The sequence below is a fragment of the Pinus tabuliformis genome, chromosome 2_2 (assembly GCF_031772625.1).
Source record: "Pinus tabuliformis cultivar Carrire ecotype Pingquan chromosome 2_2, CPIR1, whole genome shotgun sequence".
NCBI classification, from domain to species: Eukaryota; Viridiplantae; Streptophyta; class Pinopsida; order Pinales; family Pinaceae; genus Pinus; species Pinus tabuliformis.
Window position 1 is genome coordinate 70319761 of NC_142300.1, and position 72089 is coordinate 70391849.

Here is a 72089-nt window from a genome sequence, read left to right on the forward strand (position 1 = left end):
TAAAATTATCGGCTAGGGTATGAAGTGATGGAAGAAGATACAAGAGGAAGTGAAGGTGGTCTTGCAATCCTTTAGAACCTTATTGAAATTCTCTTTGATAACTATATAAGCATGCCTCACATTATATCTGGCCACTTTCAACATATTGGAACCCAAGACTGGGTGATGCTTTCATCCATATATGGGCCTCACATTCCAGGAGAAAAATCCTCCTTCGTGTAGAATCTAAGATCATTCTGCGAAGTGTGCCTGGATGAGCTATGGACTCTTGGGGGTGATTTAAATCTCTTCACATCATTGGAAGAAAAAAAAAGAGGGATCTAACACAAATATCAAGACATGGAAGAGTTCATAGACCTTATTTTAGATCTGAAGTTCATCGACATCACAACCATTAGTGACATATATACATGGAACAATAGAAGAGAGGGGATGTAGTAGATCAGTTCATAGTTGGATAGGTTCCTTATATCAAAAGGTATCATTAGTAGAGACATATTTCATGAGGCCTCATTCCTCCCCTTGTTGGGATCAAATCATTGTCCAATTCACATAGAAATGGATCTAAATACGGGTTCCCAAAACTGGCTTTTCTAGTTTGAATCATTATGGCTTTGAGACTAGTCCTTCCTGAGTAAATCTAAAAAATGGTGGAAATCTACTATAGTCCATGGAAGGAACTGAATGCACACTTTGCAACACAGATTGAAAGATCTAGAAAGGAAGATCAAAACATGGAATAAAACAGAGCTTGGAAATATCATGTAAGAGAAACTCCACCTCCAGAAGTGTATGAAAGTAATACAATAGAGGATAACTATAGAAGGAAGAACATGCCCTCTCACTCTCAAAGAGGGAATAACCCTAACCCAAATTGAAGGAAAAGGAAAGCAAGAGGAAATCCTGTGGAAGAAAAAATCTACAATCCAGTGGCTCGGAGAAGGAGAAAGAAATCCCAGATTCTTCCACAAAACCATGATCCATCACTGCCAACATAATCAAATATATTCCTTAAAATATCCAATAGGAAACAACATTGTTCAACATAAAGAAATGAAGGACCTCGTCGTTGACCATTTCCATACCATGCTCACGAAACTAGATCATGACAGATGAGAAGCAATCTAGTGCATCATTAGGCATATCCCTCATCTTGTGAGCATAGACGAAAATATGGCTCTCATTTAAGCTATCTCTTCGGAGGAAGTCGAAGAAGTGGTTAAAGGTATGGCCCAGAATAAAGCACCAAGACCCTATGGTTTCACTGTAGAATTTTTTCAACGGGCTTGACATTTCATGGGCCAAGACATCCTTGAGGTTGTGGAAGAATCTCAATGAACCAACTAGGTAAATTATGGCCTTAATTCCATGTTTCATGCTTTAATTCCTAAATCAGCCTAGTTAGAGGAACTGCAAGGGTTCTGGCTGATTTCTTTATGTGATGTAATTTATAAAATTATTTCCATGGTTATGGTCAAAAGGTTGAAACCCCTTATTCCAACTTCAATCTCCCCATAACAGACTGGTTTTGTTCAAGGTTGTTAGATACTGGATGGGATTATCACCTCTCAAGAAGTCATTAATTCCCTTAAACACCTTAAGTCCAAAGGAATGATCATTAAGCTGGATTTGTCGAAATCTTATGACCACATTAACTAGCCTTATCTACTTAGTATTTTAAGAGCCTTTGGATTAGTTTCTAGATGGATCGATTGGGTTTCCTCTCTCAACTCTACCCTCATCTTTCCTATTCTTCTCAATGGGTCCCCATCCCGCACGTTTAACCCTTCTAGAGGATTGAGACAAGGAGATCCTTTATCCCCTTTTCTGTTCATCTTCGTTGCCGAAGGAATTGGCTGATGATCCAAACTTAAACATGAATGCAATAAATTACAAATATAACCATAAATATAGATATGTAGCAGAAATAACACTTCATTTCATTAATAGCATAATAATGAAATATTCTTACAAACAAAATGGAAATAAACTAGCTCAAGCGATGGTAGCCTATCTATGAGAAGAGATATGGTGGCTACATTTCTCTGAATTGTGTTACAATGAGGCTCCAAGTCCTGTTGTGTTACAATGATGCTCCAAGGCCTATTCATAATATGTCATTGCGAATATCTCAAATAGGAGGCCGAAAAAAAATATCATGCTAGGCTATGATTTCTTTGGTCTCTCCATTTTCCCTAAAAATGTCTTTTAGGGCCTCAAAATAGCTCTAGAAGTTCACAACCCAAAACCTTCCAAAAATAGTAAATTGTGCTACAATTAGGGAAACTACAAAACTAAAAGAGATAGTGTTGGGGGTCCAAGTGGAATAGGAGGGTTGCCACCAATATCCACATGGATAAGTCCTTCCCCATTAGGAATAAATGGTCCCCATTATGTTGAGTGCCTCCATGAGATGGGGAAACCTTTGCTCAACTTGGTCACTGGTGAGCCACTTGCCTTGGTGTAGGAGTTGGCCTACTTTGACAACACAATACAATTATATCCTCTGCTGGCAAGTGTTCTTGATCTATGTGTCCACGATTTGATCAGATTTGGACTCTTCCATGTAGTTTGGGTTTAGCTTTATTAGTTTGAGTTATTTTCCAATGCCAGATGTGTCCAACAATGGTGGAAAGTGTTGGCATTATGATACATATGTTGTACTTGATGGCAACCCACTCATCTCAGATGATAAATTATAGTGCAGAAAAGTTCACGCACCTTCATGAAGAGAAAAGTTTATTTCATGTAGAGAAAAGTTCACGCACTTTTATGCAGAGAAAAGTTTATTTCATGTAGAGAAAAGTTCACACATTTTTATGCAGAGAAAAGTTTATTTCATGTAGAGAAAAGTTCACGCACTTTTATGCAGAGAAAAGTTTATTTCATGTAGAGAAAAGTTCACGCACTTTTATGCAGAGAAAAGTTTATTTCATGGAGAGAAAAGTTCACGCACTTTTATGCAGAGAAAAGTTTATTTCATGTAGAGAAAAAGTTCACGCACTTTCATGCAGAGAAAAGTTCCTTTCATGAAGAGAAAATTTCACGCACTTTCATGGTTGGTTCATGGTATTAGTTCGACAGTTTTTGATCCTATGGTTTTGGCCCGTGGTATTGCATCCAAAAGTGTTGATCTCACGCACTTTCATGGTTGGTTCATGGTATTAGTTCGACAGTTTTTGATCCTATGGTTTTGGCCCGTGGTATTGCATCCAAAAGTGTTGATCTCACGCACTTTCATGGTTGGTTCATGGTATTAGTCCAACAAATTTTTGATCCTATGGTTTTGGACCGTGGTATTGTGGAAGGCCTAAGACTATAAAAGAGGAAGGAGATCATTTGGCAAAGCATCATCGAATGAATTGAATATCTAATAAGTGCTAGATCTGAAATATTTGTGATTGGGTTATGGTGCAGATCTGGATCTGAATGAAGGAGGAACCTTAGCGCATAAAGAAGGATAAGTTATTTTGATGGGTCATAATCTTTATGCTTGAATAATAGTATCTTTGCATGATTTTGATCTGTTATATGAGGCGCATGCTTGATCTATAAATCTGACAATCTGTGTTAATTAGTGTCTGAATATTTGAAAGAAGGAATTATCCTTTATAGATCTGCATGCAGGTTTCAGGTTGTTGAAGTAACGTATATCTTTAAATTATGATCTAGCTGCCTCTGTCTATTGCTGCAGTATTCTGTGTTCAGAATTTGGTGTGTGGTTACTGTTACTGTGTTCTGGGTACAGCTGTCAGAGAAGTGTTTACTTGATTCAGTGCTAATTGGGAAAAGGAGATTGTTTGATGCAGATATACTTGATGATTGATTGATGTTCATGGATCTAGTCTGAAAATTTATGAAACGTAGTCCCTGGAAGAAAGAGAAGGTTGTAGCCTTCTGTAGGCTAGCACCTACGTACTAGTATCTTGGCTAGTACAAGAGCTAAGAGGGTTGTAGCTCTTTGCAGGTTGTAGCCTGCGTACTGGTAAAGGACTGCACCAGTACAAAATCATTGTAAAAGGAGTTTCTTATTAAAAGAAGATAGAGACATATTGCAGCAGGTGGTTTTCACCCACATTGAGTTTCCACCTTATATCTGGTGTTCTTTTGTGTGACTATTTTCTTTTCTTGTTCCTGCTCATTATTTTATGATACTGACATACAAAGTAATGATCAATATTTGAAGAATTATTCAAAGTATATATAAGGAAGATATATTGAAAAGAATTTGATAATACTGATTCACCCCCCCTCTCAGTATTATTTCTAACAATTGGTATCAGAGCAGGTCCTTCTGAAGAAGCTTGATCGCTTGAAGGAAGATCTAACATCATGAGCAACTACGAGAGGGAAGCATCAATGAGGCCACCGATTTTTGATGGGACAAACTTCGTATATTGGAAGGTAAGAGTTACTACCTCTCTTCAATCTTTGGGTACAGAAGTATGGGACATTATAGAAACAGGGTATACTTTTCCATTAGCTACTCCTACAGATTCAGCTGAGAAGAAGAAATATGAAACAAATGCAAAGGCGGTTAATACTCTTCTAGGATGTCTATCTCAATCTGAATTCGTGAAGGTTATGCAATATAAATCTGTAAAAGAAATATGGGACAAGATTGTTTTGAGCTACGAAGGAGATGAATAGGTAAAACGTGCAAAACTTCAAACCCTCAGGATTCAGTATGAGAATCTCAGAATGTATAATGATGAAAGTGTGGCTAACTATTTCCTTCGGGTAGATGAGATTGTTAATTGTATGAAAAACTTGGGTGAAGAAATAAAAGAGGCTGTTGTGGTTGAAAAAGTCCTAAGATCATTGTCCCCCAAGTTTGAATCTAAAGTATCTGCAATAGAAGAAAAAGAAAATCTACAAACTCTTACTATGTCTCAGCTACACAGAATTATAACTACTTATGAAATGAGAAAAGGAGGTCCATCAGACAGGAGAGAAGCTACTTTTAAGGCTTCAGGCAAAGGAGACTACTATGAATCAAGTCACGTGCCAGAAGAAGAAGAAGAATCAAATTTTGTCAGAAATCTTCAACGGGGTACTGGAAGGTTCAGAGGTAAGCTACCTTTTAAATGTTTTGCTTGTGGAAGAGTAGGTCATTATGCTGCCAAATGTCCTCATAAGGATAAGATCGACAAAGGAAAGGAACCTGCTAGATGGAACAAGAAACAAAATGCAAATAAGAAAAGCTACTACACTCATGAAGACAGTGATGGTCTATCAAATAGTGATGAAGATGAACGAGGTAATGACTATAAACTTTTAATGGCATTTGAAGATGATGATTACATGGATGCTATAGATGTGGATAGTTTTTATGATGAGATTTCTAGACTTAAGACATGTATAGAAGAAAAGAATATGATCATTGATACTCTAAAATTTCAAATTGATGAAAAAGAAAAATATCTTGAAAAGTTAGAAGGTGAAATTGTTGGCCTTAGAAAAGAAATTGAGAAAACAAAGGCTATTAATCTTAAGTTTGTCAAAGGATCTGAAACTCTGGATGAGATCATCAATGTACAACGTTCTCCGCTAAACAAGACAGGTCTGGGGTATAATGGAGAAACATCTCAAGTGTCCACCTCAAAGAGTTATCTTGATGCAGCAAGAAGGAATGAGCAAACGCACAATGGAGATCACCAGGTAAAGCAGGGACAAATTACATCAAGAACGAACAAAGACTATCAGGTAAACCAGGGGCAATCTGTCTTAAGGATGAACAAAAGCTACAACCAGCCACAGGGAAAATCTTCTCAATTTGCTTCAAGAATGGATGACAATAGAAATTACAATCATTTGGCCGGTAGATTTGATAATCGCAGAAGTTTCTTCAATGGGCAATGTTTCTCTTGCCATAACTTTGGTCACAAAGCAGCTCAATGTGTTGCATATAAAACAATCATGACTAGAGAAGCTCAAAAACAAAGAAGTATGATCGGGATTACAAAAAGGACCTATAACAACTTTTCGGCTCTTGAAAATGAAGTTGAATGTTCTATTTGCAATAACTTTGGTCATGAAGATTCTGAATGCAGGAGCAGGTTTCAGCAGACAAAGGAACAAGCCTCAAGCACCAGAACATGGAGAATAAAGGAACCACAAACAGAAAGATGTGGGATAGCATTTTATGCAGAAGGACAAGAAAATCTATGGTACATTGACAGTGGATGTTCGAAACATATGACAGGTGATAAAGAAAAACTTGAATCATATTATGCTTTAGAAAAGGGAAAGAAAGTTTCTTTTGGAAATGATACTCCTGCAGCTATAAAAGGAAAAGGCACTGCTCAGTTAAAAGAAAAGGTCAAAGCTGGAAATGTTTTGTATGTTGATGGATTGAAGCATAATTCTTCTAAGTGTCAGCTAGATGTGTGATCAAGGAACCGAGGTGATATTTAGATCAAATGGATGTCGTGTTCGTGATCTTGATACAGGTGAAACAGTGATCAAAGGTAGAAGAACTCCAAATAATCTATACATATTTGAAGAAGGACAACAACAATGTTATTTGAGCAAAGATGATGAACACTGGTTATGGCACCGGAGGTTGAGGCATCTAAGCTTTTCACAAACAAGGAAAGCATGCAAATATCAGGCTGTTCGTGGTCTTCCAGATATCAAAATTCCAGACAACACCATATGCAAATCATGTCAGTTTGGAAAGCAAACCAGAACTAACTTTCCAGAGAAGGAAGGATCAGCTAGCATGCCTCTTGAGCTAGTCCATGCAGATGTATGTGGTCCATTTAGTAAAACGACACCTCGAGGAGAAGAATACTTGATATTATTCATTGACGATTTCTCCAGGTTTGTTTGGTTAGGACTTATGAAGCACAAAGACGAAGCATTCGAGAAATTCAAATCCTTCAAAGCCTTGGTTGAAAATGAATCAGGTTACAAAATTAAGTGCCTTAGGTCTGACAGATGTGGGGAGTTTACCTCAAATGAATTTTTCGATTTCTATGAAGAACATGGGATAAGAAGAGAATTCTCTACAGCTAGAACTCCTCAGCAAAATGGAGTGGTGGAAAGGATGAACAGAACAGTCCAACAAATGGCTCGTGCTATGCTGGATGAGTCTGGAACTCCCGCAACTTTCTGGGGTGAAGCCGCATATGCTGCGATTGTTATTCTCAACAAAACAAATGTCCGAGTGAACATCACTCAAACTCCTCATGAGCTCTGGTATGGTGAGACTCCTTCGGTAAAGCACTTCAAAATCTTTGGGAGCAAATGTTATATTAAGAATACTGATGAGAAACTTGGCAAACTTGAACCTAGAGCATATGAAGGCATTCTTCTTGGTTATTCTCCACACAACAAAGCATATAAGTGCTACAATAAAAGACTTGGAAGAATTGTTGACAGCATTGATGTAGTGGTTGATGAAAAGGGATACATTCCTAGGCAAGTAAATCATGAAAATATCGAAGAAGATGAAGACTGCCCTCAAAGAAAGAATGATGAAGAAGAAGAACCTCAAGAAGCACCAGAGGAACAGATAAGGGTAGGAGAGAAGACTCCATCCAAGTACGTTCAGAAGAATCATCCAGAATCTCAGATTTTGGGGCAAAAAGAAGCAGGTGTACAAACAAGAAGAACAATTGCAGAAGCTTCAAGCTATTTGGCATTACTCTCATCCACTGAACCACAAAATGTAAAAGAGGCATGCAAAGATGAATGTTGGGTCAAAGCAATGGATGAAGAACTTGAGCAGATCGAAAAGAACAACACTTGGGAGTTGGTTCCTAGAACAAAGGATAAGAATGTTATAGGACAAAATGGGTCTTCAAAAATAAGTTGAATGAAAATGGGGAAGTAATTAGAAACAAGGCCAGACTTGTTTGTAAAGGGTATGCGCAGCAAGAAGGAATAGATTTTGAAGAAAATTTTGCTCCTGTTTCAAGACTTGAGGCCATCCGAATGTTCCTTGCTCTCTCAAGCTTTCAAAAGTTCAAAGTATTTCAAATGGACGTGAAATCAGCCTTTCTGAATGGAGACTTAGAAGAAGAAGTATACATTGAGCAGCCAGATGGTTTCATTCTTGGAAATGATCCAAATCTTGTATGCAGATTGAAAAAGGCTCTCTATGGTCTTAAACAAGCTCCAAGGGCTTGGTACTATCGTTTGGACAAATATCTTCATCAACAAGGTTTTTCAAAAGGATCAGCAGATAGCAATCTTTATATAAAAATTGAAAATGACAAATTGCTGATACTTGTTGTGTATGTAGATGACATTATCTTTGGCAGCAATGAAGAATCTATGAGTCAAAGCTTTGCCTTGGTGATGCAGAAAGAATTCGAAATGTCCTTTCTTGGAGAATTGACATATTTTCTTGGCCTGCAAATCCAACAAAAGGAAGGAGGGATCTTCTTGTCTCAAACTAAGTATCTCAAGCAAATTTTGAAGAAATATGGCATGGAAGATGCAAAACCAGTATGTACACCCATGGTCACAGGATGTAGCCTCAGTGAAAATGATGAATCAGCAGCAGTACATCAACCAACCTACAGATCTATGATTGGAAGTCTACTTTATTTGACAGGTACCCGACCAGACATCATGCATGCAGTGGGAATAGTTGGAAGATTTCAGGCAAATCCAAAGGAAACTCATCTTCAGGCAGTAAAGAGAATCTTCAAATATCTTCAAGGGAGTCAAAATTATGGCTTATGGTATCCTATAGATACAGATCTCACACTTCATGCTTATACTGATGCAGATTGGGCCGAAAGCGTGGATGACAGGAAGAGCACAAGTGGTGGTGCATTCTTTATGGGTTCCAGATTAGTATCTTGGTTCAGCAAGAAACAGAGTTCGATTGCCTTGTCTACAGCTGAAGCAGAATATGTTGCTGTTGCATCTTGCTGCACTCAACTCCTTTGGATGATGCAGACCTTGCAGGATTTTCAAATCACTTGTACACCACCCATCTCCATCTTATGTGATAATACAAGTGTAATCAGCATTTCAAAGAACCTAGTCATGCATTCAAAAACCAAGCACATACCAATCAAGTATCACTTCCTCCGGGAACAAGTTCTTGAACAAAAGGTCAAGTTGGAGTATGTTCCTTCTAAGGAACAGGTTGTTGATATACTCACCAAACCATTGCCTAGGGAGACCTTTGAATACCTCAGGCAAAAGCTGGGGGTTGTTGATGCATCATCTTGTTGTTGAATCTCTTCTGATTGTTGGTTGTACGCAAGGTTCATCTGAAGTATATGCGTACATGTGCTGGGTTGCGGATTGGTCAAAGATCGAATGGCACAGGTTCAGGGGGAGCATATCATGCATTGTTGGCATTATGGAGGAAGTACAGAAGGAGATCATGGATGCTGGTCTGAATATTGCTGCAATACGTCTCTATCTCCTTCATGGTCATTTATGGCGTTTGATGGATTATGGTTCTTCTTTGTAGATCTGGTTTATAGTCAGGGGGAGCATGTTCTTAGGGGGAGCATAACCCTTTGCCCTTGATGTCAAAGGGGGAGAGTGATTGGTTGTTGTTGCCATCAAGTCCAAAGGGGGAGATTGTTGGCATTATGATACATATGTTGTACTTGATGGCAACCCACTCATCTCAGATGATAAATTATAGTGCAGCAAAGTTCACGCACCTTCATGAAGAGAAAAGTTTATTTCATGTAGAGAAAAGTTCACGCACTTTTATGCAAAGAAAAGTTTATTTCATGTAGAGAAAAGTTCACGCACTTTTATGCAGAGAAAAGTTTATTTCATGTAGAGAAAAGTTCACTCACTTTTATGCAGTGAAAAGTTTATTTCATGTAGAGAAAAGTTCACGCACTTTTATGCAGAGAAAAGTTTATTTCATGGAGAGAAAAGTTCACGCACTTTTATGCAGAGAAAATTTTATTTCATGTAGAGAAAAAGTTCACGCAATTTCATGCAGAGAAAAGTTCCTTTCATGAAGAGAAAATTTCACGCACTTTCATGGTTGGTTCATGGTATTAGTTCGACAGTTTTTGATCCTATTGTTTTGGCCCGTGGTATTGCATCCAAAAGTGTTGATCTCACGCACTTTCATGGTTGGTTCATGGTATTAGTTCGACAGTTTTTGATCCTATGGTTTTGGCCCGTGGTATTGCATCCAAAAGTGTTGATCTCACGCACTTTCATGGTTGGTTCATGGTATTAGTCCAACAGTTTTTTGATCCTATGGTTTTGGACCGTGGTATTGTGGAAGGCCTAAGGCTATAAAAGAGGAAGGAGATCATTTGGCAAAGCATCATCGAATGAATTGAATATCTAATAAGTGCTAGATCTGAAATATTTGTGATTGGGTTATGGTGCAGATCTGGATCTGAATGAAGGAGGAACCTTAGCGCATAAAGAAGGATAAGTTATTTTGATGGGTCATAATCTTTATGCTTGAATAATAGTATCTTTGCATGATTTTGATCTGTTATATGAAGCGCATGCTTGATCTATAAATCTGACAATCTGGGTTAATTAGTGTCTGAATATTTGAAAGAAGGAATTATCCTTTATAGATCTGCACGCAGGTTTCAGGTTGTTGAAGTAGCGTATATCTTTAAATTATGATCTAGCTGCCTCTGTCTATTACTGCAGTATTCTGGGTTCAGAACTTGGTGTGTGGTTACTGTTAGTGTGTTCTGGGTACAGCTGTCAGAGAAGTGTTTACTTGATTCAGTGCTAATTGGGAAAAGGAGATTGTTTGATGCAGATATACTTGATGATTGATTGATGTTCATGGATCCAGTCTGAAAATTTATGAAATGTGGTCCCCGGAAGAAAGAGAAGGTTGTAGCCTTCAGTAGGCCAGCACCTACGTACTAGTATCTTGGCTAGTACAAGAGCTAAGAGGGTTGTAGCTCTCTGCAGGTTGTAGCCTGCGTACTGGTAAAGGACTGCACCAGTACAAAATCATTGTAAAAGGAGTTTCTTATTAAAAGAAGATAGATACATATTGCAGCAAATGGTTTTCACCCACATTGGGTTTCCACCTTATATCTGGTGTTCTTTTGTGTGACTATTTTCTTTTCTTGTTCCTGCTCATTATTTTATGATACTGACATACAAAGTAATGATCAATATTTGAAGAATTATTCAAAGTATAAATAAGGAAGATATATTGAAAATAATTTGATAATACTGATTCACCCGCCCTCTTAGTATTATTTCCAACAGAAAGTATGGTCAAAGGAGGTGTACATTGAACACTAGGTGCAGACCAAGGAACGATGCAATGCTCAACTGGAAGGAGTTTTCCCCTACAAAATTGGTGATGGTGTATGGCCCATATCAGAGTGGGTGAAGCTTGCAATGGGATCGAGTGAGGCACCCGTTCTTCAAATGTAGCCAAACTTTGTCCCCCACCTAGAGCTTGTGTGGCATCTGATGCTGATCATGGCACTACTTATACTTAGCATTGGCTCTGTCCAATATTTCATAGACCTACTGGAGGAATTGTTGAATGTTCTCAATGAAGTTGTTGGCCCTTTCGGAATGGGACTGAACATGAGATGAATCTAACTGAGTAGCTGCAAATTCTATGGCTACATCAATGGGAAATAATGGTTGAAATCCGAGCCCTACTTGAAAGAGGCCATGGCCCGTTGAGATGTGGAGAGCTCTATTGTAGATATGTTGGACATAGGGTCGACTTTCATCCCATGTGCATTGATGTTTCGAGTTGTACATACGCAAAATGTGTACAATCATCCTGTTTACAACCTTTGTTTTCCCACCAGTTTGGGGATGGAAAGTCGTGGACTTAGTAAGTTTTGTATCCAACATCGACCAGAGACTTGACCAAAATGCACTTAGGAATCTGTTGTCCTGATCTGAGATAATGAACTATGGGATCCCAAAGTGTACCCACACTTGCTCAAAGAAGAGCTTAGCAGTGGCCTCTATTGTGATATTCTTCTTGTAGACTGCCATGATGGTCATATTAGATAATTTGTCGATGACCACGAAAATGTAATCATTGTCATGTTTAGTAGAAGGAAGGCCCAACATGTAATCCATGGAGATAAATTCCCAAGGTCAACTAAGAGTAGGTAGAGGAGTATATAGGCCTTTCGCATTAATATTTGGCTTGACAAGGGCATACGTGGTGCAGGGTCTAATATAATTCCCAACATCCTAATGAAGTTTCTTCCAATAAAAATACTTCTATAATACTGCCATTGTTTTCTCTACTTTGAAATGTCCAGCGACCCGACTGTAGTGTGCCTCCCAGATCATCTTGGCACACTCTCTTTAAGGAACATAGATGTGTCCCAAGTGGCATGACAGTGCATCTTGAAGGTGAAATTTTGGAACTTGCTTCCCTTCTAGAAGTGTCTGGTATGTGTTGATGAATTTTGGATCGCTCTGGTAAAAATGTGGTCACCACAAAGTATTGTGCCCACAAGAATAAAACATAGTGATCAACGCCATGAATGATGATCAGTTGAGGTAGTCTATAACATTATTGGTATTTTCCTTCTTGTACTTAATGTTCAAATGGAACTATTTCAAGTAGATGGACCATTTCTAATCATGGTTGTTTTGAAACATCCCTTGTGTCTCTACGAACTATAGGGGTTGGTGGTCTATGAGGATGTCAGTTTCCTTCCCCAGAATGTAATAGTTCAATTGACGGTAAGCCTTCACAATGTAATACATTTCTTTGTCATAAGTGGCATACTTCAGGCTGTTTGAAAGTGTCTCACTGTGGTAAGCCACTGGATGCCCCTCCTAAGTAAGAACTGCACCAATAGCATAGTTAGAGGTGTCTATCTCAATCTCAAATGTTTTTTGTAGGTCTCATAATGTGAGCACTAGTGCAGAGAAGAGGTGATGCTTCAACTCAGAAAACACCTTTTGTTGGGTTTCGGACCAAAAGAACTTTTCTTTAGCTCTGCACTTGGTGAGTTGACTTAAAGGCCAAGTGATATGAAATAAGCCCAACACAAACCTACAGTAGAAATTACAAATAATATGGTGACTCTTTTAGGCTCAAAGCAGTAGCGTAAGGGTGTTGTTAATCTCCAAAATCCAACCTAGACCTTATGGGAGGCAGTAAATTTATAGGATGAGTGTGGTAGTTTCAGATTTATGATTATGGTCTTAAGATCCACTTATGATGGGAGAATGAGCAAAAGGGATAATAGATAGGGTATCCATGATAGGATCAGATAGGAATTGGAGATCTCTATCTATGGTAAATAGTTAAAACTACCTTAGAAGCTTCTAAAAGAGGAATATTCAAAGATATTTTTTATGTTTTCAAAATTGTAGAATTTGTACACATGCATAATGGAGAAACCTATGTTGATTAGTATTGGTTCTTAGGTACTCAACATGCGTTGAATGCAGGTGGTCATAATGAAAGTTGTGCTGGGGCTAAAAATAATTTTTTTGAGCTAAATGTCCTAGAAACTCTAACTTTTTGGAGAATTAATGCTTAGTGATTTGTTTATGGATTATGAAAAATGTTCAAGGATGTTGATTGATTTCGTATGCAAGATTATTGACCAAAAGTCACAAAATGGACTATAATAATGTGATTACATTGTGGTATCATGCACCAGAGACATAGCTTGGTTCATGACATTATTTGATTCTTGTTGATGTCAAACATGTTGGGAATCATTAAAAGGCACATACAACCATCCAACATGTGAGCGATACTAGAGATCGCTCACTATAAAAATGGGGAGGTGACATTAGTCATAGTCTCAAATATGTTATCATCAAGTTTCATCCTCCATTTTTGACCTCCAACAAGTCACACTTTTGATTGGCGACCTCTCCCTAAATCACAAAGTCACAATTGTAAATATAAATAATGGAACCTGAACGTACAACCAACATTGAAATTTGACCATGCGACTGGCACAAGTCACATATATCATCTACAACCTCTCTACAAGCTACAAAATTTCATTTCAGAGCCTTAGACAACCAATAAGGAAATGCGACCTAGACAATTATGTGATTATGTGACCTCCTTAAGTCATAATTCATAAATGCGAACCTCACTGTTGAAGTAAATTGAGACCTCCCTTTCAATTAGAAATTGTGACTCATATTTATTTGTGGCTAGATTGGGTTTTGAATCTCCTCCTTTCTTATCGTATTACTAGTGAAGAGTTCACATGTATTGAGCTCTCGTAGGTAATATGTTTCCTAACTGATGAATGGATGGAAATATCGATGTAAATGATGATGAATGTGATGTGAGTAATCAAGGGAAATAACTTCTAAATATTAAGAAACCTGCTCAGTCAAAGTTGAATCAGAAATATATATGGAAGGAATGGTTGAAGATTGAGAAAGAAAATAAAATGTGTGTTGAATGCTTACCATACATGTGTGTTGAATTATTATATAACCGAGAAGAGAGTGCTTCTCCTCCTACTAATGTAGCAACATGTTTACTGGATTTCTTATTTCGACATCATTAGAGAAATTTTGAGGCCTAAAATGGGCCTCCTAAGGAATATTATAAAATACTAGTGGAAATAATAAAATAATATTAGGTTACATCATCAAATTTTAGATGAAAAAAGGAAAAAATGACTTTTTCAACTTGTATTTTCAACTTAATCTCCCTATGATTTTACGCAAATTTGTAGTGTGAGCACTCATTTCATACGCAATTTAATTCCTCATCCAATGAGTGCCCATGTTGCATACATTTGATGGATATTTCTACACAAAAAATGAGAAATACATGGAAAAAGGTAATTGTAATCACGTTCTTAATGTATTTCTCATTTTTCATGTAACATTGTCCAACAAAAGTATGCAACATGGGTAATCCTTAGATGAGGAATTAAATTTTTCATCCAACCAGGGCTTTGGCTTCAAATTTGAGTAAAATTTTAGGGAGATAAGTTGAAAATACAAGTTGAAAAAGTAGTTTTATTATTTTATTATTTTTTAATATTTTTACTTTTTTACTCCAAAAATGGTGAATCACCCCCCCTGGTTAACATCATCATCTTGAATCCTATGCCTTCTTATAAAGTTGATTTTGATCATACATTTTTTTAGGCCCATTTTGGACCTCAAAATTTCTCTAATGTTTGTAGCATAATGTCCAAACTCATGATAATGAAAACACTTGATTTTTTCAAGATTCTTCTCTTCCTTGCCTCCATTTTGACTACAATCGGTTTTTCCTTGGGCCTTCTCACCCTTGGCTTTCTTCCCTTTGCCAGCTAAAGAAACGTTCTCCTCATATTCTGTCCGAGATGATACTCCATCCATTGGATTCCTCCTTATCTCTTCCTGCACAAGATCTGATCACTCTCTCCTAATTAGGGAGCTTATCTCTACCATTCACAATGTCCTAGAAACTATGTCAAGATTTGTGAAGCCCAATAAGAACAAGGCTCACAAGATCTAATGATGGAACTATTTCTCGGACACCTCCAAGTTCATCCATCACTTGAGATAACCTGGATGGATATGTAACAATGTGCTCATCCTTGACCATTCGAATGTTCCTGATCAATTTTTTCTTCAAAGAAAGTTTTACGGCATCACTACTGATTTCGATCAGATTAGTAAGGGCCTTCCACATATTGAATGCAATTTCCTTCCCATGAAAATTTGGAACAATATGGTCTCTAACTCCTTCTAGGATCGTCGTCCTAGCTTTGGAAATGTCCTTCCTCCATTGTGTTAGCTACTGTGAATTTGATGTAGGACGTCTAGGAATATCAATCTTGATGTATTCCAAGACCCTATTCTCATCTAACACAACCTCCATTCCATCCTTCCATGCACATAAATTTTAAGTCCCTTCCAGGGCATGCTCTATCCTCAACCATTAGAAAGGCATGATTCCGACACTTGTAGAATTCCTACACCACTTAATATCATCTTCAAAAAACATCAAATATGGTCAAGGAACTTAGTATCTATCTTGTTTTTAGCTATGGTTCCATGTAGAAAATCTTTGAAACCTTGCAACTGCTAATGAGATAAAACTGACATGCAAAAGGCATAAGATTTCTCTTCCAAAATTTTGTGGAGAGAAAACAATGAATAAAAACACAATCACACATAGAACACAATAATATATCTAGGGAACCCAACTGGGAAAAAACCCTTTTTTTTATTAAATTATCTGAGAAATTCAATCTATTACGAATAAAGTTCTTCAAGACTAAAGCTCTATGCATTACTGATGAAATTTCTCTTCAGGCTTTCCCAACACTTAGGAAAGTAAGGCCTACTATGAGCTCCTATTTCCTAGTGCAATTCTACCCGTAAAAAATAGGAAATTCTCTTATTTCCTTGTGAAATTCCCAAAAAAAAAAAATCTTTGCCTGCTTCTAAATCTCCACACACAAATAACTATGTACCATAATAAATATAATTCATTCCTTCATTCAATCTCAATAGGAAATTCGAAGTGCATGACCTACTAGGGATGATTTTAGCAGTTTCAACTAGTTAATTGAGAGTAAGTTGAGCTAATAGAAAGTGAACTAATCAACTAAAATCAAATATATCTTTATTCTAGAACTAGAGATCAATTAAATAACACACACTAGAGTTAAGTTCACTACATATCTAATTTTAGCCATCAGCTATTCCACAACTCACTGAAAGCCATCTAACTTGAATTAACTGAAAATAACTCAGTGATAGGCTGCATCACACATGTTAACTAACATCTAACTCAAGAAACTATGAGACTGAATTCGAAATAGCATCTTTGACTGAGGTACAAGTCAAATAAGTCATTCCTTTCTACATTTTCAACACTTTCTATACTTTACACGTGTCCTCTCTTCTATCATAATGTAAACATTTCTCACTAAGATACCAAAAACTATGTTGAGATTGATTTTATCATGTAAGAGTGATTAAGAATGAGATAATAGTGAATAAGTTCAAGAGTCATGAGGGCAGATGAAAGGTCATAGGAGAAGGTGAATTACCACCCTCCTCACCTCTATAGTTGTACCCTCATGCCTCATTTACATGGACTTCTAGCACTTGAGTTGGACTAGTAGTAGATAGTTGATTTGTGCTTAAAGAGATAGATGCATTTAGCTCTTGGCAGCATGTAGGGTGAGTTGTTGTGAGGTTAGGATTTTGCTTTGGATGATGATATGAGCAACCCATGTTCCATTGTTGGGCTTGATGGTCTACAAGAATTGTACTTGTATTTGAAACAACATTAATAAGAAGTTCTTTTCTTTCAATATGGATTCTCATGCCTCTTTATGATGTTTTTTGGCTTGAGCGGGCTTGGACCAAAGTTCAAAGTTAGCTACGCTGCTAACCAGGAAAACTCTACACTACGAGCCCTTTCGGCAACAACCCGCACAATGAAGGTTGCAGTCTCATCCGAGGCAGTATTGGGGGATGCTAGAAAGAGGCTTTTGAATCCAAAGGACTATGTGATGTATTTCTATTAGATTTAGGGCGTTATTCCAAACTTTGTGAAACCTAAACCTTAAAATATGGAAATTACAGTAACTAATAGTTAGCAAATTCAAACCTTATGTCAATTGCACTAAACATTCACAACATCATGTAAAATAATAGATCTACCTCTTTTGCACGTCTATTACATACTTCTCAAGATAAATTGCAATAAAGAGAGAAAAAATACAGTAATTTCATAAGTAACAATAACACATATACACAAATATTGCTCCAAAACCACCTTTATTATGATTAGATATTCAATTCCAGACTCTTCCAACCCTATGCACACAACTTTAGGGGCCTACGCACTAAGCTGCAGACGTACCAAGGTGTCTGCACACACATCTATATGAGCCTTCCCCTTCGCCTAAGTATAGAAAACAAACTTCTATATCATTCTCTATTACAATACCATGGTCCGCGAACCATGGGTGGGTCACAAAAAAGAAATATTCTTAATAAACTAAGGGGATTTGACCTTCTAAAAGCCCTTTGACTCCTATCAACCTGTGCACTCTTCTCCTCAAATTACAAATACTTTACAATATTATCAAAACTCTTACAAAACTTAACCCCTTCTGATGCAGCTCATTAATCCGGGTCTAGATGAACTTTCCCTCCTGCAATCTAGTGAAAATTTTCACTGGAGCTGATGTCTATGATGTAGCCTTTATCTCATCAAACTACACCTTTTTTTCTCAGATATTGACTTCAATTTTATGTAAGTGTGGATCCTCCTACAATGCCATCCACATATCCATGGTCTATTCAAATAACTGGCTACAATCCTTTATTGTGGCTTCCAAAGTAGTCATGTCTTCTTTGATGGTAGCCTTGCATTGCTCTCTGACTTCCGGAGGGGTAGTTTGCTGTAGCTTAACTTGAAGCTCAGATATCTGTAGCTACAACCCTAAACATACCTTACCAATTTCCTCCTTTAACACCTTCACCACGAAATCTAACTTCTAGATATACTCTAAGGAGTTCGCTTCTACTGGTATCTATAACTCAAGAAGCTCACTACAGGCCTATTCTATTGCTGCTTCAAGCTGCTGACTACACACAATGACGTCTTCCCATTATTTGAGTTCCTGTGACTTTTCCTTGAATATTTGTTGGTTGCTAGTTTTGACTTCGCTAATAACCAGCAAATCCCATTTTTCCTTGACTCTGGGCTCATTTGAGATGCCTTGATACAACTCATACAATGTCTAAGCTCATCTGATATGCCTTGATACAACTCATACAATGTATGAGCTCATCCGAAATTCCTTGTGTTCTGTAGTCTCAATGTGCAAAGATCCCTTTGGTAACTATATTGCACAAAGGTTTGCAGTGATATCGGTTGTCACGCTTACTTGATTCAAGCTTGCTTGTCCTACGCTGGCTTGAATAGCCCTTGTTTGGACCTGAAATTCCTTCAAGCCCTGTTGCACCTCATCAAGTTTCTAATGGTACTAGTCCTCAATGTTTTTCCAAATAGTCTCCATTGCGTTGTGGACCACATCACTAATCTCGTCCAGGTCCCACTCTGTGAGGACCAATGATGTTGTGCTTGCAGACTTGTCTAACTTCTTCTTCTTGGGTGATCCTATGGAACTCCACTTTTGCCTCTTTTTGACAATTAAAGGAGGATTGCAAGTCTCAGCCCCCTTCCACTTCACCCTCTATCTCTACCTCTATATTGGTGCACTTTGTTTCAGATTCACCGAGCTTAATAGAGTCCTGCAACATGGTGGCAACTTTATCCTTTGGTGCTTATGTCTCTTTGGAAGAGACCTTTTCTTTCATTGCTTCTCTCTCCTTTGTAGAAGCATCTTACTTCTGTGTGATTTTTTCTTTTATTGTGACCTTTTCTTTCGTAGAAGTCTTCTATGCTTATTTATTCTTATATTTCTCGACAACTGTCATAGATACACTTTCTACAGCCTTACTGGATCCTGTGCTTGCATCAGATGTGATGAGCGAGTCACTCAGCCATTTACTAACGACCCCCATAATCTCATCTTTGGTAACCAAGTATGGCAACTTATGCCATGTGCCTGTGGCATATTTCTTCACATGGACAGATAGATTATGGAAATCTGTCTTGAAATTAACAATGCTAGCATACTATGCATGCAATCTCGGTGATAGCCTCAGTCATCAGTTGATCTCCATTCACATCTCAGATTTGAACAAGACCCAAAACATATTTTTCTCCATGAAATTCTTAGGGTCCTTCGCCACCCACAGTGAGGTGAATTTCGCGGCCTCACATAAGTCTGAATCATGCTGCATGAATTCGCTCTCCTCGGGCGTCCTCCAAGCAACTAACATGATCAACAGAAGCAACCACATGTAGTGGAACACCTTGCCATTGTCTTAGGCTTTGCAACAGTATTTCAAAAATTCATGACATAAATACAACTCAATTTTGTTAGACTCCTTTTGTGCACTACGCATCCATATATACTATTTTCATCGGCATTTCATCAGTGTGACACTTCCTCATGATCTTCTCGACCAATATTTGTGTAGCAAACCGCATAGCACCATCGGATATTGAGTTAATCGTGTAGTCACATGACTTATTCACCAACCCAATGTCACTCTTCATCTTGTCTGCCAACCTCTTATATCACGTTTTCCCTACAAAAGCATCCATAGGGTCTACCCCTTGAGAAGGCAACAACATTATCTAGTGAATCATCATATCAATAATTGGAATGGGACCTCCTAACCAAAGGCAGCTATCAAACAATGTTAATGGTGTTGTGGCTAAAATGTGGCACCCATAAGATGTTGAGAAACCCCGCATGCTTAACTCTGTGTGCCCACTTCATCGGTTCGAGCCATGTAACTTCTGAATCCTGTTAGTAAACTTTCTTCAAGTATTTTCTCGGTTCCAATTATGGGAACTTCACGCGATCTTCCAGGTCCCTATTCTCCATTTTCAAAAATGGTATTTGGGCTGGAGGATTTCCCTCAAAAGATATGTTTTCTAGCAACAATGGCGTGGAGACCTAGAACTTTGCTGAATCTAGGACTTTAGTGACTTTGGCCATGGATTTCTGTGGAGTAACTTTTACTGGCTTTCTTGTATTTCCGTCGTGTTTGTATGTGTTCTTTCATTGGGCATATGTTAATGAACTCATTCTTAGCCTATAGATTTCATGTCTTCTTTAAATTTGTTCTTACTTATTCCATGCCATGTTGATAACCTATTGTGAAATGATTTGCAATTAACCTCTAGCAAGTTCTAGTCATGTATGTCTGAGATGGTTTTATCTCATGCATCCTTCTCATGCCTGCTTCTTCTTATTGTTGTTGTTACTTTCCTATATCTCATTCTATGGTTTGTCAATATTTGGTTGACCTTCTTCCCATTTTCTGGGATTTTCATTCTTGTCCTCACTCTAACATCTCCTCATTTGACAACCAAGAAAAAACTAACATGATGGTAGTTTTACCTACATATATACTAGATGGGGCTCCTATCCGAAATGGTGTGAGGTTTAATTGGGAATTCACAACAGGGAGACCCCCTAGATATTAGCGGTACATTCCATGCCATTAACATAACATGCGTGAGCTTCGAAGGGTATCTAGTGGTGATATTATAATATTAATCATTTAATTTTTGCCACATTCGAAACATATGGTCTACCTTTATATGTTAACAAACCAATTTTATTAACTGCATACTATGGCTATTCCTTTTGATCAATTTTATTTTTGATATTCCAACAAATTTTAGTACAATTCTTTTCTTCTAATGCTACCATTTTCATATGTTCAATAAAATATGTTTCAATATTACTTACATTTACTCCATACATTTGTTTTAAACTTTCACTTAGCGTGTCTACAAAATTGTTTACTTTTATTTTATATGTCTAATGTCAAAATCAAATTCGCTCAAGAAGGTCATTCACATAGCTTTCCTAACAATCATGTCATGTTAGCTGAAGAAATATTTTAAGCTTACATGATTAGTTACTAAAGGGAACTTCTTATCAATTAGGTAGTGTGTCCACATTTTAAGTGCGTGGCTGATTGTGGCTATCTCAAGGTCACAAACTACATAGTTTCTTTCATTCTCCTTTAGTTTCCAAGACTTGTAAGACACCACATGGTCATATGGCATAAGAAAACCTCCTAAACATCCAAATATTTGTTAATACATAGCACAAAAATTATTATCAGGGCATGTTATGTTTAACACAAGTGCAAAAATGAGTAAATATTTTAACAACTCAAAGATTTCTTAGCATTTTTTGGTCCATTCGAATTTCACCCCTTTCTTATATAGGGAGGTTATGGGGTAAGATAATTTAGAAAATAATTCCTTGAATTTGTGATAGTATCCAATAATAACTAAAATTATCTTACATCTTTCATGTATTTGGGAATTTTCCAATTAGGAATGGCCTTTACCTTTTTGAAATCAACCTCTATCCTATTCTTAAATATCACATGTCCAAGATATTGTATCTTTTCTTCATAAAATTTGCAATTGTTGAACTTAGCATATAGTTGATGTACACACAAGGTTTGCAACACTATTCCAAATGGTGTTTTTTCTCTTCTCATGTTTTTTAATAAATCATGATGTCGTCTATAGATATTAACACAAAATTATCATGAAACATAATAAACTTGTTATTCATAAAGCACATAAATGTAGCATGCTCATTCATAAGCCCAAAAGGAAGCACTGTAAGCTCATAGTGTCCATAAGGAGTTTGAAAATATACTTTTGGAATGCCTTCTTCTATAATTGGTGACAACTAGATTTGAGATCTATTTTAGAGAACACAATCTCCCCTCATACTTGGTAAAATAAATTGTTAATTTTGGGCAGAGAATATTTATTTTTAATTGTAAAGTTACATTACTCTCGATAGTCTATACATAATCTAAATTCCCCATCATTCCTTTTGACAAATAGGACTAGTGCACCCCACAAAGAAATACTAGGTCTAGTATACCATTTATTTAACAATTACCATAAGTACATTTTTAGCTACATTAGTTATGGTACACTCATTAAGTAAGCTTCTTTTGATACCAATGTTGCTCCCTGTATTAGATTTATAGAAAAAAATATCTCTCTTAGGTGGTAAACTAAGGATCTCATTAGAAAATACATTGTGATAGTCTATGATAATTTGTAAATCATTCAAGGATTTGACTCTATTGTTTTGTGAATGGTCCTCTACTTGGATGGAAAATAGCTAAAAGCCTTTCCTTACAACTCTCTTTAATTATAGAGAAGATGTTTGGTGCACAAAAATGGGCTTAGGTATGCCTTTTATAACTTGAATTTCTCCCTTTTCTGATGTATAGGTAAGCATTTTATCCCAGTACTTAACAATTTCCTATGCCCTTCCAGCCAATCCCATCCATGTAAGGCATCATATGAACCCAGTTAAATTCACAGTGGTCTGATTTCTATTTATTATGACTAGGAAAGACTGCAACCAATTGGTAATTTTTATTTTTGTACCAGTTGCTAGCTGGACCAACCATGAACTCTTGTATTTTTCAGACTTTACTATACATTTTTGTACAATATGGTGACTAACATAGCACACGCTAGCACAAGGGTCTATCAATATAGAAACAAATTGGTTTCAAAAATAACTTTTATAATAATATTCATACATCTCTATTTTTTAATGGTTTTCACACCTCATGTACTTGCAACTAGGGAAAATTTTAACCCTAAATTTATATGTATAATAAATGGGCTAATCCCCATGATACATAGGAAATATGGGAGGCAATTTTATCAATAATATAATATGTATATATAATTTTTTTGGCGAATATCTCACCAGATTATATTATTTTGTACAGTGATAGAGAATCTTTCACTGAATTATAAAATCTTGTAAGATCTTGGCAAATCTTTTACTGAATAATAAAACATTGTGATGTCTTGGCGAATGTTTTATTAAAGTATGAAACCCTATATGATAATAAGAAAACATATTCATTAAACTCTAATATACTAACATACATGTTTGGAAAAAGAAACATAATTTTCTCTTCCTATAGACAATGTTCCAAGTTTCAGTGGTTGTGTTTATCAAGGTTCTTACAGTACACTCTTTCATATCCTTCTATTAGTTTTGATAATATTCCACAACAAAGTTATTGTAGGTGTTGATATTGACAATGAGCTCTTTCAATGTAGGAGAGATTAATATTTTCTCTACAACTTTTCTCAAGCTACCACTTTTTTCAAGTTATCAAATTTCTTTCTTATTCCATAGACTCCAACTGCGAGAAAAAACAACACATCAAGTTTCTTTACCCCAACATGCCAACAAGTAGCAAGCCCCAACTATATTATATAAGAAAGTATTAGGTATCCCAAGGGCTTGAAGGGGATCTAATTGAAAGAAGTGACCATTGTTAGAATCCTTCCAATCAATATATGAATATATAAATGTAGATTTATTATTATTTTAATTGGAAATCTTCAATTAAATAATAAAATTTAATTACGTCTCTCCTAATCTAAATTTCATATTACCATAATTCACTACCCTCATAGGTTTCGCATCTTTTAACAGTGTTGTAACATGTAGATTAATTTCCTTTTTGGTGAACAATCTCCACCTTTTAGGAAAATATGGTGCAGTGGCTCCAAGCCCTACAGATCATTAGGACAAACTAAGAATAGCACAGAAGATGAAAGGTTGTACAAACCAACTTATTTTTCAAACAATTAATCCAACATCAATACCTAAACTTTTTCATGAAGATATCATATTGAGAATCTTTGAAAAATGGTCATAAATCTTCTGCGAGGGTGATGTGGAAAGAGTGATAAGGTTTCATTGTTTTGAATTTTTTTTGTTAAATAGAAAAAGTTAAAAACCAATATTAATGGAGATATTGGTATTTTTCACTAAATTTTGTGAAGTGACTAAATTTAGCATTAACCATTCATCTTAATATGTTTTTACAATATAATTTCCTAATTCTATTTAATATGTTCATTATCATAAAAACCAACCTATATCCATCTTAACTCCACATCTACCAATCTATTTATCCCTCTCAGCACTTGGTAGACCCAGAATTAAGATGGATCTAAGATGATAGAATTTCCTCTTTAAATAGTCTATGCTCACTTGAATACCATGGTATTACTGTGGGTCAATACCATGGGTTATCATAAACTTGGAGCTTAAAAAGTACTATTAGTAATTTATAAAAATTTATAAAATTAATAATTGATTTGTATTTTAATTTTTATTTTAACCAAGTTAAAATATTTAACATACATTAAATTACAACATCTATTTTTACTCTTGATCAACCAAGCCCCGAGAGGGATCAAATATTTTTCACTCTATGCTAGTTTGCATATCACGATATTTGATACCTCTCGGGGCTTAGTAGATCCAGAGTAAAGATGGATCTATGCTGGTTTAATTCCCCCATTTAAATAGGCTACATTCAAGTGAATACCATGGTTCAATACAATGTGCCATTTTTTTTTATTAATACTAATGTTAGGGTTAATAATGTTTTTTTTGCATGGTATTAATAATAATCTAACCCATGGTATTTGGCCCATAGTATTTTACCCACAGGTTTCACCTAAATCTAACGTATTTTTTGAGTGTTCATAAATATAAGGTGACTTATGGTGTAAATATAAAAATGTTGTTTTATTTGTTTACCATACCTTTCATTTATTTATATATTTGATTCACTTAAATAAAACCTCTTTTTTGATCCTTCATAAATAGAAAGAGGGTTATGGACTAAATATAAAAAGAGGTTTTATTTATTTACTATACATCTAGTTTATTTATATTTTTATTTATTTACCATAACTTTTAAGTAAGTATAAAAAGAGGTTTCATTTATTTACCATACCTCCACTTTATTTATATTTTTATTTGTTTACACCCTTGCATGTATATAAGGTGACTTATGGAATAAATATAAAAAATATTTTATTTATTTACCATACCTCTCATTTATTTATATTTTTATTAATTTACCATACCTCTTTTATAAATATGGTATTTGGCCCATAGGATTCACTTAAATGAAACCTATTCTTGAAAATTACGGCGAATGGAAGGTTGTAACCCCTGATTTCAAGGGCTAAATTTACCTTTTTTACCCTCTCCCTTAAAATAAGGTGGGATATTTGAGTTGATTTGTAAAAATGTACTATGATACAAAATATTCGCCCACTAAGAATTTAAAACCCCTTAATTTCGCCAAAGGGCGAACATTCACCGCTAAAATTTTCCATGCTTGCAACATATATTCCCGTATATGGCTTACGACTAAAGCCTGCATGGATGGATTTATAATATACAATCTTGTTTTCTTTTGGGAACAATGTAAACTACATACTTCTTTGAAGTTTTATTGCAAGTTAATGTATACATGGTTATGACTTCTATTCCCTTAATGTTTTATTTTTACTGCTTTCTTACTATGCCTCCACAAGTGGTATTTCTATTTATATTCTTATTATAATTTATGAGTGCACCCTAGATACTTTTCATATTGTGGTTTTCATTTGATATTTTGTAGACAAATAAGTATACATTGTAGCTATTATTATGATTATGGTTGTAAATATATATATGTACCATGTGTTTAATAACTATATTTTAAAAGATGAAAACTAGGCTAAAATCTTGGTGTACTCTTGTCATGGGAGATCACAAAAGGTCCTTTGTAAGCCCTACTATATTTTTTTATAGCATTGTCTAAGGCTTGGCCAATCGAGAGGTTTGCCTTCCTTTTCGGGGCTTGCATAAGCTAACCTAGAGATAAAATTATTTGTTTATTCCGACCACATAGTCTAGAATATTATAATAATTTTATGTTTACTCTTGTACACAGACATATACCACAATACCCACAAACATATTTATATATTTTCCTGTGGTTGCCAAGAACACAATCTACTAATAAAAAATTCAACTTTTTTTACAAATTGTACGCATTTTACTTTTTCTTGACATCTGTACAACCATCTCCACATAATTTTTTTTATTTTGTGTTCATAACCACATTATTATGGTTCCATGTATTGGTCCTCGATCAAGGTTTCTATCCCAAACCCATAAATCACAATCTCTATTATGGTGCCTCCTTTCTTATAACAGTTAAGTCCACAAATACATGCATACACAACCATTGCTTTTCAAAAAGAAAAGTTAACACGACCTATTCATTCACTCACTTAATTACATCTAAGAGAACAAAGAATTATACAAATATTTCCTACACAAATTTACTCTCAATTATGAACTGAAGAAACACTATATCTATCACAGATTCATTTCAAATAATTACATATGCTTATCAAGGGATCCATGAAAACAGGTTAAAGGCTTCCACTTTCCTCCCAACCACAAACTATGCCTCACAGTAGTTCTGACTCCTCCTTGCTTGGGAAGAAATGTAGGATTCTTCCTTCAGTTTTGACCTCCTTAAGCACTTAGTAGCATCATGCTACTTTTTAGGGTTTAGGCCTAGTCTTTCTCTCCTACTCGCAATTCTTTTGAAAAATTGACTTCCATCATCTCCCGCAGTCTCCTTTACATGGGTTCCAACTCATGGCATCTATCTCTAGCCATGGAATTTTAGGTGTTTTTCTTCTGTCACCTGTTCAACTGAATGGAAAAAATGAGGTCATTTCTTCTTATGTTTCTTCCCATCCCGAGGCAAAACTAATTTCAACTGTCCTCGCAATTAGGATTCTAATCTCGCATGATATTCTTTAACATATTTTCAAGAATAATAACATACAAAAGCATTTTCTCTTTTTATCAATAAAAATAAGTATTTGCATTATCACATAATGCACTTGTCCCACTTGACTTTTCAGCCACAAGTTTAATATAAAAGTCATAAAAATAATTTTACTGCGAGTATTATAGTTTATCTCTATATAAAGTTCTTGGAAAATTAAGGTGGAAGTTGAAGCTAATATTATTTTTTTGTTATTATTATTTTTAAATTTTTAATGTAGGTATTATTTTATTATTTTTAAATGTAATGGTACTTGACAACATGTCGCTCATCCTAATAATCTAGAAAACATATTGATGGGCCTCTAAATTAGACATAAGTCAATGACCATCTCACCATCCTTCAACACATTAAACCTCTCTTTTTTTGTATTAGATGACATATTTTTAACATTAATATGTTCATTAGGAAGGTTTAGAGATAATTACATATTTGTGCCTAATATTATTTATTTGTGTAGAGTATTGTGAAAATATTGGGCAGATTATAAAGATTTGGAGGAAAAGATAATCTAGGGACTTGCTCCCTACTATAGGTTGGATCAATATTGGATAATAAATGAACAAAATATCATGAATCATTAAAGTCAAATTCTGGAGCTCGAGTGAGTGAGAAAATCTAGGAATGTGTTATGTGTCATGTAATACAAATTCTTAGTGTTGGGAACGAGATCCACTCTTTGAGGGATTTTGGAGGGGAAAATTCCTCCTTTCAAGCATAATGCTTCCTCATCATTTTATATAAGTACCAATTCAAACTTTCCTCTAGAGGTATGTATTTATTCGTCTTATTGTGGAGAAAACTTGTATTTTTGCAACTCCACTTTCATTTCCAGTAGGGAGGTATTTGGATGGATTCAAATAACTAAGTTTGGTATCATTTTTAGATTATAAAGCTTGGTTTCCTACATAAGACTCTAATTTCCCTCAGGCTTGGCCGTCCGAGGAGCCTCAGAGCACTTTTTTATAATTTACTTTTCTTCTTTTCACTTCTTACTCACATGCATATGTTATTCTTATTTTTCCTACTTCTTCATTTAGTATTGATGTTTCTTTTGTTGTAAGATTGGGTTAAATGATTGAAGTGAGTTGTTTTGTAGGTTATTTAAAGATTCACAAGGATGATACATAATTATAATAGCTTTTAAAATTCATACTCATCATTGAGCTACTTGGATTGGTTTACTAATTCATAAATCTAGAATTTTTGGAAGTCCCTTTTCACGAAAAATAGTAATTTTCTGCTATTTTTTAAAACATGTTAATGATATTCAATTGAGCTGATTCAACTTGTATTAGGTCAGAAAAAAATCAATTTAAGAATAAAATCTAGACCAATACATTTTCCTTTGATGAAGTTAAGCATTTGATAGGTTAACTAGCCTACTAGTTCGGGTTTTTTTAGAGTGATTCCACTTGGAATGGATTCTTAATACATCATACTTAATGAAAAAAAATTGTCCCATCCAATTTTCATTTGATTTGATTGGTTATTTAGTAAATTATCTCCTCCTATAGAAATTATGTTTTTCTTGTAGAAATTATGTTTCGCTTGGTAGAAATTATGTTTCGCTTGTAGCACTCATGTAGCATGTGTAAAGTTGACCATATTTGCTTCAAAAGTTTGATTTTTTTCTTTTACGCTTGAATGATAAACCCTAGGCTCTAAATCCATGATTGAGGAAGAATAAACACCAATTAGGACATGGCTTTTTATAGAGTAGATTAAGTATATTTATTTGAATTCATGCTCTTAGGATTTCAATTACAAATTATTGTTCTTGCCTAGGATTAATTTATTTTCAAAGTAACATTTCCATTTATGCAATTAGTTTAGTCTTTGATTTCATGACATTCACTCCCTTACATAAGATTAATGAAGGAATGTCATATTGGATGCTACACATATGGTGCCAACACCTCTTATGTTTGTACGACACCACGTTGATAATTTAAGATGGTAGCCTTGGGAGTTGTAGCATTCTTGTTGTATCATAACCAATTTATTTTTTATTATAGCCAAGTTGGTATTTTTATTTAGAGAATATTTTCTTTTTATTTTCAAATGGACACTTGTAAGCACCATGTTGAGTATGGTCATAATCACGTGTAGCCCTCACATGTGATTATGCCATTTAAATGGAATCTAGGTTTTTAATGAATACAACTTTAAGATATTGTTTAATTATTCTAAGTTTTAGAGTGTTTGATTGAAATTAGGAGAAATAATCATTTGTTAGAATTTTTTTTTTGTTATTTAAATTTACATTTTTGAATATAAATATAATTGACACCCTAACAAATAATTTTATATGTGAGAGTTTCTCGAAATTCACTAATCAAACTTTCGAAATTCACTAATCAAACTTATTACGATGTTTCCAATCAATTTAATAATATAATTGTTTATATTATAAAAATTCACAGTGTACAACACACTCTCTAGATTGTTAATTTGTGATTATGCCATTTAATTGGAATCTTAATCTTTAAACAATAATACTTAAACAATTGATTTCATTATATTAAAATTAAAATATTTTTTTATTATTTTAAATTTTAGAGTGTTTAATTAAAAATTAACCAAATAATCTTTTTATCATTTAAAATTAATTTTTTAATATAAAATAGATTTAGTACTCTAAAAATTAGTTAAAGCACTCTAATTTTCCAAAGTTCCCAAAATAAACTTGTAATATTCCAATCCATTTAACAATATAAGTATTTACATTGGTGTACAAGGGACCCTTTATGACATTTCCTTTCCCTATCCAATGCTTTTTCAATGGACCCTCTATAGAGTAGGAATTCCAAATATGAATGTCAAATTTCATAGTTTCTATAACTTTATTGTCTATTTTAATAACTTAAATGTCCACTTTAATAATTTTAACACAAAATAAATTTTTAACTGTATTTGGAAAATCACCCTTAAACAAGAACATTCCCTCTCAAATTCCATCATTGCGGTCATTGATATTTCGTGTTCTTATCAAGGTGTTTTTCAACTTGGGTTCTTGCACCCACATGCGCTCTATAACAGAGTATGGGGGTAGATCTCAAGTAAAATGGTAAACCTAAACATGTAAACTTAAATTTAAACCTAACCCTAAACCTAAACCTAAATCTATGGTGTAGATATCACCTAGGCGAGTGTGGGGGTATATCTCAAGTAAAAACATAAACCTAAACATTTTATTGTGAGGACACTTAAACATTTTATTGTGAGCACACTTTGAAGAATCGGTTGTATGTTTTTTTTTCCGAAGGTGGCAAAACCTATCAAACTCAGGTGTCAAACCAACAGTGAGGACAGCCATCTCTCTCGGTTTGACTCATCACCGTTATCAAGGAAAACCACGCCACCTGTAATAACCCGCTCGTGGTCCGTAAGGGAGCAGGCTTTCACTCATGCCAGATGCCTCTGGGTCTTGGGCCGTTAAATAGGGAGATGTATATTTAAAATGATTATATTTAATATTTGATGATTTTACATATTATTGATAAAATCAATCATTTGTTCTTTAGATTTTATTTGGGGGCATATGATTGAAACCATTCTAGATCCATCTTAACTCCGGATCTACCAAGTGCCTAGAGTGATCAAGTGTCTAGAGGTACAAATCTTTCCTCAAATTTTACACTAAAAAAAAAAGTTTACACCTCAATAGATTTGATCCATCTCAAGATTGATAGATAGTGAATTAAAATAAATCTAAACTAATACATTACATTCACAGTCACCAAACTAAATATTTGTCATTTAGGGCGTCATTCATAAAAATATTTGTCATTTAGTGTCATTCGTCACAAACATTGAGAAAGATTTGATTTGGTTTTAGTGTGTCATTCATAAAAATATTTGTCATTTAGTGTCATTCGTGACAAACATTGATAAAGATTTGATTTGGTTTTTATATTTTTTTAGAATAATTCTTGAATTATATTTTCCCGGTCACTTCACAATCATAATCTGGATATTCTGTCGCGGAGATCTGAATGGATGTTACTGGTTACTCTGAATATTTAAAGGAAGATTGACTTTGATCGCGTGTAAGGCGGGGTGTTCCAGCTCATTGCTGAGGATCAGTGATTCATTCATAGCACTAAAATATAATTTAGTCATCTTATTTTCGATGTCGATATTATGTCCATTCAAGAACTTTTAAGAGCTTGAAAATTGTTAAAAATTTCTCATTCTACTAAAATTTATATTATTTTCCTAACAAGAATAAAATCTCTTTGGACCTTGCTATATGATAATAATGATGATGGTAAATTGGAATCCACCTCGTACCAGTAAAAGTGTCACGACCCAAATGCTTCCCCATAATGAATGAGTACATTTTGTGAACATCAAGGTAGGTAGTCGTTGGTGTGTGAATATAATATTGGATGTAACATCAATGTAGGTAGTCATTGGTGTGTGAATGTAATGTAATATTAGATGTAACCTGATGACAACATTAAGAAATACTGTTCTGATAAGATTTATATGCTTTCTCCCTGGGCTCTACTGGAGTCTCTTCATTCATGGTTGACTTCTTCTGCCTGTTTTCAAAGAAAAGAGACAGAGCAAACAAGCATACACGATGTCGTGCACCAGTGAAGAAGATTCGTGCTTCAACAAGGATCTGTCGCTCAAGTGGAGGATCGCAGCATTATTTACAATTCTGGCAACAAGCGCCATAGGAGTCTGCTTCCCGGTTATTGGGAAAGGATTCAAAGCTCTCAGCCCTGAAAGGGACGCTTTCTTGGTCATCAAATGCTTTGCTGCAGGAGTCATACTCGCCACTGGCTTCGTCCACGTTCTACCCGACGCTTTCAACTCTCTTACTAGCAGCTGCCTCAGTAATAATCCATGGGCCATCTTTCCATTTGCAGGATTCATGTCCATGGTCGGTGCTCTTGTTACCCTTCTTCTCGACTTCAGCGCTTCTGCTTATTACCGGAAGCGAGGGGAGAAATATTTAGCCACTGCAATCATCTCGGAGGATCCTTCCAATCATGGCGAATCTCATAATCGTATCCATTCTCATTCTCATTCTCATTCCCATTCTCATGCCCATGCCCATGCCCATGAAGATCAGGATTTATTAGAGGCAGGGAAGCGGAACATCCGGCAGCGCGTTGTTTCCCAGGTTAGTAGATTTTCTTATTAGGAGTGATTAGAGATTTTTACAGGGAGTCTTCTAGGGAAGTTGGAGAATTGCCTTGATCGTTTGGGCAAAAGAAATCCAAATTTGTTTAAGTGACAGGAGTTTGGGCAAAAGAAATCCAATTTATTTTATAGAGGTAGTGTTTGAATCATGTTGGAAATAGCTTTAGTACTGTCAAATTGATAATTTTTACTTGGATTCACAAAAATGCCTTCCAACATATAACTAAAATTTCCATAACTTTCAGAGCAGAAAAGCATAATGGTTAGAATACATGTTATTATATATTTCTCTAATGATAATAATATTGTGTAATGTATGTAATCAGTACTATTCTGGAAACTTATAAGAACAATAAAGTTTTCTTATTTTTTGCATAATTCACAGTGAAAAACATTCAGATTATGAGATATTTCTGAAATTTACAATTCGATTAGTTATTATAAAAGTTAAATAAATAGAATATTCTATTTAAAATTTTATTTTTAATTTCGAAATTAAATTATTATTATTAGTTAATAATCTATTTATTTTTAAATTGAGAGTTAAAATAATCAATAATCTCTTTATTTCAACAAAAAATTATTACTTACATCTATCTCTATAACCTAAATCTACAGGTATTGGAGGCAGGTATCGTGGCCCATTCGGTGATAATTGGTATAGCCCTGGGAGCATCCCAAGTTCCATGCACCATAAAACCTCTCTTTGCAGCTCTTACTTTTCATCAATTTTTCGGAGTGGGTCTCGGTGGGTGCATAGCTCAGGTAATAAAAATATAGAATGTGTATTCATATATATAGATATAACTTTTTCTTCAGAGTTGATTTAATAATTTTTTTTGGGAAGTAATAAAAATATAGAATGTGTATTCATATATATATAACTTTTTCTTCAGAGTTGATTTAATAATTTTTTTGGGAAGTTTAGTTTTTTAAGTTATTTTTATCTTTAATATTTTTTTATTAAAAATTAAATTTAATATTTGGCACTAATTGATCTCCCTCTCAATTTTTTTAATGAAGTTAAATGCCACTTAAACAAATCTATAAACATTTCATATGCTAATATAAATATATCCTGGTTATAAAATTCGTTTGTTCGTATGGGGGCAAAAAATAAGATTGGTCTTGATATTTTATGAGCGTTCGAAATTTCTTTTTTATTAAAAAATAGAAATATATATATATATATATATATATATATTTTCCCCTTGTACGGACTAATTTGGTAACTCTAAAATATATTATATTATATGTTTTCTTTCTCCAAATTTGTAAATGGCGAGGTGTCAGATTTATTTAAATGGATGGGACTTCTCTAAATAGTTGAATTTGATATTTGATTGCAGTTTTAAAGATATTCTAAAATCCGTTAAATGTTTAAACCACTTTCTATTTATCCATGTTCTTGAAATTTAAAAAGTAAATTTATGAAAAATTGAAACTCTTAGCTAGACTTCTTTTGTCAGAAATTTTATTTAAATCAATTGGCATGTGAATTGTCGATGAGGCCTGTGTGCATAATGCAGGCGGGATTCAAGAATGTAACTACAGTTTTTATGGCGTTGGCCTTTTCGCTAACGACGCCAATGGGGATAGCAATAGGAATCGGCATCTCCTCCACTTATAATGAAAACAGCCCGACAGCGTTGATTGTTGAGGGATTATTCGACGCGATTTCATCTGGAATTCTGATCTATATGGCCTTGGTGGATCTCATTGCTACGGATTTCCTGGGTCCGCGCATGATGAACGGTGGCAGGCTTCAACTATGGTGTTACTTGGCCCTCTTTCTGGGAGCGGGTGCCATGTCCTTGTTGGCCAAATGGGCATAAACCCAAACCCTAAATGGGCAGGTGCCATGTCCTTATCGATATTTGTGATACATAAAGATTTAAAAGACGTTTTTTTACATTTTTGTAAGTAATTATGGAGTAAAAGACATATTTTAAAGCTTTTATAAATAATTATTGAGTAAATTTCCTATTAATTATTATGAAATTTTGCCTTACTTATTTGAAAGATGTTTTAAAGTTATTTATTTATTTATTATGTTTAATTTTTTTTCCAACTTTTTCCAATTTACCTCAATAGAATATATAGATAGAAAATTTGGTATAATCTAAAAGTGTTTTTATTTGGTTAAGAGTTTATCTTCTTTGTAAGTAAGGAAACATGTTAGAGACTTAAGAGTGAGAGGTATCCTATAAGAGTTAAAGCTTGACCTTTTATGGACAACCAATGGTAATTGCATTTTTCATTTAAAAAAAGAATTAAAGTGGCCCGTTTTTCTTGAATAACAATGAAAGCTTGACCATTTATGGACTTGAATAACAATGAAATATTGACCATTTATGGACAACCTGTTAGCCTCCTGCTGCAGCACGTTAATCATCTTTCATAATCTACATTTTTACATACCAAATATGTCGTACAATGCATGCTGCAATTCTCCATATTTGCTACAAATGACCAAAGAACTGTCCATGAAAGTGTGCTAGTCTAAATGCCACTGTTATGTTCCAATTTTTGGTAAGCAATTCATTTTTGGTTTGAGGCAGTTTTTCAGTTGGAGGACTTCAAGCAAGGCATGTCTAACTCCCCTTCTTCCTCTTTCCCCAAATCACTCACTAACTTCCCCCAAAGAGGTGAAGATCTGCTTGATACCTCTTAGTTTCATCATTCTCCATATCATTTGCCTTGGTGAAGATCTGCTTCACTCAAGGAAGGTCCATACTGCTTCTATGAGTCATTTTCCCTCTTAATAGCCTAAGATTTACATACTTGTGCTTTCTTATCACTTTTCATGTTAACTACTAACTTTACTATGTAGCTCCCTATCTATTTCCCCTTCCCCTACTAAAACTATGTATATTACTCCCCTATATACTTATCCCCTCCCCCTGGTTGAAAGATAACCATATACATCCTCGGGAATTGCTAAGTTTATCTGAAACTTAGCAAGAGCCCTCAATACCCCCTCTAACCATCTCCCAAATGCATAAGGACTCATTCCTTTGCATAGTTTCCCTTCATATGTATAAAAATCCATCTTTGGGCCTTGTTTTACCTTTCCCAAGGCATGAACCCCTTTTTATAGGCCTAAACCCTCCTCCGATCCGAATCCCCTCCCTCCGACGCGATATCGCTGTCGGAGGTGCTAACAATGTTGGCTGCATATATATATATATATAACCATTTCCCTCTCCTCCGATGCGATATCGCTATCGGAGGCCCCCCTTATCATATCTCCCCTTTATCGCATTATACATATCGCGGTCGTCCGATCAAGCCTCAAATCCGACGGCCCGTATTAAGTCGCAACCCCCATTTCGGCGATCGCAACAAAAATGAAGTCACGCCCCATGCTCTCCTCCGACGCGAAACGCCGATTTAATCTCAGCCGCCCATTCAGGCCTAGATATCAACGGCCCATATTTAATCGCATCACTCACGTATGGCTCCGACCAGCGGAGCCGAAAAGTAATATAGCGCCGCATAAAGGCATTTTGGGTCTGATGGGTTTCGGCGTTTCTATGTGGCAACCCCATGACCCCGCCGATAGCGAAATGCCGACTTAATCTTCGCTTTCCATTTGGGCCCTCAGATCAACGGCCCGTTTTTGATCGCATTGCCCCATATATTACTCTGACTGGCCGGAGCCGAAATAATAATAAGGCACGACATATATATTTTTCGGGTTCGTAAATGGCCCCTTGTACAGTGAAATGGAAAGGCTCCGACGGGCCGGAGCCGAAAAGTTATAAAGAGTAGTTTGAATGGGTTTCGGGTCCGCTTATCATTTTTATTAAAATCCGCCGAGTTGGGTTCGTCGATGGGCTGGACCCGATCTAAATCAAAAGGGAGCCTATAATGCATTTCGGGTCCGCGGGGTTCATCGCTCATCGGAGGCATTATGGTTTGGGATCCGCCGATCGCCGATTTAGCGCCAGTCGTTGGATCGGCCCGCGCCGGATCCAACGGCCAAGATTTAGTATTTTGCACAGTGTCCGCCTAGCCCCAAATTTGGATGAAATTCATGTTTTAAAGGCATTCTGCCTGTTCATAATAAAAGGGCTATTTTTAATGTTTTGTGTGCGGTGCCCGTGCCCGCCCAGGTATAAAGGAAATGATGGTTTCCTTAGCCATTTTGAGATCGCTCCAGGCCCAAATACTTCCAAATGCAGGGATTTCTCCTCGGCATGCCGCCAGAGCTCCTTTATTCGACCCAGTGTTGCAAAATTTATCAGTTTAAGGACCATTTTTGATCGGCCATGCGCCGATAGCATTCTAGGGGCCACGGAAAGCACTTGCAGCAGTTATTTTGCATTCAAAGAGCAGAATGGGGCGATTTGACAGTTATAGAGTATCAGTTCAAAATATCAGCAGCCTAAAAGCAGCAGAATATTAAAGAGGCCCCCATTAAAGTCAATAAAGCAGCTCAGAGCCATCAAAGCCCACCAGATCATAGTTATGAGCATTAAAGCCACTTTGCAGTAGCAGAACCACCTAAAGAGGCAATTCAAGTGTTTAAAGCCTAGTTATTTCCATAACAGTGTATAAAGACACCTGAGAGCAGCGCTGCAAGTTCCCAAGGCGTAGTTATGAAAAATTGCCAGCGCAGAGCTCCAAAGGACCATATTAATTCATTCTTGAGGATGTTGTCCCTGCGCAGTTGATTAGATAGATATTTTTTCATTCATTCCAATAAATGTTAGGTTACAATCATTCATTTCTCCAGATCTGCCCTCAGATCTGCTGTTTGTACATATTTTTAGATATTTTCTCTATAAAGACCAGCCTTTGTATAGTGTAAAGGGTTGGTTGGTTGTATTTCTCATTCCAGACTTGCGCTATAAGCTTAAGAACTTCTGTAATCAAAGATTGCTCGAATATTTGCATCTGAACTGGCTGGTTGTGCTTTCAATGGCTGAAGAGCTTTGATGTGGAATTCATGTGCTTTCTCATGGTTCAATAAGTCCTTCCTCCCTCTGTTTATCAGTTTATATGTATCTGTATCATCTGTATATCATAATCTAAGTTGCAGGAATAAGGAATAGTTCAAAGCTGGCTTTCATGCCCTCTGTGCTCAATTCTTGTAACTTTTCTATGTTTTCCTCTGAATTAGTGACGAATATGCATACTTAATTGAACATGTTTAAGCTATTTCCTTCATTATATGAATGTTGTTTAGGAATCCTTCATTAGTCCTACATAGTCTTCATTCACTCTCCCTCTTTGGCTGGATGAGAGATCCTTAATTGCCTCTCATCCCCTAACCTCCATTTCATCCTTGTTCCAGCGTTTAATCATTGTGCCATGCGTAGCTATCCTGCTCCATATTCCCCTCTTATGCCAAGGAAAACACACCCTTCAATTCACATTCATAGACTCCATGCCCAATGGTTTGAACTTCTTACACTTTGCATGCCAACTTTGATTGAACAGATCAACCATCCCACCAAACTGAAACAAAATCCATGTGCATCATATCTAGCCTAAAATCATCCCTTAAACAAAGCTAAATCCTAAAGAGAGAGCCCTCTCTGACTGCTGGTAGGCTAGGACCTGCAGTCCAAAGACTGGTTTGTGGTTACCTCAGCCGTATTCCCTTGGGAGTCAAAGGGAACAACCTGAGTGGTAACATAATGGCGACTCCGCTGGGGACCTGAAATCATTTGTTTATTACTGTATACCCCCAATTTTGATCAGTTTGCCTTGTGTTTTGGAGAAAGTGTCCCTTTTCTTCAGAGCTTCTCATGTTTAGCTTTGATCTGTGACGGTGGACAGAGATCAGGCACTTCAAGGTTAATTCATCCACTTGGCGACTCCACTCATAATAAAGACTCCACTGGAGAAGTGAACCCAAAAGAGATATATGAGAAGATCAGGCTGGATTACTATCCAAGAGATCATGTTTTTTCTCCATAAAGTTTTGCTGTGTATATTGTATTTTAAAGACGATTCTCTATCAGATTTTTATGATTTTCCTTTGGAAAATGTTGTTGAAAAGCCTCCTTGCACATTAGAGCAGCAGTCTTCAAATGATGTTGAAGATCATCATACAGCCAAGGAGGAACCAAAAATAGATCCCAGTCATACAGTTCTTGTATATACTCTTGTGTCTCGTAATGTTCCTGATAGATATAATCCTCTCATTTTGCCTCCTGTGCTGAATCCTTTGCCTGCAAATCATCCTGAGTATCTCCCTAGATTTGATGGAGAAAATGGTATTACTGCCCAGAAACATATCCAGGCTTTTGAAGATTATCTTAATATATTTGAAGTAGAAGATGAAGATGTCAGTGTTAGACTATTTGCCCTTTCTTTGCAAGGTGAAGTTAGGACTTGGTTTAAAGCAATGCCTGAGGCCAACATCTCAAATCTTCAGCAGTGTTCCAAGCTCTTCCTTGATAGATGGATGATCAAAGTTAGTTTCCTCTCACTCATTCAAGACTATGATGAGTTAAAAAGGCTTCCAAATGAGTCGGTTCAACAACTTTCTGATCGATTCAATCAAGTCTATCTCTCTATGCCATTGAATATTAGGCCTCCCCCTGATCTGGCTCTATTGCAATATCCAAGAGCTTTTGATCCAGAAATGGAATTTCTTTTGAGAGAAAGATGCCCGTCCAATTTGAAACAGATGCAGGACGTAGCTGTGGACGTGGAGGCAAATCTAAAGAGGAGGGAAAAACAGCGCAGGTCAGAGCAAGAAGAAAGACTTCATAGTGTGTTACAAAAGTCAGAAGAAATGATGCAGTTGATCACAATGAAAGTAGAAAGTTTAGAGTGCCAGGACACATCTGTTGTGCAAGAGGAAAGTAGTGACATTCACGAAAAAACCTACCACAAATCAGATGACATATTCATAGAGCCATATGTGAAGGAGGAGTCTCGTGATATACTGTGTGAATATAATAGCTTCTCTTCTTTCAACTGTCTGCCCAAATATGATCTGTATGATGATGATTATGAGCCTAACGACCAAATCAGCCTTGCAGAGGAATCAGATCCTATTTTGGCAAGAAGCGAAGTTCAGGCTCAGTAGCTTGAATGTAATGATCAGCTTGCCCAGTTCAGCTATGAAGTAAAGGAGGAAAGCGCAGAAAATTTTGATATCAGCGAAGGAACTTTACCTTTTTGTTTTGAATCTTTTCAATTTATTAAGGAGAACTGTCGTGCAATTAATAAACATTTGTCAGCAAGTCTTGTTATTGACTGCGTGGAGGATGATCAAAATATTGTTCCAGATGCATCGCCTCTAGTTTTGCAGCCCCGAAGAGCCATCGAATATCAGATTGAGGAAGACTCTGCAGCAGCACCTGAGCAAATAAATCGACTCCCTTCCCTGCCGCTTTGTTTTCAGCCATCTCAGGTATTTGAAGAAGAAGAGGAGCAGCCTGCACAGATCAATCAGGGTCCAAATGAGCCTGTATGTAATAAAGTGCAAGCACCTTTGCAAGTTTTGAATGACCCATCTACTGGCAGGCAGAATAATGAAAGAGACCAGCGCTCTTCTCCGTTAGCGGGCTGTGTGCCTCAATATCAAAATGTTGATGATCTCCCGACTCCAAGGCATGGTAGCGATCCTGAACCTTTGTACAGTCCTTTGTTTCAGCCTAGAAATTGTATATATATGTTGCAGGACAGTTTTTTGCAGTGTTTAAACACAGCAAAGGAGGTCAGTAGCTTCCTGATCTTCTCAAAGATTAACAAAGCCACATCAGATTGCAAGATCTCAGTTTCTCACCGGCAAGCACAAGCAGCAAAGCTCACTGATGTCTATTTTGATTAAATGGCTGCATTGGTTATTTCACTTCACCTAACAACAAAGTAAGTGTTGGTTAGGGTAGGTAGGTAGGTAGGATCAATAAGGTAGCCAGCCAAGGGAATTTTGCAGAGCACAGTAACAATTGAATACAAGGCAGTCTGACCTGCTGTTCTTGGCTTTTCACAAGGAAAAGCCATCCCCAAGTGGAGCCACTGTTAGCCTCCTGCTGCAGCAGGTTAATCATCTTTCATGATCGACATTTTTACATGTCAAATATGTCGTACAATGCATGCTGCAATGCTCCATATTTGCTACAGATGGCCAAAGAACTGTCCATGAAAGTGCGATAGTCTAAATGCCACTGTTGTGTTCCAATTTTTGGTAAGCAATTCATTTTTGGTTTGAGGCAGTTTTTCAGTTGGAGGACTTCAAGCGAGGCATGTCTAACTCCCCTTCTTCCTCTTTCCCCAAATCACTCAGTAACTTTCCCCAAAGAGGTCAAGATTTGCTTGATACCTCTTAGTTTCATCATTCTCCATATCATTTGCCTTGGTGAAGATCTGCTTCACTCAAGGAAGGTCCATACTGCTTCTATGAGTCATTCTCCCTCTTAATAGCCTAAGATTCACATACTTAGCACTTTCTTATCACTTTTCATGTTAACTACTAACTTTACTATTTTGCTCCCTATCTATTTCCCCTTCCCCTACTAAAACTATGTATATTACTCCCCTATATACTTATTCCCTCCCACTAGTTGAAAGATAACCATATACATCCTCGGGAATTGCTAAGTTTATCTGAAACTTAGCAAGAGCCCTTAATACCCCTTCTAACCATCTCCCAAATGCATAAGGACTCATTCCTTTGCATATTTTCCCTTCATATGTATAAAAATCCATCTTTGGGCCTTGTTTTACCTTTCCGAAGGCATGAACCCCTTTTTATAGGCCTAAACCCTCCTCCGATCCGAATCCCCTCCCTCCGACGCGATATCGTTGTCAAAGGTGCTAACAGTGTTGGCCGCATATATATATATAAACACCATTTCCCTCTCCTCCGATGTGATATCGCTATCGGAGGCCCCCCTTATCATATCTCCCCTTTATCGCATTATACATATCGCGGCCGTCCGATCAAGCCTCAGATCCGACGGCCCGTATTAAGTCGCAACCCCTTATTTCAGCGATCGCAACAAAAATGAAGTCACGCCCCATGCTCTCCTCCGACGCGAAAGGCCGATTTAATCTCAGTTGCCCATTCAGGGCCAGAGATCAACGGCCCATATTTAATCGCATACTTCCCATATGGCTCCGACTAGCGGAGCCGAAAAGTAATATAGCACGGCATAAAGGCATTTTGGGTCTGATCGGTTTCGACATTTTTATGTGGCAACCCCATGACCCCGTCGATAGCGAAATGCCGACTTAATCTCCGCCATCCATTTGGGCCCTCAGATCAACAGTCCGTTTTTTATCGCATTGCCCCATATATTGCTCCGACTGGTTGGAGCCGAAATAATAATAAGGCACGACATATATATTTTTTGGGTCCGTAAATGGCCCCTTGTACAGCGAAATGGAAAGGCTCCGACGGGCCAGAGCCGAAAAGTTATAAAAAGCAGTTTGAATGGGTTTCGGCTCCGCTTATCATTTTTATTAAAATCTGCCGAGTTGGGTTCGCCGATGGGTCGGACCGGATCTAAATCAAAAGGGAGCCTATAATGCATTTCTGGTGTGCGGGGTTCATCGCTCATCGGAGGCATTATGGTTTGGGATCCGCCGATCACCGATTTAGCGCCAGTCGTTGGATCGGCCCGCGCCGGATCCGACGACCAGGATTTAGTATTTTTCACAGTGTCCGCCTAGCCCCAAATTTTGATGAAATTCATGTTTTAAAGGCATTTCCCCTGTTCATAATAAAAGGGCCATTTTTAATGTTTTGTGTGTGGCGCCCGTGCCCGCCCAGGTATAAAGGAAATGATGGTTTCCTTAGCCATTTTGAGATCGCTCCAGGCCCAAATACTTCCAAATGCAGGTATTTCTCCTCGGCATGCCGCCAGAGCTCCTTTATTGAATTTAATATTTGATTGCAGTTTGTGAGATATTCAAAATCTGCTAATTGTTTAAACCAGTTTCTATTTATCCAATTTATAAAAAATTGAAACTGGATTCAGGAATCTTAGCTAGACTTCTTTTGTCAGAAATTTTATTTAAATCAAGTGGCAAGTGAATAATGCAGGCGGGATTCAAGACGCCGATGGGGATAGCAATAGGAATCGGCATCTCGTCCACTTATAATAAAAACAGCCCGACAGCGTTGATTGTTGAGGGATTATTCGACGCGATTTCATCTGGAATTCTGATCTATATGGCCTTGGTGGATCTCATTGCTACGGATTTCCTGGGTCCGCGCATGATGAACGGTGGCAGGCTTCAACTATGGTGTTACTTGGCCCTCTTTCTGGGAGCGGGTGCCATGTCCTTGTTGGCCAAATGGGCATAAACCCAAACCCTATTTAAAAGACATATTTTTACGTTTTTATAAATAATTATGGACTAAAACACGTATTTTTAAGTTTTCTATAAATAATTATGGAGTAAATTTCTTATTAATTATTATGAAATTTTGCCAAAATTATTTGAAAAATGTTTTAATGTTTCTTATTTTATTATTTATAATTTTTTTTTCAATTTTTTCTATTTTGTGTAAATAGAATAGATATTTAGAGAATTTGGTATAATTTAAAAGTGTTTTTATTTGGTTAAGAGTTTATCTTCTTTGTAAGGAAACGTGTTAAAGACTAAGCCTAAAGAGGTATCTGTTAAGAGTTAAAGCTTGACCTTTTATGGACAACCAATGATAATTGCTTTTTCCATTTAAAAAAAGAATTAAAGTGGTCTGTTTTTCTTGAATAACAATGAAACCTTGACCATTTATGGACAACCAATGGTAATTGCATTTTTCATTTTAAAAAAGCATTGGGGTGGCATGTTTTTCTTGAGTCAACCTACATATTAGCACATAGTAGCTAGTGATGACTATCTCCACTATTTGTTCTACAATTGAGTTGTGATAAGTTTTCTCACTGTTTTAAAAGAATGTAAAACATAGTTGTTGAATTTTTCAATATGTTTATTATATTAGAAATTTTTAAAATAAGTTGTGATAAATCCATAATTAAGTTGAATTTATGCTTGCTCTTTATAATACTATCTATATTTATATGTAAATTTTATATACCAATATATAACTAGCAGAGATCCATCTTAGCTTAGGATCTACATGCAAAGAAAGTAAAACATAGTTGTTGAATTTTTCAATATGTTTATTATATTAGAAATTTTTTAAATAATTTGTGATAAAGCCATAATTAAGTTGAATTTATGCTTGCTCTTTATAGTACTATCTATATTTACATGTAAATTTTGTATACCAATATATAACTCGCAGAGATCCATCTTAACTCACGATCTACATGTTGATCAAATCTCTTTTTTGACATGCAAACCTTTTTTTAGAATGAAAATAGATTTCATCTGTCTCATCCCTTGGTAGGCACTCAATGGATCTAGGGTTGTTTAATTATAAGAAAATGTGAGAAATAACATGGGTGAAGAATAACATGCAAAAAAAACCATGGGTTGGAGAATTTTCTATTTTTTATTTTTTCATTTAATTTTATATTTTTGTATTATTTTAACTAAATCAAAATGTTAAACATTACATCTCTACCATACATATCTAAGAAAAACAAGGTAAAATAAATTGTTTTTCATATTATATTATATATATATATATATATATATATATATATATATATATATATATATATAATTTCTTTTCTATTTATAATAAAATTAATCTTTTGATTTTAATTTTATTTAATGATAGTTTATTATAATTTTAATTATTTATCATGCAATGTATTTACTTTTTCCTCTGTGATGTTTACTTGGTTATAACTTTAATAATTTGTTAAGAATATCATTGGAACTAATAAAATATGTTTCATAAATTATTGTTTTAATTTTTTAATATTATATAGAGAGATTTTATTATAAATGTTATGCTTTTATATAGATATTTATTAATATGGAGCTCTCAAATATTATAGTTAGGAAATCTTTTAATTTAGATAAAGAACCTTGAAGACAATCAACCATGAAAATAGTCTAGTCTTTTTTTGTTGCAATTAACTAATCAAAATAATCATTCTTTTTAATATTAACTCTCCAATATAAATAAATATTTTTTATTTTGCTTATTCTAAAATAATTAAACTTTTTTTTTAATTTCCAAGATCAATTTTTCATGAAAACTAAATATTTTTTATTATAATCCATATATATATATATATATATATATATATATATATATATATATATATATGATTCAACATTTTCTATTAATTTGAAAGAAGATTACATCGCCACTTGCACTACTTCAAAACCTCCAAGGCCTTACTCTTGTTGGTCCTCAAGTACAAACATAAAAACATCCATAATAGCTAAACAAAACAAGGAGACAATAATTTAAGGTCCCAAAGTGACGAGAAGTATCTACCAAAAAGGATAAAATGTCCTTAAATCATAGTTAACCAGCCATGTTACCCGAACCCTGGTTTTTAGTTCTCCTCCTCTAGGCCATCAATATGCTTCATGAATGTGTGATTCCATGTGAGACATTCTACTTTTACAACAGTGGCAGGCTTCAACTATGGTGTTACTGTTACTTGGCCCTCTTTCTCAGAGCACGTGCCATGTCCTTGTTGGCCAAATGGGCATAAACCCAAACCCTAAATGGGCAGGTGCCATGTCCGTATCGATATTTGTGATACATAAAGATTTAAAAGACGTTTTTTTACATTTTTATAAGTAATTATGGAGTAAAAGACATATTTTAAAGCTTTTATAAATAATTATGGAGTAAATTTCTTATTAATTATTATGAAATTTTGCCTTGCTTGTTTGAAAGATGTTTTAAAGTTATTTATTTATTTATTATGTTTAATTTTTTTTCCAATTTTTTCCAATTTACCTGAATAGAATATATAGATAGAAAATTTGGTATAATCTAAAAGTGTTTTTATTTGGTTAAGAGTTTATCTTCGTTGTAAGTAAGGAAACATGTTAGAGACTTAAGAGTGAGAGGTATCCTCTAAGAGTTAAAGCTTGACCTTTTATGGACAACCAATGGTAATTGCATTTTTCATTTAAAAAAAGAATTAAAGTGGCCGGTTTTTCTTGAATAACAATGAAGGCTTGACCATTTATGGACTTGAATAACAATAAAATATTGACCATTTATGGACAGCCAAAGGTAATTACATTTTTCATTTTAAAAAACTTTCTATGTCCCCTACTTCAAATGCCCAATCCCTACCCCACAAGCTTCACATGCCCTCCCACCTGCACTTACTATAGAAAACACCTCACTTCCCACTCTCTACCACTGGTTTACACTAGAAATTCCAAAGCCTTCCCGATTGACCCAACCACCTACTATTTCAACTACATTAGCATTATTGGGGTTAGGTTTTAGATGAGCTATACTGCTCCCATTCAATGAAAACACATTACCACGAACTAACTGCCAAGCCTACCATCACCCTTCACAAGCCTCCCATTTTTTCTCACAAACTCCCGGAAGGAAACAATGAAGACCCCACTCCCCCAAAAACCACTAAACACTTAAGGAAAACACAAGATCCTCCCAGAAATAAAGAGAATGGGAGGAGGAAAACCACACCCACCATTAAATATGGAGGTTTAATATGAATCTCTGGTAGTGGATATAGAAGAGAAACAAGAGTGTTGTTGGATGAGATGAGGAGACCCAGATTTCATTTGTGAAGAGTTGGATAAAGAACCATCTAGAAGATGGAAGAATAATATTGAAGAAACCAAATCTGTTTGTAGAATTTGTGAAATTGTCTAAAGACCCAGGATTTGACATCATTGCAACCAACCAATCTTGAGAGTAGAGATTTAAAATTGTTAGTTTGCTTCAACTACACCACCAAAATTTCACTAAAAGATGCATATTAATATCCATCAACGAGCCAAACATTTTCTAGTCTATCTTACTTACCATGCAAGAAAAAATTGCCCATGAAGAATAGAATTTCACAATTCACATCTTCCTCCCTAGAGAAGAGAAGTCCCACACCAACATTTTTTATCAAGACATACTAAACTCCAATTTTTTGGCACTCTAAGCAGTAATGAATTCAACTGAATTTAATTTTGAAGTGGCGGGGCTCTTAGCCTAGAGCTGAAACATAACTCCATGCTCATTAAACATTGATGTTCTCACAGTAGCTTGGGTAAGTCTGCATGGGCAGCTTACAACGTTAGTTAAATAATTTAAATTTCCAAATGGAAGTAAAATAGGACCCCATTGACCATTTTCAAAGTCAATCGAAAGTGTAACTCACACAGACTTCTCTTTCTCCATGTTATTAACAACTACTCTGTTCTAAAATCTCAATTTAGAAAAAGAAGCAACGCAAAAGTCTTCAATTTCTGCACGTCTTTAAAATTCACACCAAATAAAGTTTCTTACCTAGCCCATAAGCCCAATTCATAGATTTGACATAGAACTCTAAAGCATACAACATCTTTGGTTAAACACGAAGATCGAATGATTTGTTATCTTGATTTACGCTTGAGTGTGTTTTTAATTTTGATTTTCAGTCCATGGCAACTATTTTCAGTCATTTGGTAGCTAGCCATGGGTGGAAAAGTTTAACAAAGGGAGGAATAAACAGGAAAGAAGCATCAAAATAGAATTGTACTTATTATGAATTAAGCAATCCATATTTATCCGATCTACAGAAAGGACTTGACATATCACAGAGAAACAAGTGTGCTCTATATAACCAATAGTTGTCAATCTCAATTGCTACAGATTGGCAATGAAAGGGATTTGAAACCTCTTGGTACATTAAAGAACTAGGTCTAATCTAGATCTTTGATAAGAAGTATCGATTTCAATTGCTATAGAGGGGCATGAAGAGATATTGGAAGTCATTAAGTGCAGATCACAAATCCAGGTTTATATGGAATTGTGCAAGTAAGTGTCATTCCCAATTGTATCAATTATCACAAAGAGGTAATTGAAACCTTTCGCCCCCCTTAAAGATCCAGGTTTAATATGAATTTTTGCTAGTGGATATAGAAGAGAAAAAAGAGTATTTATAAATTAGATGAGTAAACCCATATTCCATCTTTGAAGAGTTGGATAGAGAACCATCTAGAAGATTGAACCAGAATATTGAAAAAACCAGTTCTTGTTTGTAGAGTTTGGGAAATCGTCTAAAGACCTAAGATTCAACATCATTGCAACCAACCAATCTTGAGTGTAGAGATTTAAAATTGTTAGTTTGCTTCAATGACACCACCAAATTTTCACTAAAAGATGCATATTAATATCCATCAACAAGCCAAACCTTTTCTAGTCTATCTTACTTACCATGCAAGAAAAAATTGCCCATGAAATATAGCATTTCAAAATTCACGTCTTCCTCCATAGAGAAGAGAAATCCCACACCAACATATTTTATCAGGACATATTAAACTCCATTTTTTTGGCAATCTAAGCAGTGATAATTATGAAGTCAACTGAATTTAATTTTGAAGTGGCATGGTTCTCAGACTAGAGCTCAAGCATAACTCCATGCTCATTAAACACCGATGTGCTCACCATAGCTTGTGTAAGTTTGCATCTGTAGCTTACAACGTCAATTAAATAATATGAATATCCAAATGGAAGTAAACTAGGAAACCATTGACCATTTTCAAAGACAATCCAAAGTGTAACTAGCAAAAACTTCTCTTTCTCCATGTTATTAACAACCACTCTATTCTACAATCTCAATTTAGAAAAAGAAGCAAAGCAAAAGTCTTCAATTTCTACACGTCTTTAAAATTCATGCCAAATAAAGTTTCTTACCTAGCCCACATGACCAATTCATATATTTTACATAGAACTCTAAAGCATACAACATATTTGCTAAAACGAGAAGGTTGAGTGATTTGTTATCTTGATTTAGACTTAAGTGTGTTTTTAATTTTTCTTTTCAGTCAATGGCTGCTATTTTCAGTCATTTAGTAGCTAGCTATGGGTGGAAAAGTTTCACAAATGGAGGAATAAACAAGAAAGAAGCATCAAAATAGAGTTTTACTTATAATGTATTAAGCAATCCATATTTATCCGATCTATTGAAAGGACTTGACATATCTGTCAGGCGGAAAGAGTCGATTGTGCGGACACAACCAACCTCCCTAGGAGCCTAAGACTCTCTAGTGACAAACAAGACAAACAAGAGCAATCCTTCTCTAAACATGCATTTACTATATAAGAAATCAAGTGTTTAGATCCTACCTATAATCCAACGCTGTTGTAGCAGTCCAGCTCCGCTGATCCGGATGAGCTCCTCCTTCCATTTGAAACCTACATACACTAACAATCAAACGATTAAATAGCACTTGATAATCTCATAGAATAAAACATATTTAACACATAGACCAAGGAGTACATGAAACAACTCATAAATAACAAGTTATCGAGAAGAATGGACTCATTTGCATTAATAGGTAACAAAAGGAACAAATACAACCTGAGCCTTGGTGTTGTGCAAGTCCCTCCTAGGGTCCATCAAGAGTTCTCCTTTACTTTGACAAAGCTCACCCACTTCCAAATAGAACAAGCAAATATGGCAATCTCTCCTCACAAGCTTTTAAATGGGAGTCCTAATTCCTGCAGCATTTACCCTTAGAAATGTATAGCTTCCAACCTCTTCTCCTTCTGGCCCAATGCCTGTATTTATAGTGCTCAAGAGGAAGTTAATCAGGTCCACCATCAATGGGATAATCCCCTCTTTGGATGGGATAGCTCCCTTATTGATGGGATAAGTTCCTCTTTGGTAGGAGTGCATGAACCATCTGGAGGCGCTCAATACACGTCGAACAACCTTCTAGAATGCTCTAGAAATGACCACAAGTGACTTTTTAAAGATGAAACTTGCGCATTTTAACCTTTACAGGGGGACGCACCTGCCCCTTTACATACAGAGCGTCCAAAGACACAGCTTTTGTGAACATTGGGCGCGTCCCCGCAGGTAAGGTTGAGAGAACCTGCGTCCCCAGAGATAAATACATTTATAAAAGACTTTCTCTCTTTTTGGAGTTTGACATGGAGAGCAGAGGCATAAGACTTGCCTAAGAGGATAGCATGACTGTTGATTGAGCCATACTAACTGTAAATAGTCATGGTGACATTTTTTAGTGTAACAATATCACAAAGAAACAAGTGTGCAATATATAACCAATAGTTCTCAATCTCTATTGCTACAGAATGGAACTAAAAGGGATTTGAAACCTCTTGGTACATTAAAGTACCAAGAACCAGGTTTAAACTAGATCTATGATAAGGAGTGTCGACTTCAATTTATATAGAGGGGCACCAAGAGAGATTGGAAGCCCTTTAGTGCATATCGCAGGTCCATGTTTATATGGAATTTTGTTAGTAAGTGCCATTCCAAATTTTATCAATTAGCACAAAGAGGTATTTGAAACCTTTTGCGCCCATTAAATATCCAGGTTTAATATGAATTTGTGCTACTCGATATAGTAGAGAAACAAGAGTATTCCAAATATCCAATAAGCTCCTCAAAAACAATCTGAAGAATTACAAGCTTCCAATTCATCTTTGCTACAGTAAAACAATTCAATAAAATAAACATATGAAGCAAGGGCCCCCCTTGCCTCTTACACCAGAACAATTTATTTACACAATTATGTGCAACCGAAAGCATCAAAAGAAAACAATAATACACAATTATCATGAAGTTCATGAGAACCCACATGGACTTTCAGTGTTTTATTCTTTGACTTACCCATGGATTCTAAAGAATAAATACCCAACAATAAACCCCATGATCACAGCTATAAACACCCCACCCCATTGAAAGCCATCATTGCCAACATGAGAAAATATCCCACCCCTACATTTAGACCAAAAACGATAGATTCCATGACCCTAAATCCAAGTGCTCTAGGGTTTCTTCCAATCATAGGAGAATTGAGGTCTGAGGCACCCTTACCACTTGAAATCCCCTTGAAATGAGACCGCAAATTGACAATATACTCATGAAAAACAAAAAAGAAATAAAACAACAAGGGTAAGTGAGTAACCATGCCATGGTCGAGTCTTCCAGCTGTTCAACAGTAGGCTCACGTGTCCCCCGTAGTAAAATTTAATGTGCATCATCTCGAAGGTCTTGAGTTCTAATCCAGATGAAATCTTTTTCCACAAGTTCGCTAGAAATTCCCTTAATAGATTCAATTCAGGGCCTCGTCCTTGATATTGAAATAGATACAAAGTAGACCACTATAATGGGTTATATTATTCTCCAACTCATCCAAGACAACCCTCCCTCTAGCATGTATATGAAATGCTCAAATGCAAGCTTGAAACCAGGAATGTACGACTTAGTCTTCATCTTCCGAAGTTTTCTTTCCACACTAAAAACTGTTGCTGACCCAAATCGGACAAGAAGACAAATATATGAAAATTTGTGAACCTGAATAAGAAAAAAGGAACTAGATACAAAAAAATTGTGAACTCGAATGAGAAAACGTAATTTTGCTCCAAAAATCTGAGAATCCAAACCAAAAATGGTCTGAAATATACTCATAAAATTTTCCTGTGTTGCCTCTGACCTCATGGAGAGTGACTTTGTTGCAGTGTTTCTTGGGCGAGTGACTGTGTTGCAGTGTTTCTTAGGCAAATGACTCTGTTGTGGAGTGTTAGATGGTGCTACTCATAATAGATGGTCTTATCGTGTGCTCAAAATCAGGGATTAATGGCACAACTATCTCAAATTCGAGGAGGCACAACCGTCTTAAGGCCGGAAAATGTCATGAACGCAGTCTCCGGGATTGTTCCAAGTGAAATATTCTCAACTTCCTATACTGATCACGTGGTACCTTTCGAGCGCAAATTTATCAACTAATGAGAACGTTATTAACTGGTGATATAATGACTAAAGATTATTTAATCGTCTAAGAATACATCTAATGGCCCACATCGAGACATGGTGGCATGGAGGGGAGTTCATTTCAGAGGGGAATGCCTTATGACATAATTAAACTAATAAATTTAGTTGATATAAGTTGATAGAAGAAAGAGTAAGTCTCATTAAAATATATTAATCATATTTATTAATGTGGTTGTGATAGCATTATCAAAAATATGTAATAAGTTATAACACACACACATATAAATCTTAACTTTTCATATTTTTACGAAAACATTATATTCACATCACTCTTCATTGTTCATCATGAAGTTAGATGGGGAATTAATGTGCTACATGAGATATTATGGAAACACATTATCAATGGCATCCTCAATGTGCTATCACTAGGCTAGCCAAAAGGTAATAATGTTTGCGTCGTCTCCATTAAATTGATGCATGTACCATAACATCTAACAACAGGGTTACTAAGAAAGTAACATAATATATCTTAGGGAAATCAAAATTGTCGATTATTTTCCTTCGTTACATTGGAAGCATACCTTTGAATCATTGTTAATTCATTGGATATCGTGAGTGTCTTATGTTTTCATGTCCTTCTCTTTGCCAAACCCTACAATCTTATTCCTCTAATGAAATCACACTGTCAAATACCTCGACCATGAGGTTAATTGAAACTATATAATGAAATTAATGGAGGTTGAATCAAATCCACGAAGAATGAAATAGTAGGGAATGAATTAGAGCCATGGACAATGGAAAGAAGCGAAAGAGAAAAATCCACAGAGAAATGAAAGGAAGAGACTCTTAGTTTTCATTTTTTAAATTATTGATTTTTCGTAAGTGCATCAAAATTGTTAAACTATTCTAACTCTCTAAATAATTATTTTTTATTTGTAAGGATAAGAATTTCGAGATCCAAGACATGGGTGGAGGTTTGAAATTGAAAACCAATTTGAAAGCCCTTAATTTTATCCATTATAAAATGTATACAACAAAGAATTTTCTTACACTAATAAATGAAGACCATCTATAATTTCTGATATTTTAGAGAATGAATATTCTTGAAGGTCTATTCTAAAATAGATCATGCCTATAAGTGTAATTAATATTTTGATGCTAATAAATATTAAATAAAAAAATATATGAAAATTTTTGCATCAATAAACATTCTACAACCAATATGGGGATAAAGTTGTAATAGTGTAAATGTTTGTAAACATTTACATGTTATTTTACTCTATATATATATATATATATATATATAAAAACGTTAAAAGTAATATAAAACCTAGTATGTTGGGGATATGTTGTAGTGTTTGTAAATGAGAGTAAACATTATCTATCTATATATATATATATATATATATATATATATAGATAACGTTAAAAGTAATATAAAACAAAGTATGTTGGGGATATGTTGTAGTGTTTGTAAATGAGAGTAAACATTTAAATGTTGACTCAAATAATAATAAAAAGTTAAATTTAATAATAAAAAAATAAACTTTAATTTGTTATGTTGTAATTTTCTTTTTTATTAACAAGCCTAGATCCATCTTAACTCGAGATCTACCAAGGTCCCAAGAGAAATCAAATCTCTTTTCACTTTAAAAGAGGTTTGGATCTCAAGAGATTTGGTCACTCTCAGTGGTTGGTTGGTAGTTCTGGAATTAAGATGGATCTAGGCTAGTTTAATTATTAATTATAATAAATTTAATTATAATTATCAATTTTATCTTCTTTGTTTTTGAATGAGTCAAAATGTTTTATTGATAATTATAATTATTTTATTTTATTATTTTTTTTAACTTTAATTTTATTCTTACTTTTGTTTTTATATGATTTGACCAAGTCATTATGTTAAACAAGGAATTACAACATATCTACTAGAGAGTGGCTCTCAGCGCAATAATATTACGAATAATTTTTTAAATCAGCCTAGATGTATCATAACTCGAGACCTACCAAGCACCGAGAGGGATCAAATCTCTTGAGATGCAACGCTATTTTATAGTGAAAAGCCATTTGATCCCTCTTGACACATATTAGATCCAAAGTTAAGATGGATCTAAGTTGGTTTAATTCCCCCCTTTAAATAGGTTATATTCCACATGAATACCATGGATCAATACCATTAGTCATTTTTTTTTATAGGGTTATTTTTATTTTTGTATTTTAAATTGATCGATTTAAAATGTTTACTTTACATTACCTTAATCTTTTAATTTAATTTAATTTTTATTTAATTTTATTATTATTTACAAGATATTACATTACATTACATGGGATTAAGTTACAACATCTCTACCATACTGAGCTGGAGACCAGCTCTTGGCACAATAAAATAAAATCATATTATACATATCACATTACAAAGGATCTATGGTCTCCCAAAATCCATAATGATGGGATACCTCTGGGGCCCATTGTCAATACCACTAGGGGACCAATCTACCTACTCGCTAAGCACATAGTGCGGAAACTCAAGCTCCTTGTAGGTAATACCATCTTGTTTGTTAAAGACACTACCCATTTTATTAATGAAATTAAGGATGTTAGATTTGGAAAATGTGAGATGTAGGTTAGTTTTGATGTTGTTTCACTTTACACCAAGATTCCCATTGGTGGTGCCATGAATATTATCAACAAATCCATTGATCCCAACATTGCTAAGTTGATTAAAATCTATCCGAAATCCATATTTTTTAGTTTCCAAATTTAAATTTATGAACATACATTTGGGGTGGTTATGGGTTCCCCTCTTCCCCCCCCATGGTCGCCAATTCATTTATGGAATACCTGGAAACCCAAGCATTAGATTCTTATCCATTCAAGCCCAAGGTTTTGAAGAGATTTTTTTATCACACATTCATCATTTGGCCCCATGGACATGAGAAATTGGAAATCATGAACAAACACCTTAATAATTAGTCTGATTTGATCAAATTCACCATGGAAATTGAATTCGACAGTAGCCTTCCATTTCTCAAAGTTATTGTTACAAGGAATCATGATGGCTCCATGTCCCATCAGGTTTACCACAAACAAAATCACACTGCGAAATACCTTCATGCCAATTCCCACCATCATCCCACCCAAAAACTAGGGGTTCTTAACACCCTTATCAACAAGATCCCTGAGAATTTTAGAAAAAAAAACCATTTAGGTGTTGAGAAGGCCCATCTCCTTGATGTTTTCAAGAAAAATAGCTATACTAGGATCCACTGTACAAAATCTTATAATAATTCGAATAAGGGGCCTAGGTCAAAATATGAAATGACTACCTAGATGCGGGTGAAACTCAAGGTTATTAATGGCGCTATAGAGGTGTGACAGCGCTCGGCCCAGCCAGCTACTTGCCAGCGCTCTTTTCCATGCTCAGTTAAGGCACTCGCAGACTCACCTAAGGCGAGAGAAGGTCCACTTGCAAGACAACTTTAATGGTCGCTCTGGCCAAGACAAGGATGTTGTTTGATTTAAGATGGTGCCCATCAACCCCTCTGTCTACCCTCCATCCTTCAACATTTTCCCGCTCCAAGTAGGAAACCCCTGTAGTAGAACTATTATAGGAAAACATTATTGGCTTCTTTGTTGTCTTGACCTTGGAAATGGGTTTCATTACTCCCATTCCCAGCTCTGCCCTTTGAATCCTATTTAGGAGCCCTCTCCACATTCTCTGCTTCCCATCCACGCTCCTAATACTCTTGAGCTTCTCTTCTGCCGCATTACCATGGTTCGTCACCACATGAGAAGCCGCCAAGGAGGTAACTGTGGTGGTAGCACTCGCTCTCACGCAGCGCAAAGCATTGAACAGCCACCACCACCTGCCTCTCTACCTCCATCTCAGGCCAATTCTCTCCCTCTTAGTCCACCCCGCAGACACTATCCTCACAACGCATTCCAGTTGACTCATTTTAGGTTCCGGAGCAAGTTGAACCACCCCATTATCACTGCTAATATAACCATAATTTTCTCTGAAGAAGAAGAACAAAAAAATTCTCTGGTTCGAAACTCTGCAAAGCTACCTCAAGACATTCGCAGACTAGCTGGTAGTCATGGCTCTGAGCAGCTCCTCGTAGAAGAAGGTAGAGAAGCAAGGCATGGCGAACAGCATGAGGAAGGTGATACCGCACACGACACTGAGCAACTAGGTTGCAGCTCTCATGGAGCCACAATTTTGATGGCTATTGCTGGCAGCTCGAGCGGCACCCTTCTCGCAACATAACCTCCACGTGGCAGGGCGGATAGTGACGTCGCGAAGGAAGGCGAGATCTAGTATGGGAACTCTTGCACCGTCATCGAGGAGACTCTGAGCTAGGATGTCCCAATATGATGCCACATGGACTCCCAAGTGCCATCTCAGAGTTTTGTTGCTGACTGGTTAGGTTCTGTCGTTTGTGGTTTTGTCTCTCATATACATGTTCAGCAATTCTGTCTTGTCTCTCAACTGCTTCAAATGGTGTTGTCTCAAGTATTCATTCTGGTTTTGTCATTGTATTCCCCATCTTTTGCATGGTTTTTTGCAAAGTTTAACTAGTTTTTCCAAATATGGGACAATTTTGATAACCAGAAGGAACTCAGCTATTCTTCGCTGAGGCTACAACCTCAATGTAATTATATTTTTCTTTCCTTTTAATAGATTTAGTTTTACAGAGAAAAAAAAAATATGATATGACTAATGCAGTCTAAAATATTTATCTCCCTTATATTCAAGGAACTATTGACAAAATATCTCATATCCTCAATAATAAAAACATCACCATGACCTTTATACCTATTAATATCTGTATATATTAAAAATTATAATGCATATATTGATATTGAAACATAATTTTGATGAACTGGAACGTTGCAAGTAGAAAAATGGAGATTTTCCGTATAAAATCATACCATAAAACACAACCAGAATGCCCTCAAGTCATATAGGCTCCCTCTACTGTAACTCATACCTGCAATGGAGACAAAAATAAACCTAAAATAGTCCCTTGATCCCTCACATCTTTCATCTACTTCCTATAGTTGCCTCAAAGATGTATTGGATTTGTTTTGGTGCACATTGGATGTATTTCAACCTCTCACACTCGACCTATATTCATATGACATCAAGTTCCTCCAACAAAATGCCCTATTGGGCTTTTCCAATTTTTGTGAGGGCTAAAATAACCTAGTTGGCCAAAACTTTCCTGTGTAAGCCCACACATTAACTTCAACAATTAATCTCGTACACTTCTAGAGCTCAGATTTGAGTGATTGTTATTGTCCCTTTCTCCTCTAAGGCTTTTATAAGACATCCATGTGTAAAACCACTCAAATATCGCATGGTTAAATTGTTTTTCATATTATATATATATATATATATATATATATATATATATATATATATAATTTCTTTTCTATTTATAATAAAACTAATATTTTGATTTTAATTTTATTTAATGATAGTTTATTATAATTTTAATTATTTATCATGCAATGTATTTACTTTTTCCTCTGTGATGTTTACTTGTTTATAATTATAATAATTTGTTAAGAATATCATTGGGACTAATATAATATGTTTCATAAATTATTGTTTTAATTTTTTAATATTATATAGAGAGATTTTATTATAAATGTTATGCTTTTATATAGATATTTATTAATATGGAGCTTTGAAATATTATAGTTAGGAAAATACATTGGTACTCTTTTAATTTAGATAAAGAACCTTGAAGACAATCAATCATGAAAATAGTCTAATCTTTTTTTGTTGCAATTAACTAATCAAAATAATCATTCTTTTTAATATTAACTCTTGAATATAAATAAATATTTTTTATTTTGGTTATTCTAAAGTAATTAAACTTTTTTTTTAATTTCCAAGATCAATTTTTCATGAAAACTAAATATTTTTTATTATAATCGATATAAAATTATATATATATATATATATATATATATATGATTCAACATTTTCTATTAATTTGAAAGAAGATTACATCGCCACTTGCACTACTTGAAAACCTCCAAGGCCTTACTCTTGTTGGTCCTCAAGTACAAACATAAAAACATCGATAATAGCTAAACAAAACAAGGAGACAATAATTTAAGACCCCAAAGTGACCAGAAGTATCCAAAAAGAAAAAAATGTCCTTAAATCATAGTTAACCAGCCATGTTACCCGAATCCTGGTTTTTAGTTCTCCTCCTCTAGGCCACCAATATGCTTCATGAATGTGTGATTCCATGTGAGACATTCTACTTTCACAATCATCCACCTACTCTTGAAGTTGATTTTGTCCTCTATGTAGAGATATTTGTCGATCCAAGATTTTCCATTGATTGTCCTGTATATTATGTGGAAAATTGATAACCTCATTATGATCATGTCACCTTTCTCTTTCCATTTGCTCAACTACCACTATCACTACTCATATTTGGGCCTACAAATAGTCAAAGGGTGGTGGAAGCTCCACACACCCCGAGGATGACTCTTACCGCTACACCAACACTTCATCCTCATCGACTTGAGCAAATCGGTTGGTAGAACCCTAACCTCGATGGATGACCCCCCTTATGGGCCTCCCTCTTTAACGGAGCATTGCCAAATCACCAAAACCTTCTAAGTCCACTACTTCAAATGCCCAACCCCTACTCCACAAGCTTCACATCCCCACCCACGTGCACTCACTATAGAAAACACCTCACTTCCCACTCTCGACCACTAGTTTACACTGGAAATTCCAAAGCCTTCACAATTGACCCAACCACCTACTATTTCAACTACATTAGCATTGTTGGGCTTACGTTTTAGATGAGATATATCGCTCCCGTTCAATGAAAACAAATTAACCCCATAATGAGCACATTGGCTTGTACGAACTAACCGCAAAGCCTGCCATCACCCTCCACAAGCCTCCAATTTTTTCTCACAAACTCCCGAAAGGAAACAGTGAGGACCCCACTCCCCCAAAAACCACTAAACACTCAATGAAAATACAAGCCCCTCCCAGAAATAAACAAAATGGGAGGAGGAAAACCACACCGACAACCAACTATGCAGAAATACTGTTGGGTCGCATTATATTCTTTCCACGACTAGCCCACGTAGTTAACTGCGAGGTTAGAGGGGTGGAGGAGCCCCCATTCATTGCGCCGATTATGTGGGGGGGGGGGTTCACAGGGGGTTTGAGGTGTACCCATAAAAAAATTGGTTTTGGACCCTATGTTAGGTTGGGTGGACTCACCTATAGTTTTGTGCATGATTTTTGCACATATTTTTTGGACGCGATGGTTTTCGGTCCATGGTATTGGATGCGATCGTTTTCAGTCCATGGTATTGGATGCTTCAGCATGTATAAATATGTATTATAACATTGAAATGAATATAATGAAACATCAAGCTGGTAGTCCCAGTTTTGGAATCTAGGGGAAAATCTGTGTGTATATGTGTTATGCTCTCACATTGTTTATTTTTCTGTCTTTTAGAATTCGTATGAAAGTAATTTCTGTAGGGGGTTAAAATCTACATTCGGTATCAGAGTTATATTGGCTTCAAGGGGATGCCATTGTTGCTGAGGGGTTTTGCTCAGGCCTATGGTAGACCCTGTTCAATGGGAGATCTGTGAGATTAATTCTGGTGGTGAAAGAAGATGACGAACAATGGAAAGATAGAGATCAAGAAATTTAATGGTCATATTTTTGAGTTGTGGAAATTTAAGATGGAGGATCTGTTAGTGGATAAAGATCAGTGGATCATGGTAGATCCAGGTACTAAACCAACAAGAGTGTCTGATGAAGAATGGAAGAAGTTGGATCGGAAGGCAAATAGCATAATACGATTGTGTGTCTCAGATTCAGTTTTGCTGAATGTATCAGGGGAAGCTACAGCGAAGGCTTTGTTGGACAATTTAGGGACTTTGTACCAATCTAAGTCTTTGGTGAATAAACTGTTCCTGCGTAAAAATTTATATAACATGTGGGTGGAAGATGAGACTCAGTGACACAGCATATGAACACATTTAATATAATGGTAAGTCAGTTAGCATCTGTTGATATTAAAATTTCAGATGAAGATAAGTACATCAGTTTGTTCTTTTCTCTACTAGATTCGTCGGATAGTCTAGTTATTGCAATAGTTAGCAATGCAACTACCTTGCAATTTGATGAAATAGTCTCATCCTTGCTGACAGAGGAGATGAGATAGAGAAATATGGATAGCCAGAATGGTGATGCCTTATTTGTACGAGGACAATCCCAGAATAGAAACAAAAATAAGTCATTGAGTGGGAGATCTAAATCTAGAGGGAGATCTAAATCTCTAAGGAAACCTGTAAAGGTGTTGTGCTAGAAATGTAGAAAAGAAAAGCACTACAAAAGGGACTGTAAATATAAAGCTCCTGATAAATGAAAGGGATCTGATGATGCTCCTTCTACAAAGGTGAAAACTACCTCAGATGAAGGTGGGGATGTGTACTTGGTTTCTTCAAGTACACATGTAGATCATGAGCCATGGTTGATTGACTCAGGTGCATCCTTTCACTTCACTCCCATAGAGAGTGGTTCTTCGAGTATGAGAAATACGATGGTGGTGATATCTTCTTAGGGGATGATACGAAGCCTAGAATCATTGGTTGTGGAAAAGTAAAGTAGAAGTAGCAAGGTGGAATTGTTAGAACACTTTCGGGTGTTCTGCATATTCCAGCATTGGAAAAACATCTGATTTATGTAAGCAAGCTGGATGATGCAGGTGTAAAAACAATGTTCAACAAGGATACCTGCAAAATGGTTCAGGGAGCACTCATATTGATGCAAGGAGTTCGAATTGGAACTCTGTACAAGCTACAAGGTAGCACTGTTATCGATGGGTGCAACAATGTTGTGGTTCCTGAAAGTGAAGAAGAAAATCTAGTGGTCTCTGGAGAGAAGACCATGTTGTGGCATTAAAGGCTTGGACATATTGGAGAGAAGGGCCTTCGAATACTTTATTGTAAAGGTATGGTAGAAGGTATGAGTAATAGCTCTTTGGATTTTGATTTCTGTGAAAATTGTGTATATGGGAAGAAAAATCAGATGAGTTTCCCCTTTGGTAGTAAGAGGGCAAAGCAGATATTAGAACTTGTGCACAGTGATGTGTTTGGACTTGTGAAGGTTCCATCACTCAGTAAGTCTGTGTACTATGTATCATTTATAAATGACTTCTCAAGGAATACATGGATATATTTCCCTAAGAAGAAATCTGAAGCCTTTGACAATTTTAAATAATTCAAGGCTCTCGTAGAAAATAAGACAGAGAAGAAGATAAAGGTGCTAAGGATAGATAATGGTGGACAGTTTTGTAGCAAGGAATTTGAAGAATTCTGTAAGAAGTGTGGTATAGCATGACAAAAGAATACTCCATATACACCTCAGCAAAATGGAGTTTCAGAAAGAATGAATAAGATGTTGATGGAAAGGGCAAGAAGCATGCTTAGTGGTGTCGGGTTAGGACAAGAATTCTAGGCAGAGGTCGTGGATACTGCATCTTACTTATTCAATAGGTCACCTTCAGCAACGTTGTAGGATAAGACTCTACTAGAGGTATGGGCTGGTAGGAAACCCTCTCTTTCACATCTGAGGGTATTTGGATGTGATGCATATGTACGTGTTCCAAAGGAGAAACGAACCAAGTTGGATATTAAATCTGAAAAGTGCATCTTTGTTGGGTATAAGGATGGTTTAAAGGGTTATAAGCTTCAGAACCCAGTCACACGGAAGGTTCTGTACAACCGAGATGTGGTGTTTAGAGAGGTAAAATATGTTATTAAACATGAAGTCCAACCAAAGGAACCTGAGAAGATAGAGTTTGAGCTTAAGGAGGAAGAATCAGAAGATGAAGAGCCATAAAATCTGGGTGTGAGAAGATCAATTCGAGAAAGAAGGCAGCCAGAAATTAATTTTTCTTTATCTATTACTGACGATGATCCCAAAATTGTAAAGGAAGTAGTAGATTCAGAGGATGGCAAACTTTGGAAATAGGCCATGGTTGATGAAATGACATCTTTGCACAAAAATGAGTCTTGGGATCTGGTGGAGTTGTCGGCTGGAAGGAAACCCATTGGCAGCAAATGGGTGTTCAAGAAGAAGACAAATGCAGAAGGAAATGTGGAGAAGTACAAAGCTCGGTTGGTAGCAAAAGGTTATTCCCAGGTGCCGAGAATTGATTTTGGTGATATTTTTTCTCCTGTTGCCAAGGTAACTTCTATTAGATTACTTTTATTTGTTGTTGCTGTTTTTTATTTTGAGGTATAATGGATGGATATGAAGACAACATTTCTTCACGGGGATCTAGAAGAGGAAATATACATGAAGCAACCTGAAGGCTTTGCGGTGAATGGTAAGAAAGAATTGGTATGCAAGTTAAAGAAGTCTCTGTATGGGTTAAAACAGTCACCAAGGATGTGGTATCAGAAATTTGATACATTTATACGGGGACTTGGCTTCACCAGAAGAAAAGCATATCACTATGTGTATTAATTGGTGACCGTGTTATTTATCTGGTCTTGTATGTGGATGATATGTTTCTAGTTGGAAATGACAAAGAAACTATCCAGGATTTGAAGATCCAATTGTCCTCCAAATTCAACATGAAAGATCTCGGTGCTACAAATTATATTTTGGGCATGGAAATTAAAAGAGATCGAGTAAAGAGGAATCTTTCGTTAAACTAGACGAAGTATGTCGAGACAATACTACAGAGGTTTAATATGCAGGATAGTAAATTGGTGAAGGTTCCTATTCCTGTAGGTGTGAGGTTATCTGCTGAACAGTGTCCGAAGAGACAAGAGGAGGAAGAGGACATGTCCTATGTTCCATATGCAAGTGCAGTCGGTATCTTGATGTATGCAATGGTCTGTACTAGACCAAACATTGCACATGCAGTGGGACTATTGAGCATGTTTATGTCAAATCCAGGGAAGGTGCATTAGACAACAGTGAAGCGAGTTTTCAGGAATGTGTGTGGCACTAGTGATTATGGTTTATGCTACCAAGGAAGATTAGGATTGGACAAAATGTTGGATATTCATGGCTTTGTTGATGTAGACTGGGCTAGAGATCTAGATCAAAGAAGATCTACAAGTGGGTATGTGCTTAACCTATTTGGAGCTGCAGTCAGTTGGATGAGTAAGAAACAATCTGCAGTGGGACTATCAACTACAGAGGCAGAATACATTGAAGCCACTCATGCAAGCAAGGAAGCAGTTTGCTTGCAAAGATTGTGTTCAAGTATGGGGTTAGTACAAGGAGCTATAAGGATAGACTGTGACACCCAAAGTGAAATTTTCTTGGCAAATAACCCCGCATATCATTCAAAGACAAAGCACATTGATGTTCTGTATCACTTTGTGAGGGATGTGATAGAAGAGAAAAAGGTGTTGTTGGTAAAGGTGGACACTTTGAAGAATACTGCATATGCATTGACAAAATCTGTACTATACCAATCTCAGAAAAACAAGCAAAAGTAAATTGTTTTTCATATTATATATATATATATATATATATATATATATATATATATATATATATATATATATATATATATATATATATATATATAATTTTTTTTCTATTTATAATAGAGTAAATATTTTAATTTTAATTTTATTTAATGATAGTTTATTATAATTTTAATTATTTATGATGCATTGTATTTACTTTTTCCTCTTTGAAGTTTACTTGCTTATAATTTTAATAATTTGTTAAGAATATCATTGGGACTAATATAATATGTTTGATAAATTATTGTTTTAATTATTTAATATTATATAGCGAGAATTTATTATAAATGTTAAGCTTTTATATAGATATTAATTAATATGGAGCTCTGAAATATTATGGTTAGGAAAATAATTTGTTACTCTTTAATTTAGGTAAAGAACGTTGAAGACTGTCAACCATGAAAAGAGTCTAATCTTTTCTTGTTGCTATTAACTAATCAAAATAATCATTCTTTTTAATATTTTTTTTTTTCTAAGTAAAGGCTAATTCTATTAATAAAAGGAAAATATAGTTACAAGGAGGTCAAGACCTCAGAGGAAGCCGAAGTTGTCCAACAGAACTCACAAACTATCCCAGGGTTGATACAACCAGATACAAAAGGCCGAGAAGCCATACATACAAAGAAGCTGACCATAATGGTTAAGCACAATACAGGTCAAAGGGGAGCTGTAGCCAAACTTTCTGTGATGCCCGGATAACCATATGCAAAACTAAAAAACCAAGGACCTGATAAACTTGCCAAGCCAAGAACTGATACAAAACATATTAACAAAAGATCTAATAAACTTGCCGAGCCAAGACCTGATACAAAACACATTAACAAAAGTCGTAATAACACAGCACATTGGACGAAAGAGCCAAAAGAGAAACTGCGACATCAGACGAGGCCCCGGAGGCATCAAGCATCTGTATTGGGGTCTTGAGCTTCCTTCTCCACCAGGAAAGGATTTCCCATCCATGAGTCATCAACATCTTCCTCAGCACCTGTACCACTGCCACCTGGAAGAGCTACCAAGCGCTGATTGCCACCGGAGGAGTTTGCCAGATGAACAAAGGTCGCGATTTCCTATGTGTTGTCTTCTAGAGGCTTGAAGACATCAGGGACACTCCCCTTAGCCTGCAACTCACCACAATTGAACACAATGCCAACATCTTCTCCCTGGAGTTCGCTATCATCCTCAGACTGCGAAGTTGAGGTATGCACAGAGACACTAGACCGAGCTTCTTCCTCCACCAAAATTACAGTGATGTTGGTAGAGAGAACAGTCTATTGAGATGACTTTGGAATTTGAAGTGGGTGGTTTGGAACGAATTATGCAGGAAAGTCTTGCCATTGTTTGAGGAGCGGGAAGCTGAAGCCAGAGGGATAACATTTTGGGGAGCAGGCTGAGAGCGCCCACGGTTTCCACTACTGCCTCCACGGCGAGAACAACCACGGTGACGCACCATTGTCAAGGGAACGAAGAAACCTGAAGGAGATGAAGAGCAAGGCCAGACAGAGCAAGTTCGAAGGTAAGGGAGCCGAATAAAAGCCTTACACCAGACATGCAACCAAGCTATGAGAGCAGACCTTGGAGATCGACACCATTACTCCCATTCTAGGCATTTCCCTTTGAATCCTACTCAGGAGTCCTCTATACAAAACTTGTTCTCCTTCCCAACCTCTTGTCCAGTTGAATTTCCACCAACCATACTGATATGGTCTATCACCACATGAGGAGTCGCAGAGGAGGCACACGTGGTGGTAGCGCTCGCCCACAAGCAGCGTAGAGCTCAGTTCCTACCTCTCCCCCTCATCCCCATGAGAATTCCCCTCCTCCCAGGTTGCTGCATAGTCATTATCCCCATTCGTACAGTGGACGGGGGCAAGGGTTGGCCTTAATGGATGCACGCAAGGATTTCTGGCTCCACACTACAATTTCTCCTCTGCATCCTGGCTCCGTCCCTCACTCGATCCAGTTAAGGCTCCATAGTAGCCTGAATAGGCCCATCATTACTACCAATGTGACTATAGTTTTCTCTGAAGGAAGTGAGCAAAACACTGCCCAGGCGAGAAATTCTGAAGCGCCTACTCAGGAGGAGAGAAATCAGGGAGTGGGTAGTGGTTTTGAGAAAAGTCAGAAGGATGATTGGAGGGGCATTAGGCATGTCCATCTGCATGGTGAAGGAGCTCACGCTGCTGACATTCAACAAGCTGGTGGCAGCTCAGCCAGAGCTGCGATAACGATGGAGGTAGCGGGCAGTTCGAGTGGCACTGAGCATGCAAGGGAGCCTCCAGGTGGCATAGCGAAAGGGGACGTGGTGGAGGAGGATGATGCATGGGACTGGTACGCCTACCTCATTGTCGAGGAGACACCTAATGACGATGATAACAAATGATGGCATGTGGCATCCATTGCCACCCACGAGCCAACTAGGACTTCTGTTGCTGACGGGTTTGGTCGAGCCACTTGTTGTTTTTACTGTTTGTATGAACAATCAGTGGGTTTGTCATTTTGTTGTCGCATCTGGTGGTGGTGTGTTGAATCTTCTTCTGGTTTTTTCTTTATGGATTTCATATATATATATATATATATATATATATATATATATATATATATATATATATATAAGGCTAGTTCTCTTAATAAAAACAAAAAATATAATTACAAGAGGCCTCGCCTCAACCATTGTCACTAGATCTCATCATGAAAGTCTAAACTGCCGCAGATTTGGGGAAACCAGTTTGACATAGCAAAAAACCAAACATATATCTGGAGACCATCACCAAAGGAAACCCATAAAGAAAAAACCAGAAGAAGATTCAACACAGCACCAGCATATGCGACAACAAAATGACAAACCCACTGATTGTTCATACAAACAGCAAAAACAACAAGTGGTTGGACCAAACTCGTCAGCAACAGAAGTCCTAGTTGGCTCGTGGGTGGCAATGGATGCCACATGGCATCATTTGTTATCATCCTCATTAGGTGTCTCCTCGACAATGAGGTAGGCGTACCGGTCCCATGCATCATCCTCCTCCACCACGTCCCCTTTCGCTACGCCACCTGGAGGCTCCCTTGCATGCTTAGTGCCACTTGAACTGCCAGCTACCTCCATCGTTATCGCAGCTCTGGCTGAGCTGCCACCAGCTTGTTGAATGTCAGCAGCGTGAGCTCCTTCACCATGAAGATGGACATGCCTAATGCCCCTCCAATCATCCTTCTGACTTTTCTCAAAACCACTACCCACTCCCTGATTTCTCTCCTCCTGAGTAGGCGCTTCAAAATTTCTCGCCTGGGCAGTGTTTTGCTCATTTCCTTCAGAGAGAACTATAGTCACATTGGTAGTAATGATGGGCCTATTCAGGCTACTATCGAGCCTTAACTGGATTGAGTGAGGGACGGAGCTGGGATGCAGAGGAGAAATTGTAGTGTGGAGCTCGAAATCCTTGCGCGCATCCATTAAGGCCAACCCTTGGCCCCGTTCACTGCGCAAATGGGGATAGTGACTATGCAGCGACCTGGGAGGAGGGGAATTCTCATGGGGATGAGGGGGAGAGGCAGGAGCTGAGCTCTGCGCTGCTTGTGGGTGAGTGCTACCACCGCGTGTGCCTCCTCTGCGACTCCTCATCTGGTGATAGACCATATCAGTATGGTTGGCGGGCAATTCAGCTGGACAAGGGGTCGGGAAGGAGAACAAGTTTTGTACAGCGGGCTCCTAAGTAGGATTCAAAGGGAAATGCTTAGAATGGGAGTAATGGTGTCGATCTCTAAGGTCAATACAGCAAAGAAGCTAACATCGGCTCCCTGTGGCAGTTCTGCTGCATGAATTTCCAGCCTGAGGCGGACCGATGCTGTGGGAAGGAGGATAAACAAGGGGTTCGAGAGGCTCCATATTATTTCCAAATACGTCAGGATCTCGGCTTGAGGGGCCATTTAATGTTGCGTGCAGGCTGGCTAGGTTTTGTCTTAGGTGAGCTAGGAGTAGAGCGCTACCCACCGTCTAGACGGTCCTAGTGCTGGCGGTCTGTTTGGTGGTCATTAATGGTCTTGGATTTCACCCGCATCCGGTTATAATTATACATATATGTGATTTAACATTTTCTATTAATTTGAAAGAAGATTACATCGCCACTTGCACTATTTCATAAACCTGCAAGGAATTACTCTTATTGGCCCTCATGTATAAACATAAAACATGGATGATAGCTAAACAAAACAAGGGGACAATAAATTAAGGGCCCAAAGTGACCAAAAACATCAAAAAAGAAAAAAATGTCCTTAAATCATAGTTAACCAACCATGTTACCCAAATCCTAGTTTTTAGTTCTCCTCCTCTAGGCCGTCAATATGCTTCATGAATGTATGATTCCGTGTGAGACATTCTACTTTCAGAACCATCCACCTGCTCCTCAAGTTGATTTTGTCCTCTATGAAGAGAGATTTGTTGATCCAAGATTTTCCATTGATTGTCATGTATATTCTGTGGAAAATTCATAACTTCATTATGATCATGTCACCTTTCTCTTTGCAATTGCTCAACTACCACTATCACTACTCGAATTTGGGCCTCCAAATAGTCAAAGGGTGGTGGAATCTCTACTCACCCCAAGGATGACTCTTACGGATGCACCAATCCTTCATCCTCATCGACTTGAGAAGCTTGGTTGGTATCACCCTAACCTCGATGGATGACCCCCCTTATGGGCCTCCCTCTTTAACAGAGCATTTTCAAATCACCAAAAACTTTCTATGTCCCCTACCTCAAATGCCCAACCCCTACCCCACAAGCTTCACATGCCCACCCACCTGCACTGACTATAGAAAACATTTCATTTCCTACTCCCAACCACTAGTTTACACTGGAAATTCCAAAGCCTTCCCAATTGACCCAACCACCTCCTATTTCAACTACATTAGCATTGTTGGGCTTATGTTTTAGATGAGCTATACCGCTCCCATTCAACGAAAATAAACTACCCCCATAATGAGCACATTGGCTTGTATTAACTAACCACCACGCCTACCATCACCCTCCACAGGCCTCCAATTTTTTCTCACAAACTCTTCGAAGAAACAATGAGGACCCCACTCCCCCAAAAATTGCTACACACTCAAGGAAAACACAAGCCCCTACCATAAATAAAGAGAATGGGAGGAAGAAAACCACACCAACCACCAACTATGCAAAAAGACTATTGGGTTGTGTTATATTCCTTCCACAAGTAGCCCATGTAGTTAACTGGGGAGTTAGAGGGGGGGACGAGCCCCCATTTGTTGCATTGATTGTGTAGCACCGGGGGGGCGGGTCACATGGGTTTGAGGTGTACCTGTAAAAGTTTTGGTTTTGGACCCTATGTTAGGTTGTGTGGACCCACCTATAGTTTTGTGCATGATTTTTGCACATGTTTTTTGGATGCGATGGTTTTCAGTCCATGGTATGGATGTGATGGCTTTCGGTCCATGGTATTGGATGTGATGGATTTCGGTCCATGGTATTGGATGCTTCGGCATCAGAGATATTTTGGCTTCAAGGGGGTGCCTTTGTTGTTGAGTGGTTTTTCTCGGGCCTGTGGTAGGCTGTGTTCAATGGGAAATTTGTGTGATTCTGGTGATGAAAGAAGATGGTGAGCAGTGTAAAGATAGAGATTGAGAAATTTAATGGTCAGAGTTTTGAGTTGTGGAAATTTAAAATAGAGGATCTATTGGTGGATAAAGATCGCTGGATCGTGGTAGATCCGGGTAATAAACAATCAAGAGTGTCTGATGAAGAATGGAAGAAGTTGGATCGGAAGACAAAGAGCACAATATGATTGTGTGTCTCAAATTCAGTATTGCTGAATGTATCAGGGGAAGCTATGGTGAAGGCCTTGTGGGACAAGTTAGGGACTTTGTACCAATCTATGTCTCTGGTGAATAAACTGTTCCTGCGAGAAAAGCTATATAACCTGTGGATGAAAGATGGAGAGTCGGTAACAAAGCATCTGAATGCATTTAATACTATGGTAAGTCAGTTAGCATTTGTTGATATTAAAATTGCAGATGAAGATAAGTACATCAGTGTGTTGTGTTCTCTACCAGATTCGTGGCATAGTCTGGTTATTGCAGGAGTTAGCAATGCAACTGCCTTGCAATTTGATGAAATAGTCTCATCCTTGCTGACGGAGGAGATGAGACAAAAAAATATGGAGAGCCAGAATGGTGATGCCTTATTTATACGAGGACGGTCCCAGAATAGAAACAAACATTATTCATTGAGTGGGAGATCTAAATCTAGAGGGAGATCTAAATCTCCAGGGAAACCTGTAAATGTGGTGTGCTAGAAATGCAGAAAGCAAGGGCACTACAAAAGGGATTGTAAATGTAAAGCTCCTGATAAAGGAAAGTAATATGATGATGCTTCTTCTACAGAGGTGAAAACCACCTTAGATGAAGGTGGGGATGTGTACTTGGCTTCCTCAAGTACACATGCAGATCATGAGGCATGGTTGATTGACTCAGGTGCATCCTTTCACTTCACTCGCCATAGAGAGTGGTTCTTTGAGTATGAGAAATACGATGGTGTTAATTTCTTCTTAAGGGATGATAGGAAGGCTAGAATCATTGGTCATGGAAAATTAAAGTTGAGTTGCAATGTGGAAAGGTTAGAACACTTCTGGGTGTTCTAAATATTCCTGCATTGGCCAGAAATCTGATTTATGTAAGCAAGATGGATGAATCAGGTGTAAAAACAGTGTTCAACAAGGATATCTACAGAATGGTTTAGGGAGAACTGGTATTGATGTGGGGAGTTCGAATTGGAACTCTGTACAAGCTGTAAGGTAGCACTGTTATTGATGGGTGCACCAATTCTGTGGTTCCTGAAAGTGCAGCAGAAAATCTAGTGGTCTCTGGAGAGAAGACCATGTTGTGGAATCAAAGGCTTGGACATATTGGAGAGAAGGGCCTCAGAATAGTTCATGGAAAGGGTATGGTAGAAGGTATCAGTAATAGCTCTCTGGATTTTGATTTCTTTGAAAATTGTGTATATGGGAAGCAAAATCGGGTGAGTTTCTCCTCTGGTAGTAAGAGGGTGAAACAAATATTAGAACTTGTGCACAGTGATGTGTTTCGACCTATGAAGGTTCCATCACTGGGTAAGTATGTGTACTATGTATCATTTATAGATGAATTCTCAAGGAATACATTGATATATTTCCTTAAGAGGAAATCTGAAGCCTTTGACGGGTTTAAATAATTTAAGGCTCTCGTAGAAAATAAGACAGAGAAGAATATAAAGGTACCAAGGATAGATAATGGTGGAGGGTTTTGCAGCAGGGAATTTCAAGAATTATGTATGAAGTGTGGTATAGCACGATAGAAGACTACTCCATATACATCTCAGCACAATGGAGTTTCAGAAAGAATGAATAAGACGTTGAGGGAAAGGGCAAGAAGCATGCTTAGTGGTGTCGGGTTAGTCCAGGAATTCTGGGCAGGGGCAGTGGATACTGCATGTTACTTGGTCAATAGGACACCTTTATCAACGTTGCAGGATAACACTCTACAACAGGTATGGACTGGTAAGAAACCCTCTCTTTCACATCTGAGGGTATTTGGATGTGATTCATATGTACATGTTCCAAAGGAGAAACGAACCAAGTTGGATAGTAAATCTGAAAAGTGCATTTTTGTTGGGTATAGGGATGGTTTAAAGGGTTATAAGCTTTGGAACCTATTCACACGGAAGGTTGTGTACAGTCGAGATGTGGTGTTCAGAGAGGTAAAATATGTTATTAAACATGAAGTCCAACCAAAGGAACCTGAGAAGATAGAGTTTGAGCTTAAGGAGGAACAATCAGACTCTACAATAGAGGAGGAATCAGAAGATGAAGAGCCACAAACTCCGGGTGTAAGAAGATCAGTTCGAGAAAGAAGGCAGCCAGAAAGGAATTTTGCTTTATCTATTACTGATGATGATCCCAAAACTGTAAAGTGGAAAACTCGAGAAATAGGCCATGGTTGATGAAATGGCATCTTTGCACAAAAATGTGGCTTGGGATTTGGTGGAGTTACCAGCTGGAAGGAAACCCATTAGCATCAAATGGGTGTTCAAGAAGAAGACAAATGCATAAGGATAGGTGGAGAAATAGAAAGCTTGGTTGGTAGAAAAAAGTTATTCCCAGGTGCCGGGAATTGATTTTGGTGATATTTTTTCTCCTGTTGCCAAGGTAACTTCTATTATATTACTTTTATCCATTGTTGCTGCTTTTTATTTTGAGGTAGAACAGATGGATGTGAAGACAACATTTCTTCATGGGGATCTAGAAGAGGAAATATACAAGAAGCAACCTAAAGGCTTTGCAGTGAACCGTAAAAAAGAATTGGTATGCAAGTTAAAGAAGTCTATGTATGGTTTAAAACCGTCACCAAGGATGTGGTATCAGAAATTTTATACATTTATACGGGGACTTGGCTTCACCAAAATCAAAGCAGATCACTGTGTGTATTTTAAATTAATTGGTGACCATTTTATTTATCTAGTCTTGTATGTGGATGATATGTTTCTCATTGGAAATGCCAAAGATATTATCCAGGATTTGAAGACACAATTGTCCTCCAAATTCAACATGAAAGATCTTGGTGCTACAAATTATATTTTGGGCATGGAAATTAAAAGAGATCGAGTAAAGGGGAAGCTTTGTTTAAACCAGAGGAAGTATGCCGAGACAATATTGCAGAGGTTTAATGTCTAGGATAGTAAACCAGTGAAGGTTCCTATTCCTCTAGGTGTGAGGTTATCTACTGAACAGTGTCCCAAGACACAAGAAGAGGAAGAGGACATGTCCCATGTTCCATATGCAAGTGCAGTTGGTATCTTGCTGTATGCAATGGTCTGTACTAGACCAGGCATTGCACATGCAGTGGGAGTATTGAGCAGGTTTACGTCAAATCCAGGGAAGGTGCATTGGACAATAGTGAAGCTGTTTTTCCGGTATTTGCGTGGCACTAGTGATTATGGTTTGTGCTAACAAGGAAGATGAGGATTGGATAGAATGTTGGATATTTATGGCTTTGTTGATGCAGACTGGGCTGGAGATCTGGATCAAAGAAGATCGACAAGTGGGTATGTGTCTAACCTTTTTGGAGGTGTAGTCAATTGGATGAGTAAGAAAAAATTTGTAGTGGCACTATCAACTACAGAGGAAGAATACGTTGCAGCCACTCATGCAAGCAAGGAAGCAGTTTTCTTGCAGAGATTGTGTTCAAGTATGGGGTTAGTACAAGGAGCTATAAGGATATACTGTGATAGCCAAAGTGCAATTTTCTTGGCAAAGAACCCTGCATATCATTCCAAGACAAAGCAAATTGATGTTTAGTATCACTTT

General features: G+C 36.7%; 1 protein-coding gene and 1 pseudogene across 1 annotated transcript; both read left to right on the forward strand.

Annotated features, from left to right (window-relative positions):
- Window positions 1–31756: 31756 nt before the first annotated feature.
- LOC149191494 (zinc transporter 5-like) lies at window positions 31757–34235 on the forward strand. Its single transcript, XM_089406252.1, has 3 exons — window positions 31757–32380; window positions 33019–33165; window positions 33930–34235. Exons 1-3 carry the CDS (start codon window positions 31832–31834, stop codon window positions 34233–34235), a joined length of 1002 nt encoding a protein of 333 aa, XP_089262378.1. The 5' UTR covers window positions 31757–31831.
- Window positions 34236–66546: 32311 nt separating this feature from the next.
- The window catches only part of LOC149191495 (mannan endo-1,4-beta-mannosidase 1-like), a 22339-nt pseudogene continuing 16796 nt past the window's right edge, over window positions 66547–72089 (forward strand).

Coding starts and splice junctions, on each gene's coding strand:
- LOC149191494 (XM_089406252.1), top strand. CDS start 31,832: ATGTCGTGCACCAGTGAAGAAGATTCGTGCTTCAACAAGGATCTGTCG. Junction 32,381..33,018: donor GGCAGCGCGTTGTTTCCCAG/GTTAGTAGATTT, acceptor CTAAATCTACAG/GTATTGGAGGCAGGTATCGT. Junction 33,166..33,929: donor TCGGTGGGTGCATAGCTCAG/GTAATAAAAATA, acceptor TGCATAATGCAG/GCGGGATTCAAGAATGTAAC.